Source organism: Colossoma macropomum, unplaced genomic scaffold, assembly GCF_904425465.1.
Source record: "Colossoma macropomum unplaced genomic scaffold, Colossoma_macropomum, whole genome shotgun sequence".
Taxonomy (NCBI): Eukaryota; Metazoa; Chordata; class Actinopteri; order Characiformes; family Serrasalmidae; genus Colossoma; species Colossoma macropomum.
This window is the reverse complement of record NW_023494789.1, coordinates 7457963-7530051: the sequence shown is the minus strand read 5'-3', so window position 1 is coordinate 7530051 and position 72089 is coordinate 7457963. Positions and strand designations below refer to the sequence as shown.

Sequence of the window (72089 nt, the reverse complement as noted above, 5' to 3'; positions counted from 1 at the left end):
CCGAGCTGTTCAGCCTTCTCTGTAGTGATGGCAACATTCACAAATCTCATATTAATATGAAGAAATCTCACATAGGGAATCAGCGTACAAAAATACATAGCCTAAGTGTGATTAGGGAATAATTATTTGAATGTTGAGAAGAGTCATTTTGTCCTTTCTACAAAATCAAACAACCTTGTGAGCCACAATGTTTTATGTCCATTTTACCATCTTGAATGTAAATATGTCTCAGTATGTGCTGATGTACTAGTGTAGACTAAAATATATAATATAAAAAGAAGAAACACAGGCTTACTTTGCTCTGCTTTAAGCTTCAGCTCAGCTGTAGCCGCTTTTCTCACATCTCCGACAGGAAACTTTCTGCAAAAGTAGAATAGTTTCTTGTAAAATGTCTTTCAACGTTTGACTTTTTACGAGGCTAAAGTCAGCTTCTCATTCGCCAGCTTCTTGTTTTCAATTTTACAACCTTAAATGGTGCCTGAGGTGCCATAATGTAACTGCTGCATCATTGAAGGTGGAAATTCAAACCAGAAGCTGGTGAATGAGAAACTGACTTCAGCCTCGTGTCTTTTTAGTGTTTGACAGTTTCTCATTGCAGATTAAACCTATCAGGATATCAGCTGGAGTGATTATAAACACAAATAAATCCAATTTATCTGCAAATTATCAATGTTCATCCTAAATCTTTTTCTTGCCTTTTCGTTAGCTGCTAGCTCGACTAGATTCTTGTCTACACGCCGATCTTCAGGGTTAAAGGTCACTGAATTAGCAGTCATATATTAACTCCAGTGTTTATGACCATTTATTGTTAAAACTGTGTTAAAACTGTGTTAAAACTATCAGTAAATTTTTTTTTACTATAAAGAGAATTATTTTATTTTTACATAAAAGTCTATTTCCTCTGTGGAGCTGCAACAGGGCAGTAAAAGAGCCGCATGCTGCCAACCCCTGACCTAGAACTATAGTTTGGTGGAGTATAGATGTTGATGATAATCAATGAATTTGTTTAGAATATGTATTTGCATTATGTATTTGCTATTACTTCTATTATCATTTTCCATTTATATTTATTAGATGTTATTTTGTATTTTGCTAAGCATGTTTACCTTCCTCCCCTCTCTATAAATATCCATGTATAGGTTGTAAAAACAGTTATGTCGCTTTGTGTAAATGCTGTACTGAACAACAGAAGCACCATTCAAGTTGCAATGAAGAAATAAAAAAGAATTGTATGATAACAAATAAAAAATTTTTCTTTACTTTCAAATGCGTGTCCTGCAAGAATGATTTTAAATGGTTGTTTTTGTTATTTCCTTCTATAAATATGAGAAAAATTGGAACATATACAGCCATACTGTTAATTAGCCTGATGATATTTGTTGTAGTGTCCGTACTCTGTGTAAATAACACTGTATATTCTTTGGTTACTTACACGTAAGTGTCCGGTCTCAGGCCTCTGACCATCTGTGTAACTCTCTCACCAGTGCCTTGAGTCACATTGCTGATTGCCATCAGCCCAGGTTAAGGGCCAGACAATGCTCTGGTGATGTTGACACCCAGTCAAAGCACTGTTTAATTGGTAATGTATGTAGGTGTGTGTTTTATTGATAAGCGTGTCTGGTTTGGAAATGTTGTGCAAGGTTTCCACAGGTCTGTTAAAATGTGCACTCTTTAAATATTTGAAGATAAAACTGGGATCTCAGTAACAGGCAGTGTGACAACTGAAAGTCAATTAGTTTACAGCTCTCCAAGATCAGAGCCTGAAATCACAATGAAGCATCATATCATATCATTTAAAACGCCACAGTTTTGTTTCCCTGTAATCTTTCATCCAAATGTTATGACTTTTGCCCCAAAAAGCATCTTCTGAGTTTTGATTACATCATCATGTACCAGCAGGTGGGAAAATAATATAATTAATAATATCAAGTTTCACCTCCCCCTCCAACCATCCCTGTCTACTATCGAGATTATTGATTACTGAGAGAAAGCTAGCTTAGAGACCCTCCCTGATACCATGTTTCACTCTGAAATACATCACCATATGGAAGGAACATGTGTTATGATTTCCAATTCACATATATTTAAAACACATAGAACTTAAAGATACATTCCGCCCTAAAACTAGCATTTTTAATAATTATTTGTCATATTATGTAATATTCTGTTGCACAGCATTGCATCCTGTGGCCTCATTGGTTTGACAGAATTTGTGATTTTGTATGTTTTTTGTGTTTTTATCCTTCAGTATCTCTTCAGCTCTTTGATTAGTGTGGTAAGCTCAAATAATATAGACTAGGCCTATATTGTTTAGGTCTTATTAAGCCATGATATAAGCTTCTAGTACTGTGCAGACGTCTGTGCACATCAGTGCACGTATACCCTTACTCTGATTTATTTCCTTTTTCTCAGTCTGAGCATGTGTAAAAACAGCACTTTACTGGAAACAGCAAGCAACATTTAACACAGCACCTGCGGGATGGCAACAAAACACTTTTGGATTGAAGCAGAAACCAACTACATGCATGACGAAATTAAGGATTTTAATACTCTTCATCTTCTAGATGATATATGTTCATATTTTCCACTGAAGTGAGTCATAAAAACATGACATTTTAAGATTTACAGTATATCCAGATATCAGGAATGTTAAACTGGGTTCCTTCCGGGCCTCAGCTCAAGAGATTAGCGTTTAAATTCATCCGTCTGAGTTTAGCTCACAGAGATCTTGTTAATTAGCTGATGAGTTGAGTCAGTTGTTTGCATCACTTTGGCCTACCAGGATTGTCATCTTTTTGTTTTAGATCAATAAAGAAACTTTTAAATGGACACTTCTTGTAAGAATTGAAAATATAACCATTGCTACGTGTTTTTAAAATGCTTACTTGCATCCTACAGTGTTGCTGCAGTAGTTTCTAGAGTGAGATTTCTAGTTTAAAGACCAAGAAAACTGATAATGTATAATCAAGTTAGGAACTCAAAAATCTACAGCTGTGTTGGGGGGGATTTCTGGGGGCAGGCTGTTTTAAATGTTTTTTTTTTTCTCATTTGCTGGTGAATGAAGACAGAAGCAAGATAGCTAATACTAATGCTAAGAAATTGAATGTCTAATTCTATACCTGTAACAACTGTCTTTAAATTGTCTTTACAATGGAGAGAATGGATCACTCGAACAACAGAAATAACCCGTCAGATGAGGAGGACAAGCCGAAACACTCAAGTTAGCTACCTGGCTATCTAGATTCCTCAGTGTGGTTCCTTTTCTCTGGCCTTCTTCAGTTAAAAAGTGTCTTTGGTAAAGAAAAAAGCTTTCTTTTTTCCTTTTTTTCTCTTTTAATAAGCATCTGTTGTAAGATTTTTAGGCAGCCAATGGCATCGTTTCAAAGAAACTCTTTTGGTTCTACTTGGCACCAAGTGGCAGATATTTTGGCAGTTTTTTACAAATCTCAAGTTTCAATTACTGACCGACAGATCAGGCCGTGGTGTAATTTATTGAGAAACCCTGTAGAGAAACCAAAAACCTTCTTGCCAGAACTGTTACTATCTCTCACTCTCTCTATCTCTCTCTCTCTCTCTCTCTCTCTCTCTCTCTCTCTGGCTAATTGGCAGGGATCAGACTAAAGGAGCAGAGCATTGTAGTCATGAAGGCTGCGAGGAGGACACGCTGACCGATTGCCGCCTTCCCCAGACGTAAGGGAGCCCTATCACTATCCATTAACCTTGAACCTAACACTGCTACTGTCTCCCACTAAACCCAGGTCAAATAAAACATTCCGCCTTTCTCTCTCTCTCTCTCTCTCTCTCTCTCTCTCTTTCCCTCTCTCTCTCTCTTTCTCACTCACACACAGTCTCAGAGGTGAATCCTCTCAGTTACAGCGAAACAGGCATCAGCACAGTGGTCTATGTCGCTTTCTTTAGTTTCATGCTCATGAATGTTAATGACTCCTGTTGAATTTTAATGAGGTCTGATTAATATTGATTGAGAGGTGGACTGGTTTACTGTAAGCGCCTCTGTAGGATCGCTTCATTGATTAGCATTCTGTCTGGCACACAATTCAGGAGTGTCCAGCTGACAAGAGGGTGAATGACACGCGCACACACACACACACACACACACACACACACATACACACATACACACACCTACCTTTCCTTACTGAGCATAAAGAGATAAGATAATTGCAGCTTAACTACTGCTGATGGAATTTAACAAATCCATGCAATAGTTGCAGCATTAGGGTGAAAACTGGAACAAAACCAAACTATTTTTTAAAAACAAGAACTTCGTTTTCTTGGAAAAAATCTTTTTCCTGCATTTCCTGCTGTATTTACAATCTAATGTTGCATAATGTTTTACAGGCAACACACGCTTCAGCTTTTTCTCTGCCCACTGGGAGACCAAAGAAAAAACCCTCACAGTGCTTCTCACCCAGGGGGCCTATCAAAGCACTGTGGCCAACCATAGTGCCATCTGGTCAGCCTGGCACAGTGGGTCCTAGACCCTTGATGTGCCACCTAGGTGAATTTTGGGGACTTAGAACATTTTTCAGCTTTTTCTCTGGCCATTAGGAGACCCAAAATATCTCCAACATGGGGGGCTTTTCTGTGCCACACACTGGGGTGGACAAAAGATTGGATCGAAGAATGACTTTCAATGGAGCAAACTTATTGTAGAAAGTTTAAACATTTTCTTAAGTGACTTTGGCACAATACTGTATACGTAACAAAAATTACACACAAAATTACAAACAACTAAATATAATATTATTTTTTTAGTATTTAGTGTATCCACTCTTTACTTTTATTACAACTTTGTTTTCAGGAGACTTGCTTTCAGTTTTTCGTTGAATGACAGGGATGTCATGCCCATTCAACCAGATTACTGATATCTGTATTTTTAATGTTTTTGTTTTATTTTATTACTATCATTTTTATAATATGTAGTTATAGACATTTTATGTTGTGAGTCAAACATATTCTTCTAATTATATCTTAGATCATACCTCAAAAAGTCACACACACCCTTACCCTGTGGCAGTTGTTTCTTCCAAAAGTTGCAGGATGAATTCAGTTCACAGCAGCAGGTACAGACACACACAGCACTCTGTGCATCAGTGATGAACAGCTGATGAATGGTGTGTTGATCAAGGGGTTTGTAGAGCATCAGTCCCTTTTCCAAACGTGTGAAAATGAAATGCAGCTAGTTACACACATTTAAGTGCATTTGAGAAATATAGGCATAGTTTGCTTTGCAAGATAGCTGACTGTGGCTATTACCAGTTGTTTAGCCTTCTGGCCCGCTAGCTAGTTGTGACTTGTGATGGCTTAGTATCCTATTTAATAATAATAATTTAATAATGATAATAATGATAAAGGAGAGCTGTGTGAATCTTATGGCAGTGAGCAGTTTCATCTGTACTCATGCTGCTTCCTATGCACTGACTTTGAAAATACAGCTGTTACCATGTTGGTAGGTTCCTTTAGTGTGTGGCTTTATTATCTATGTTCTCTAAATTCATTCGGATTGTGGATACAGTGTTTTTATGCACAAATAATTGACATGAAAGTGCATAATTGTGTCATTGTTCTCTCTTTTTTTCTTGGGGAAGGACCCCCATGCCCCGTACTGTAATTGTGACCCCTAGAATTTTGGCATGCATGACACCTCCGTTCAGTGATGTTGCTTTTTTTTCGTTTTCTCAGTGAGGCTTCTTGACAGCTACACATCCTTTCAGACCTATAATGCTGAGTTGTCTTCTCAGAGTGGAAAGATGGACAGAAACACCGGTGGATGTTTTCAGATCTGAAGTAAGAGTGGAGCTTGATTTTCTCCTCTCTCTCAGAGATGAAAGCAGTACTATTTATCTGATGGGGACTGTTTTTGTGGTCTACCAGGTCTTGCATGGTTGTTCAGAGTCCTAGTTTCTGTATATCTTTTAATAGTAACCAAAGTTTTGGAACGCTGTGTTGTTTTACTTCTTTTGCCTTGACAATTTGATATCTTCCTTATGCAAGAGGAGAAGAAGATTACTGAAAGTGAATTATCTCCTGAGAACAATCTGTAAAATTAATAACTTGTACATAATGGCCATTTCGACTGGAAAATAAAGAAATGAAGGGTGGTCTCTGGCTCTTGCACAGTACTGTACATACACACTCTCTCCTTCTCTCTCACACAAGCATGCCAAACATGAAAACATCTTGTCATTAATAATTCGCAGACCAGCCATTCACTCACAATGATTGACGATGGATACACTTACTGACCCATCAATCACACTGTGTATTTGTGCATCCTTGCCAAACAAATGTGAAGCATTAAATCACTAAACTGAGTTAAATCCCAAATGTTTCATCCAACATATTTGCTCCTTTTGAAAAAGTCCAAAGTTCAAGGCAGAAATCTCTCCCACACACTTTAGCAGTAGCCTGAGTTTCTGTCTCGCAGAGCCTCTGCAGGCAGGCTTTCTTGGCAGTCTTATGGGATTCCGGATGTAATCACTTAAAACAGGAAAAAAAAAGTTTGCTTTTTGATTTATTTCAATACTTTGCAGCCTGAAGAGTTACAGCAGTATTGCAATGACAGCCACATATTTCACCAGTTCTAGATTCTGTGCTGTTCTGCTGTTAGCCTGCAGCTCATTTACATGGGTAAAATATTATAACAGTTGTGGGTTTGCATGTCTCTTTAAAGAACTGGGAAGAGCTGGGAATTCTGCATTTAAAATACCTAAACTATCTCAAATGAGATCCATCATTTGAACCATTTTAATCATTAGAAGTTAAAAGCTATTACTTTTCGTTTGCTGTACTATTAAATATAATCACATACAGTACACCTTTAGAAATAAAGGTTCTGTGCAGGTACATTTTTTGTTCATCAAGGTACAAACAATGTATATGTCCCCCTAAAGGTACAACAGCAGTTTTAAGGTCTAATTGTGAACCTTAAATTAGTACATATTTGTACCTTTTCATAACCTAATGTTTTAAAACAGAACAATAAAATAAAAAGCCTAGAGACGAGACGGGGTGTGTGGAGTCAATACAACTTAGATAATATCATTTCAATGGAATATAATTCAAATATGTTCCCTAATTAAGGGTACTAAGATGTACTCTTGAGGGTACCACCCCATTGATAAGGGGGGGTTACCACCCTAGTGACAGTTTCATACCTTTTTTCTGAAAATGTACTTTTAAATTGAACATTGAGGTGTATAAATATCCCTGCACAGTTCCAGGCATGGGCAGAATACTCTGAAGAAGTAGCGATGGCTGAATACTGAATACACTGCCCTAAATCTATTCAGTAATGTATTCTATTTACATTAACAATACATTACATTATACAATATACATTAAAAGTAGCATATTCAGAATACATTTAGAATATGTTTAGAATGCACACTGATAAGGCACAAGGGAAAAACTCTGCTGCTGTAATTGGATTTAACTCACATGGCTCCTCATTGTTACTGCTGGCAGTTTTCTTCACGTAATTCTTCTGTTAATAAGTTTCATGAAAAATTCACCCTTAAAATTCTCAACATTATTTTGGCTCTTAACGCCTGCTTCAGTCACTGCTGCCCCCATAATCCCACTGTCATCTCATGAACTAAGCCAACAATTCATCATATCCCAATAACAAAATCTTGCAGATTTGGCTATAAAGTGGGTAGCTGTGATTTTCAGTTACTGACATGCATTTAACTTGCCACAAAATGAGTGGACGAGTCCAGTGCAACACCGATGCTAAGCTTAATACTTATGAGATTCCATCATCTCTCAATTAAGTTTTGTAATGATGAGATTAATAACTGATCATCACATTGATTTATCAGTCTACTCAGGCTTTAGCAGAGCTCAGTAACACTGAGATTAATAACTAATCACATTGATTTATCAGTCTACTCAGGCTTTAGCAGAGCTCAGTAACACTGAGATTAATAACTGATCACATTGATTTATCAGGCTACTCAGGCTTTAGCAGAGCTCAGTAACGCTGAGATTAATAACTGATCATCACATTGATTTATCAGTCTACTCAGGCTTTAGCAGAGCTCAGTAACACTGAGATTAATTACTGATCCTCACATTGATTTATCAGTCTACTCAGGCTTTAGCAGAAAGCTTTAGAAAATATGTCTTTACATGCTGTGCATTGATTTTAAAGTAGTTAATAAACAAGCATTGATGGTGTTTCTTTTAAAAATGCTATTATATTTTTAAAATTTAGTGAGTAAGTATGCTCCTAAAAAAATTAAAAGTAATTATATTCAAAAGATTTCTCAAAATGAACCTTGCCACGATACAGATACTTAAATTCTGTATTCTGGATACATATTCCCAATACTTTTATTCCGTTACATCCCAACCCTGCAGATTTCTTTACAAAACTGAAAGCAGGCCCTCTGAAAAGAATTGAAACCGTAACAAATGCAAAGAGTGGGAACACGAAATACTAAATAATTTTGTGGATGCTGTGTAAATATATGTTTTCCACTTTTCTCTGATGCTGAAAAATGAATCATTTGTACTTAATGGCAGTTTTGACTGGAAGTGAATTAGAAACTGCACTCCCACTAATTGATTACTTCACTGGAAACACTTGTCCTTCCACTCACTTTATGAGCTCCACCTACATTAAAGGTCCACTTTGTACAGTCATATGCATGCTTGATGATAGTATGATCACAACCTGTCAAATGACATGTTTTCATTTTTCTGCTTCTATTTATTAGCTCAGTTTAACATACTGGAAGAAAATAAAACATAAAAATTAATGTCATAACTTTTGCACAGGCTGCATTTTATGTTTTTTTCCAATATGTGAAATAAATAATAAATAAATAAAAACAGACCAGTGCATTATCCAAATGTGTTCTCTGTAGAGGATGGGTTAACTCATTTTCACTCAAAAAATCAACAAAACATAATTTAACCAGTGCACCCAAACTTTTGCATACAACTATAGGTATGCAGTTATTGATTTAAGCCCACTGGTTGTCGTGCACAGTTTAACAGTCTACTCCATTCATTATCGGTCAGTTCCTGACCACAACACCACCACTTAGCATATATAATTTGGGAGGTAGACCATTCTCAACAAAGTGGTACACAGTAGTGGTAGTGTGTGTGGTGCTGAAGTGTATCAGTGCATCAGTATCACTGGTAGGTCAAGAATACGTCACAATTTAAAAATACATAATGAAATCTAACAGAGGCTCTGCAGCCAGAAACTAGTTTTAATAAAGTGTCTGGTGAGCCAGCTCCAGCTGACCCTGAATCACCTCATAAAGGACCTTTGAATTAACCATGTTAGAGCAGAGAAAACACCAACATGTGGAAAACACCAGAACACTGAATCCCCAGAACTGAAAAGCAGTGAATGCAGGAACATTTGCACAGCACCCCAGTGCCACTAGATGGAAGCACTGATATAGCCTACGTTCTTTGTCTTGGCTTTGCTTTGTGTCATCTGTTCTCTTTGTGACATCCGTGGCAAAGGAAACAAAGAGCACTCAATGTCGGTGTGTTAAAGAATCTGTATTTGATGGTTTCTATAAACTGTTTTTGATATACAGTACTAAAGGCTTTTATACACAAAGGCACATGGACAAATGTTACTGTGGTGACAGTAAAGCTAACCTTAACACGTAAGTACTTAGTAACACTCCCTTTAGCAAATATCACAGCTTGCAAATGTTCTGTTTAGCCAGCTAGGAGTCTTTCTGTACATATTTTTGCCCAGAATTCTTCTAGTTTGACCATGTTCCTGCACCTTCTTGAATGTATAGCATGTTTAAGATTCACCCACAGATTTTTATTGATAGATGCTGACTTTTGTGATGAGGTTGGAGGTTTTTTTCTGATGATTCATGCAGATAATGTTTGTTCAAGGAATGCTGTACAGTAGAACGGTGCATCACCACTCCTGTGTCAGCTCAATCTTCCTGTAGGTCTTTTGCTGCTGTATGGGGGTTTTGCTTTGCCTTCCTGGCCAGCATACGAGCAGCTCTATTGGAGAGTTTTCTTGGTCTTTCAGATCTTGCCTTGATTTTTACTTAAGTACCATTTCATAGTAACATTTCAGACAGTGGAAATTCAGCTGGAAGCACTTTGAAATCTTTTATAGCCTTACCTGGGTTTGTAGGTATCAGTTAGCTTCATTTTTCAGATCCTCAGCTAGCTGCTTAGAGGAGCCCATGGTTATTGAGTGTTAGCAGGTTAGACAAGTCAGAGAATTATGATCAAAATCTGGAATTTCGACTTCAAAAAGCAACAAAATATTTAATTTGGCCAAGTGTATGTGAATTTTTTTAAAATTTAACAATTCCAATTTGATCCATCACTTTAATTCTGAAATGCAGTTTCAGCAAATGTCCTCCTTTGGTTTGTTTGAATATTACAAAGCAATACAGAGAAACAGTTAAAATAGAAATAAATTAAAATAAAATTGGAGTCTCACAAAAAAACCTAATTACTTGATTGTGACAATAGAATCTATTTATCCAGGGAAATCGATTCAGCACCATCTATAAATTTGTTTAGCTTTTACCCATTTTGTTGCTTAGTGAATCAGACACTTTCAGTCTGCTTCCAGTTGAGCATCTTGTGAAAATTTTACACCCCACGATCAAAGTTTAATTCTACAATATTGGTAACTCTTAATCTAATGGTTTAGATGAGTTAAAAACATATTTAATTTGGCAGTAAAAAAATATTTGCGCAGAAAACACTGATATTATAATAGTAAGTACATGTAAGTAATTAAAGCAAATTTTATTAATATAGCACATTTTTAAAAAAAATTGTTTTACAATAAAACACAAAAAGGATTTCCACCTTCCAATCACCACCATCGTACATTAACACAACAATGTACAATCCTCAATCCACAGTTCATCACTTTAACAGCTGCTGAAAGCTAATCAATAAAAGTGTGTTTTAAGCTTGGTTTTAAAAACCACCACAGATGGAGCCTAATGTCACTTGGGAAACAAGTCCAAAGCATGCCCCCCTCTTTTTATTTAAGACGAGACCACGGAACAGTTAAAAGTGATCAGGCCTTAAAGATCTTGAGGGTGCATGCATACAAAGCATGTCCACATCATATGCAGCTGCCTGACCATTCAGGGCTTTAAAATCAATCAATACCATTTTATATTGGGTTCTGTAATGCACTGGCAGCCAGTGTAAGGATGCTAAAACTGGAGTAATGAACTCTATTTTCTTTGGATAACATTAATATTATACTAAGTAGTGATTTTATGTATAACGGTGTGTTCGTTAACCTTTTCCAAAATCTCCTTGTGGCAGTCCACTATTGTTGTTTTCATCCTTTCATACCTGGTTTGGCAAATCAGTGCTTCATTATGTTAAATCAAGCGTGCTGGTGATGGATTTCATGTCTGGGAGCATTCAAAAAAACACCTCGAAATCAGATCGAACTTCAGATTAGCTCACAAGGGATTAGCTTCTCTTTTCAAAATAAGAAATTCATGTTATTTTTTACTGTGTTTATGTGTATTTGCATTTGTTCTAATGATACATGGTGGCAAAACACACGTGTTACCAAGATAAATCGTTTTAAACAATGTACTTACGTGCCTAAAACTTTTGCACAGTACTACACATACATTCATGTGCAAAAGTTTGAATAAAATGTCTTCTTTTACAAATATATATCTTTTTATGACTTTCATTTTTTATTACCTCAGATGGCGACAGCATCACCAACTTGCTTGAGTAAAGGCTGTAAAGACACACGAAGCTGCCTGATGACATTAACGCTGTGCTCAGTGCTCTTACACATTCACATGAGGACATAAATTGGTAAGACTCAATGAATAAAGTGAATGAACGTGGCTGTTTTATGGCAGTGATAAAGCTTATGTGCGTAGGAGTCCTTCACACCTGTTCTTCTGCTGTGCTTCACTCTCATCACACCTCTATCCCCCTGTGGCAAACCAGGGAGTGGACAGAGAGAAAACATGCATATAATTAGTTCATATTTTATATTTCAGAGGGAAACTACTTGAGTGCTTATACAAACAGTTACACTGTCACGGAGCAGACCCTTCCCAGCAGAGCCAGACCATTAATTAATCATTTGGCACCATTTAGCAATTCATTAAGTACTGCAATGCTTTATTTTTCGACTACTCTAGTTGTTTATATACAGTCGTGTACGCAGTTCGAGCACTCCTGATCACATTATGTTTTGTTGATTTTGTGAAAATGGGTTCAACATCCTCTACAGAGAATACATTTAATATGCATATGTGTACAATTTATGTTTATTTTCTGAGTTTGACATATTGGAATAAATATGTGCCATAACTTTTGCACAGGCCACATTTTATGTTTTAATTTTAATTTTGCACATGACCATACACTACACTAATTTACACTAACTTTTTCATGTTGGACTTGATTCATACTGTGCATGCATTATAACTGGTCATGGTAATTGTGACTTGCTTTAAAGACAGATAATTAGCTCCATCACTCCAGAGAACAGCTCCACTGCTCCACAGCCCAATGCTGGGAGTCTTTATACCCCTCTGCCCGACGCTTGGCACTGGGTATGCAGATCTTAGGCTGATGTGAGGCTGCTCCCCGGCATCCCCTTCTTTTTTCTACGGAGATTATAGCTGTGTGTGCACAATTATATGCCTGCATCAGCAGTGGGTTGACCTTAAATAGGAAATCCGCAGATTTTTCAAAATGTCTGCACAGTTCACTCATTAAAGAAGCAGTATGTAAGATTTAGTGGCTTCTAGCAGTGAGCTTGCTAACTGCAACCAACTCAATACCCCTTCCTCAACCCTTCCTTTCCAAATGTGTAGTAGAACCTATTGGTACACAAATTTACCTGTCCAGCACAAAACAGGTGACTTCAGCCTCACTCTGAATTTGTCCCCATCAGCGATTTCCAGCTGGGAAAGGCCACAGCGACGTTTATGCAGTTTTCTGCCGTCGCCTGTTCTGATTTTGTTTTGCTTCTTTACGTTTTCACTTATTTGACGAGATTCACCATCCCTTGCTTTTTCTTGTGATAAATAATAAGTATGATCTGCCATTTGTCAAAATTTGGGTTCTCAAACTTCACACAACATAAAATGGTTAGCCAGCAATAGCAGCTTAAACATAAAAACACAAAAGGCGTTCTCTACACTCTCAGAGATAAAGGTGTGAAACTGTCTCTGCGGCAGTACCCCTCTTGTCACTGTGGTGGTACCCTCAAGCGTACATTTTAGTACTTTTGGTACATAATTGTACCAAAATCCATTGAAATTCTATTTTCTAAGTTGTTCTGACTCCACACACCCCATCTCATCTCCAAGCTTTTTATTATATTGTTCTGCTTTAAAACACTTGGTTATGAAAGGATACAAATATGTAGTTGTTCACTGGGAAAACCTTACTTAAAGTACACATTTGGACCTTAAAATCACTAATGAAAAATGTACCTGTATGGTACCTTTATTTCTAATAGTGCAGAGCCAGGGTTTGTCCGTTCTGGCCTGCTGTAGAAACAAGGCGGCGCAACATGGCAGCCTCTGATGGAAGAGGACCCACTCTCTATGTACTTGTGAAGGGCTCGTTCTGAACTAACGAAAACACAATGATTTGTAGTTACACTAATGAAAACATGGTTTTATATGCTATTTTCCATTTCTGCTAATAGATCCCCTTTAATTTTTCACACTGCACCTTCAAAGTCATTCAGAGTGGTTTGGTGTGAAATTCATCACTGTAGAAAAGCTATCAGAATTCAAAACTGAAGACTGAAGGTGGTAAAATCTGAGCTGGCTTCTTTACAATGAACCACATTAAACACTTTATTTATATCACAACAACTTAATTGTGCAGAATTGTTTTAAAAACCGGTGGAGCTCCCCTTTAAAGTAGCTGAACTCAGAAATCACGGTGTATGTAGGCATCACTGAACTGGCTTCTTTTAGAACTCATTTCAGAAAAGAAAAAAAATCCAGTACTGTGGAGAAATTTCTTCCTAAAGGAAAGTCAATTCTTTGATTAATGAATTAGATAACCGATTAACTAACTAACTGATTGATTGATTGATTGATTGATCTGTCTGTATATGAGTTAGTTGTTAGTCTCTGCTATCTCTCTCTCTCTCTCCTCATTAATACTGCAGCGTTAATAAAACCGCTGCTCTCACGTTCACTGTCACCGATACGGCGCGGGGAAAACCGCGTGCAGCGCTCTTTGACGCGCTCGCGGTTCACATATCCGCGTGACCTGTGACACGCACACCACCCTCCCCCCACCTCACCCTCCCCTCCTTTTGTTGTCTTGACGCGCGCCGCAGATACGATCTCCACGCGCGCGCGCGCACACATACGCGTCTTGCCGAGCGTGCGGCTGCGCGCGGCACACGGGGCTCCTCGCGGACGCACGTCACCGGTTCTTCCGTCCTTCGTACTCGAGATGTGATGAGCTCCCGGTTTTGTGTTTAATCTCCGCGAACGGTGAAGACTGAACGGCCCGGCACCATGCGCGCGGAGCCCGGCCCGGAGCGGAGGCAGGCCGGACAGCGCGGACGGACGGATCATCCCGCCGGAGTGACTCGGTACCGAGCAGACCAAACCGCGCAGCGTCCGTGAGCTCATCGCTGGATCGGAAGGGAGCGCAAACATGCCGGTGCGGCGCGGTCATGTGGCCCCGCAGAACACGTTTCTGGGGATTATCATCCGCAAATTCGAGGGTCAGAGTAAGTGTCGGTTCGGCAAAGTCCTCCCGTTCTGTCCCGTTTTTATTCCCGTGACGGTTTAGTGGCCGCAGCGTGACGCGGACTGCAGATCCGACGACCTCTAAAAAAGTGGGAAAGCTCCTTATTCATCCTTTCATAACTGTAACTCTGAGCATAAACGCTGTAGAGGGACATGGTGTATTTTAGGGTGAACGGGTGTATTTTATGTTTGCATATGTAAAACCGTCATCAGATCATATTTTCTACCTTGATGTAACAGTTTTAACTGCTGAACAGTCTATAAAACGATCAGCACTCTTGGTATTAATAATGAAGATGTGTTGATTTATTTTATTTAATTTTATTTTGTTTTATTTTATTTTATTTTATTTTATTTCATATACTTGCATAAATTACTTCTTCCTTTTTCATTTTTTCCTCCTAATCTCATCGGACACACTGTTTACAAACGGGACCACGCGCACACGGGCGCGCGATGTAACTACAGTCCACAGATTAGCCCCACACCACGGACAGTTTTATTCAAATTGTTCACTTCGACCCTGAGTAGTGTGATTTCGACAACATGAACCATAATATGAGGTGTGTGTCGATGCTCCAACTAGACTTAACGTCTTAAGTTTCGCAAGTATTCACCGGTTTATTTCACAAATCCGTCTTTAATCTGTTTTCTGACGACTTCTCAGAATTAGCGTCTCTATCGACGCCCTGTCGCCTTAGCTAGCGTTGCCTAACGGTATGGCAAACCGTCCGTAGCGTGTTAGCAAAACTACGGCAAAAACGACAGAAACATGAGAGAATATCATTTCCTAACCTAATGAAATGTTTAAGTAAAATTTTTCAGCTGGCTACAGTGAAATTAAGTCTGTGAGGCAACTTAAATTAGACTTCTAACGGTCTCTAGCGGTCTTGTTAGCTTCTTAGCTTCTATTTAAAATATCAGTTAGCTATAACAAAGGGAAGCATTCATAGCTAAAATGTAGTTGCTTGTGGGTAAATGTGAGGGCTGACTAATAGACGGTTCATAGCTGCAGTTAGGGTAATTTAATCCCCCCGGTGTACAACACATTTTATGTATTTGGACGGTCTGTTTATGAGTTACTGTGCATGCGGGACAAGCCAGACCCAAGTAGGCATCACAGGGATGCTGCTGTCAGTGGTCAGGGGCTAATGTTAGGGCTAATGTTAGGACTTCAGAAAATTGTGTCAATGTACTTTCATTTGTTCGAGCTCTGCGAAAGGACCACCATTCAGGATCTGTGCTTGTGACTGTATCCTATATAAGATAATTAGTTTGATGCATTATTGTTCATATTCATACCTAAATGAAAAATGCCTAAAAGAGAGAAAAAAAAAACACGTTGATGTCATTGTTCAAGAAAATATAGGTTCTCTGTCACTTCCAATTCAAATATACGTTCATTTGTAATATGTATTATTATGTTACTATTTATCATAATATATGACATAGAATAGCTCAAGATCTGCAGTTCAAATGATCAGGACCCCAAATTGAGTCACAGTAGCAAGTCAGTGGACGCCAACCACATCCCCAAAACACTGAAGCTACTAGGGTGGAAAATCAGCCACACTGTTATCACAGAGGGATAATTACTGCCAGCTCAGCCTTTAGCTCTGCTACGCTCATCCTTGCTCTCTGCTTCTTTCCATCCACAGATAAGAAGTTTGTGATAGCGAACGCACGTGTGCAAAACTGTGCCATCATCTTCTGCAATGATGCATTTTGCGAGATGACCGGCTTCTCACGGCCGGATATCATGCAGAAGCCATGCACGTGCGACTTCCTCCACGGTCAGCTTACCAAGCGCCATGCTGTGGCCCAGATAGCCCAGGCCCTGCTGGGCTCGGAGGAGCGAAAGGTGGAGATCACCTACCACCGCAAGGATGGTGAGTGTATTTGTGTTATTGTGTGTGTGTGTGTGTGTGTGTGTGTGTGTGTGTGTGTGTGTGTGTGCGCACTGGAACTAATCAATAAGGTGTCAAAACAGACAACAACAGATTGAGGTGTAAACAGAACATCTGTATATAGTAATAATTCATGACCTTGTTGGTCAAATATTGATTCGGTTTGGCAAGTGAATAAAATGGGGTTGAAAGAAAATGCCAGGCTTAGGATTACTAGAATACTTTATAATATATGTAAACTAAGCTGCAAAAACAACCTGTTATAAATTCGTTGTTTTTGAAATGTCATGAAAACCAGCACATTTACATACATCTGTCAGTTGAGCCTACGGTCATTTAGCTCCACCCATTCATGGTAAAGTTATAAGGAGTGTTTCCGCTTGAACTGCTTTTTGAATTAGGCACAATACAGGGTGGGCAGTCAGCACAGAGGTCATTTACATATATCTGACCTAAAGGAATAGTAACAAAACGTGACTGTTTAAAAAGCCTAGTAAATTCTAACAGATAAAGAGAGATTTGAAAAATGGTCGCAAAAAAGTCTGGGTGATACCTAAAAGTAATTAGCATTATATTTTCTAGTTTAAAAAATCATGATTGTCGATAATTGCCACCCCCACCCAATACATGTTTTCCACTGCAGCTTTGACCTAGTTTCTATTCTATTTTTATTTTAGATGCTTTTCTACATTAACGATTTTAATGAAAGTCTTTAATAAAAATCACATATTAATAATACGGAGTAACTCAACATCTTTTGAAAACTGCTTCATCTGTTGTTTTAACAGGTATTACTGCAAACACTTTGTTCATACAATTCTTCTGGTGCAGATTCATGGTAATTTGCACGCTTAATGTGCTTCCTGCTTGAGGAACTTAAGACTGCTGAAGTGATTTCCAAAACCATGCTCACATGCTTTCCATATAAAAAATACAAGGTGTTTTCCATTTGTAATGGAGTCAATCTATAGATGCCTCGTTACAATATATTTTCAAAATTTTTCTTTTACTCATCTAAACCTCCAGGACACTGTACAGAAAATACTCAAATCTTTTCTTTGTTACCTTTGTCTGATGCTGTGTCCTGGTCGTAGACGGAGACCAGAGGAACTTTCTCTACTTCTAAATGTTTCAGCTATGTTTTAACTAGAGCTTACTTAGCTGCTTTAAGGTAATATCCAGTCATGTAGGCTTGGTTGCTTTTCTGTTGTGAGCCACACTGGAGGAAGTCGAAGTTCCAAAGCACGTTGTGTGATGCTTTTTTTTTTGTTTTATGCACTCAAGATAACTTGATGTAAAGTAAAACAAGTAGAGGGTGAAAATCTGTGGGGTAAAGCTACCATTACAGTGCATAGAAGAGATTTTCTAACGAACTTCTTTGACTTTTTCAACTATTGGAGCGTGCATCAGGTTACTTATCAATAATCGACGATATCCAGTTACATTGTCCCATCGCCCAGGCCTAGTATAAATAAAATATACGATATGGGCCCTTTAATAAGAAAAATTGTTTGTTTTTATTACATTAAATATTCTTTTTTCAAGAGTGTGAGTTTTTAATTATTTGGGGTCATGGTTAAAACAAAAAACTACTGCCCAACAAAGTGTAAAAACTTGTTCTTACATCAGCTTCTGTATCACTTTTAGTAATGAACACAGGAGTGCATGATATATATCAGAGTTGCTATTGTCCTCTATTGAATTGTAGCCAGATTTATTAACTTGGAAAAGTTAGAAGAAGACGTGAAATACACCTGTCTTGGTGTGTGTTTGTATGTGTCTACTAACGCGTTTATAAAAAAAGAAACTCATTCTGTTTTTACTGTGACATTTTCCTGGACAAAAAAGCAAGGCAGAAAGAGAAAATAAGAAGAATAATAGAGAAACAGACAGAGAAGGAGGAGGAAAAGTAGAGACTGAGAGAGCACAAGAAATTGGGGGGCTGAGTGACTCAGTGAGTGACTGACTGTAGGTAGAGGCGTTTGAGGCTGCAGGGCTGTTGTGACAGCTCCTCTTCTCTGGGCCCATTTGACAGCAGCACACAGGGGAAAAGTTTAAAGCTGCGCTATCACAGACGACCTCAAACTGATCCATGTTTCTGACAAACGAGGAGAGAGAGGATTGCGTAAGGAAAACAATATAATCACAGCTAGCACTGATAGCTGGGACTGAATAAAAGTAGAATGTTTGTGTGTGTATGTGTATAAGCCTATATGCCTTTGTGTGCGTGTGTGTGTGTGTGTGTTAAATTGGACTTGTCCCATTCTGGGAAATCACACCTGTGGTAATTAACGCATGTCTCTCAGTATCAGAGCTGTCATCTGGCCCAGTGGAGGCTGAAGGTCAGGGCAGAGCACTCATTCCGAGAGCCAGCGGGAGCTCTCACAGGGCCTGCCAGCCAGCCTGCAGCCGGCCATCCCGCACTCGTGATCAGTGCTTTAATGAATGGATTGATGCCTTAAATAGGTGTACAGAGGAGGGAGCTGATGAATGAGAGCAGGGTGTGCCTTATCTTTTCTAATCAGGTATTTTGTCTGTGCTAATTCTGTGATGACAGCCAAATTGCAGTTTATATTTGATTTTTTGGCAAATAATGGACCTAATCTATATAATCTCACACTACATGATCTTTAAGTTAACATGGTTAATGATGCAGGTTTTTTATCATTAGGGATGCACCAATGATGAATTTTTAGGGTCAATTACAGTTTCTGTAAAGCCAAAATAGCCGATGGCCTATTTCTTGGACCACGTTTTATTAGCCATTTTTTAAAAGTAACTCCACCCTGAGGTACTCACAACTATGCCTAACTGCTTCTCTAAAGGTAATGTTGCTTTGTATATAATTGATCATGTGGGAAAGCCTCCTGTTTCCAAATCAACACTTCTCAGGAATGTAAAGAAGCCCTTTTCCACCGTTTTGCCCTAGTTATCACATAAATTCAGGGTTTATTTCTTTGCTTCCAGACCCATTAAATGCATAGTGGCGCATAAAATAGTGAGCCAGCTTTCCATTAATGTAAAAATAGCAAAACTGTCAAAAACGGAGGCAGGATTTCATGAGACAGCGGCGATGCTGCTATTCCTAGTAGCAGATGCTGAACAGAAACTGTTTGCTGGGGGATTTGGAAAGAACGTGGCTGGTATCTGATTGTATGTCCTGCTGTTTATGATTCATGTTGTACTCATTAGGAAGGAGAAAAGTGATGTGTCCTGTATAAAGACTTATTTTGGGGGGTCAGTAGAGGATTCTTGGTAAAAATGTATTAGGCAGTAAATGATCGCTGCTTGTGCGTTTGTGAGAGAAAGAGAGAGAGAGAGATTTTAACACTTTGCTATTTGAGAATGGTTCCTCACATTGCCCCCACACCCCCACCCTGTTTCTTGCTGTCTTTCTCTCTGTTCAATTTCATCTGTCCCCCTGATAGAGCGCACACACACACACACACACACACACACACACACACACGCAGACTGAAATTTGTATTGTGCCCCACAGATGGATGCCACATATGCTTTATTTAGCATTTATATTACCTCGGCATGTGACAGCACACAATTATATCAAAGCTTCTTTCTGTGTGTCTGAAAGAGCAGTTTTATTTCTCACTCCTGGCCAGAGAAAAACCTCCCTGCAAACCATGTCATTCAGCAACAACGCAATTACCTTTCATGACCAGCATTTGCATCCCTGTAGCTATTCATGGCCTAGCTTTGCTCTATGCTGAGACAGGGGAAAGTGTTATATTGAACACTGCTTATTCTTTCAATAAAATAATTATAAAAGTTTTTGTCAACACAGAATTACATCTGGCTCTATTACTTGGCTCGTGTTGATAAGCTCAAATCCCTTTCTCTGCTTGTTCTTCTTTCACTTAAATCCCTTCCAGAGCTTCTCATAAGGGAATCATATCTATTCTTTTCTTCTGTCTTCTGTTTGTTGTCCTTGGAGTCTTCTGCTGTCAGAGAGTTTCACACTCTTGTTTCCAAGTTTCAGGGTTTCGCAAAAGACAGGTGGAAACCTTGCAAAGCTTGTATTACAAAGAAAAGAATAAAAGCAGTTAATGGATCAGTACTGTTGCTGTTTTGTTTAACCTTCAACTGTAGCCCCAATCTGTTGGCATATTATTCAGTTATTAATCATAAAGTACCGCTATAATAATTTAAGCCTTAAAAAAACGATGTTGAATAATAAATAAATATTTTATGCGTCATTTTTATGCCACTATAAGAGGACTTGGTGCATCCCTAAACCTCTACATACATTCAGAATGAGAGGATTTATGCTAACATTTCCATTATTTGACAGTTTATTAGATAGATGTGGAATATAAATTTGACATAATAATTTTTACATATTTTTATCTGCTTTTGCAAACTGCTAACTGCACACTGTCCTTCAGGTTAGGTGCATTAGCGCATATGTTTGTATATCAAACCGTGATAGGTTCAAGCTTATTTGTGAAGTTGACATATGGGGACCTACGAATCGTTTTTGTTTTCGTTGCAAAAATACGAGCTTTGTGCTATACAAATACATGTAACACAAAAAAAAACAATTTTATTGGCTCAATCATAATAAGTCTTCCAAGAGGAGCTGAGATTATTTATACTATATTTATGTTTTTAATGGTTCATCCATAGCTCCATAGATTATTTTCACAGTGCATATTGATTCGAGATCTGTGTAAAACACGTGGAGTGCTGAAATGTGTCTGAACATGGGAGAACCCTGATACCAGATCAAATCCCTTTCTCCATGAGCTGGGTTTCACTCATGAATAAGTGCTGTCATGCAGCCTGCCGACCTGTTTGCATGATTAATAAGCTTTATTCATGAGGACACGAAGCCACCAATCAGCAGGCAGCTGCAGGGCCTGTTTGCCTGTCCTGCCCTGTGAGTGGCTGAAGGGCTCCACACAGCTGTGATGCTGCTGTTCACACACAGAGACTGCATCAGTAATGTGTCATAAAAACGGCCTTTTATTACTACCTGCAGGTGTGCTGCTGAATATATATGATTCAGCACTTTTACAAACTTCCAAGTTAAGCACTATTTGTTTGTGTCTGAGAAAGAGTACAATGGAGAACCTTACTAGGTCTTATCTAGACAAGCCAACATCCGACTCAATAATTTATTATTTGTGATCTCAGTTTCTCTTAACAGTCATCTTGTGCCAAACACACACACATAGAGCCTTTTCAGAATTTGTGACACTGTTTCACTTTTGCTTGTTTTCAATTCATTCAGTTTTACTACTTTTCTTTGTTTTATTCATCTCTCTGTGATGTATGATCAGTATTGCTATTATTCATGCATACTTAAAATCAACTTAAATTTAGAAGTCAATCATCCGCAATCATCAGTTTTTAGAGTTATCTCAAATTTGGTGTAGTCAGTTTATACCTTATTCTAGTTCACATGTTTTTAGCACTGGATCTCAGTTACAGTTAAACTTCTCAGTTTTAATTACCCAAAAGTTCCTCACTGAAATAAGAGTTTGATGTAATATATATCGTTAAACTGTTAAAGTTTCAAAATGTACTGCTCACTCCCCAGTCCATACAGTCCAAGCTGTAAAACCAGTCCACTTTAAATTCATTGTTTCTGTGATGTCATGGAAAACAGCCCATTTACATTTACCTGCCTATTCAGTCTACCGCAGTTTAACCCTGCCCATTCACACAGAATTTATAAGAAGTGTTTCAGCTCGCACAGCTGTTTGAATGAAGCCCAACACAGGGCAGCCATTTATGTATATCAGATATAAAAAATGGTCATGTAAAAATGAATTATAACTGTTCTTGGTGCATAAAGTCACATAAACATTATAAGTGGACCTCAAGGAGAAAGACAAATTACAAGACAGTTGTAGCATATCGCTGCTGTCAGATCAAAACCTTGTATCTCCAGAATGATAACTTTAGAGGAGAAGGTAAAAACATACTTTACTTTTGATGTAAGTCAGTGGAACTAGACTTTTTTCCAAGTAATGTTGGGTCATTTCTTTAGGTCCATTCATCTTGAAATTTACACACAATGTAAAGGTCAGTATGTATTTTCAAATTATGAAAAAACCTGAAAAACGACAAAAATGGAGATAAGAGGTTTTGGTTCGACAGCAGCGATATGTACAGGTTAAGTTGAGCTGAGTGAATGTGCTGTCATTTATTAAGCTGTAATTTTTTAGTCCTCCTTCCACTTGATTTAGTCATTGCTGATGTAGTCATTCACACCAATAGGCTTGGAACCCCTGTACTGCATAATGTATTGTGGCATCTGCCGCAGAGAGCTTAGGTGGAGTGGCCATGCAAAGTGGCTCTTGGGTTGCGCCAAAAAACGTATTTTTGTGTCATAGAAAGAATAGAAAGGTTCCTTGTGCTCCAACAAAAGCATTATCTGCTCAGACAAAGAACAGTTTCTTGTACTGAAAAAAAAAAAATACTCAGGTCCCTTTCACACCTGGCATTAACATGCGTTTTGGGTGATCCGATCAGAAGTGGACAGTGCTAAGTCAGGTGTGATGGGGTCCTTTGCATCTTGGAGACAGCTTGTGATCCGATCACTCAGATCACCTACAGAGGTGGTCAGGGATGCATATGGCCATGTAACATTTGTAGTGTAAATACTGAAGACTCGCCTCCCCAGCAGCAACATGGACAGCCTAATCAATGTGCATCATCAAAGCAGGGATGAAAGCAGCTGCTTCTTTCTCTGTCTTCTCTCTTGTTTGTTGACAGGTTACATTAGCAGTCCATGGGGTCTAAATATTTGTAGCCGGCCTTACATGTACACGAACAAGGACTCGTGGGACATTTCTGTCTGACAACAGATGCAGCATAGACTGGCATGGTAAATGCATGCTGTACCCTTCCTCTAGCTTTAAAATTTGATCATAAGTGGTCACTGGAGATGCATTCGAGACCCATGAAAATGCAAGGTGTGAATGGCTATCTATCTATCTGCAGTGATGTTTTTTTGCATTTTCTACTTATTATGATCCAAATGCCAAATACATTCAGTGATGTTGAGATCTGGGTTCTGGGGTGGTCAGTCCACTGTTCTGAGAAGATAGCCAGCTTTCTTTGATTGATTTGCAATTTTTTTGTCCTTCTTGACAGTTGCACATATTTCAGACCCGTAGAGTTTAATTAGGCTACGTTTACACAGCAGGTAAAAGTGGCCCAAATCTTTTGGCATTTTCAATTCCGATTTGAGACGCTTTCATATGCGGTACTGAAATCCGATACGTATCCGATCTGCGGCAATGCGACTCAGTCTGAACAGCCAGATCGGAATTCATGCGACTTTTACGTCAGTCCAACTCGACATTTGTCATAATTTCGTGCTGCTGAGACTCATAAACATTTAGGCTGATGTTTCTGTACAAAACAATTAGAAGAGACTTAACAAACAGCTCCGTGCTCAAAGAGGTTTCGAATGAAACGGCTGAACGTGGCAGGAGGAGACCGTCAAAGAACAGTTTAAAGAATCCAGGGACACGAACCAAAGAAGTGATTGAGGCCGTATAACGTGCCCTTTTTAGGGTGATTTCCAATACATTCTGGGCGGTGAGCCCAGCTATCAACCACTGGAACTTCATAATCGTTCCTGTGATGCTGGCGAAGACAAAACTGAAAGCTCCGGGAGCGACTGCCGTTCGCTGGCCGTCCTGATTGTTTACCTCTGGACGAGCCATGTGAAGCACTGTTCTTTTGCGCATGCGGGTCGGTTTAGAAGCTGATCTGTTCCGACTGATGTCACATACAGGTCACATTTAAAAGATAATGTGAACAGCCAAACAAAAAAATCAGATTTGGTGAGAAAATCAGATTTAGGCCACTTTTACCTGCTGTGTAAATGTAGCCTTATATTCTCACAGTGAAAGGATGGATGTAAACACCCTCAAAGATGAAAGCTTTAAGTTCTGTTTACTTTATAAGGATAGTTTTAGTGGTCTGCCAGGTCTTGGACAGTTGTTAGCAGTCCCATTTTCTCTACAATTTTCAATAATTTTTTCTGACTCCTGGATTTTTTGTGAATTTTAAAAGAAAAATGCTCTAATTGCAAGTCTTGATTTGAAAAACCCCACAAGACCTTTTTTTGTTGCAAACAGCACCTCCACATATCTGTTAAGGAACACTTTTTAGTTTATAGGTGGAACATGGCTGATATTCCAATTAAAACAATCAGCTATTAATGACAGCAGTATTGTGCTCAAGGATGGAGCAGAGAAAACAATAAATATATGAACCACTGCTTCCATCATAAAAAGCATGTCGCTATGATGTCAACAAAGTGACTGATAATTTGTTTTTGTACAATTACCAAAGTACCAGTAAGCGAATGGAAAAGCTGAAGGAAGGTGAAGAGTGTGTGTAAAATGTGCTAATGTACCATAATCCAATAAGAGCTAATCAGGGCCAGAGCAAAACACTGGCCTAGAGATCCATCTCTGGACATGTGGGCTGTGCCACCACCCATAAGAGAGTGCAGAGAGAATGAGAGAGATAGGGAAAGAGAGAGAGAGAGAGCATGCGTGTGTTAACTGGTGAGTCAGAAAGGAATGTATTTATAGCTTGTGTGCTGCTCTTGGCAGGTGTAAAGTTGAAAGAAGCTCTGTAGCACACGGCTCCTCTCTCCTGTTCCCAGACACATGCTGCATACAGAAACTGTTAATACAACAATAACACAGCAAATATCTGCCCGAGCACACACTCACATTAATGAAGCTATTTCAGCCTTTATTGGGCTTTCAGTAGGGCCTGGTTATGATCAGCCTCTATGCCTCCCTGCCTGTTTTCCTAGACCTCATCCATCACTGTCAAAGGGAATTCCCAACCCGTTTTTTCTCCTAAACCACCTGTTCGCACTTCTTTGACTGAAATGTCAATTAGGGTTTTCTTTTTCTCTTTCTCTCACTGTCTCTCTTTCTCTCTGTCTTTATCGTAGTACATACCTGTTGACTTGTAATTTTTTACATATTATCAGGCTTTGCACCGAGGTGGAAGATATGACGATATCCTTATCACTAGGGATGTAGATGATTAACCGGTTAACTGTTAAACCATCAAATAAACATTTGTTTGACCAACACTATTGGTTAAAAATTCATTAATATAATTTTATTTAATTGCATGAGGGTGCAATAGGCAATTGGTTTTGCTAGAAAGGCATGGAAAACAATGGTGGTGTTCGCGACCACTTTTTCGAGAGGATGACAGCATAACTACAGTTATGTGCCATATAGAAAGCAAGCATCCACAAGTGATAGGACAGCTGTTTCATCCATGTCCTCTGAGTGAAAATGTGATGCACAGCAGTGTGAAGAAATCGTGTGAGCAAAATTATAGAGAAGGACGGGGTGGACAGCGATGGCTTTCGAAAGCTACTGAGGTACACTGAGTACAAAGCTAGCCTGGTCATGCCCTTTATGTTCATTTTAATAAGTTTTGTGAAAAGGAATAGCAACATTACGAAGTGGTAAATGCTTTGTTTTGAAAAATAATGAGGTAAAATAATGTGCTGTTATATTGTTTTCATTTTAATGTTTTCATTTTAATGCGGTGATTTTCAAGTCATTGATTTTAGCTTTAATTTTAATGTAACTAACCATCCAAACTTTTCCTTATTTGGGGTTGTACGTAGTCTTTAATGGCATTTTTTAAACGTGGCTTAGAGCAGCTTCCAAATCCCAGCTATGGAGAAACACACAGTGACAATATTGATACAGTGATGGCTGTATCCATATTTTTGAATATACTTATACCCAGTCAATGGATGTGGGACTGAAACAGAAACTAATAGTTAGAGTTTACTCTTTATTTGTTATTATTTGTATAAACAGCTACATTGGAGAAAAAAGCTCTGGTCCGGTTTCACACTGGCCCCTTCAGTGCATCACACATTAAGGAGAAACGGAGTACAGAGTGAGGTTTATACATTAGTTATTGTGTGCTGTTGTGTCTGTGCATGATGTAAGTATACTTTCTTAACTGTGTTCGTGTTAGTTTTACTTTCACAGATATACTTTAGTTCATGGTTGTAGTTTGTAGCCGCTGTGTCTTGCGCTTAGCAGGTAGCATTTAGGTTTTGGTTTTGTGGAGCTACTTTATGTCGTTGTGCTGTTAAATACTAAACAGATAATGTTACTGTGTAATGTGTATTTGATATGTGGCATGTGTTCATTAACATTTTGTTGTTCATTGATGAATTTCCAGACACAGACTCTCTCGCACTCACACATACTTACACATATGCCAAATCACTGATTACTGAAAGATGTGTGTTATTCCTTCATTTTTGTATTTTACTTACAGATAAAAGGTCTACAGTTGATTTGCCTCATACATTTGTGGTGTATGGTAGAATTCTTTCCCCGGTGGAGAAAAAACCCTTTACAACCGTTGGCCAGATCAGTTACACGTAGGCGTATCTGTATCAAAGTCAACAATCAAGTGAAGAATTTACCATAAGGTGTAAACCATCAATAAGCCTAAAAAACAGTCTACAATTCTGGAAAACATCCTATGGACAGATGACACAAGGACAACTTGTACCAGAATGATAAAAAGACACAAGTTTGAAATAGGGAAGGAACTGCTTGTGATCTTCTGAATACCCCCTCATCATGTATGGCTGTCAGTGGAACTGAATGCTTTGTATTTATTGATTATGTGACTGCTGTCAAAAGCAACAGGTGAATTCTGAGATGTATAAGGCTACACCCCAAAAACAACTCCAATATGCTGTGGTAGCTAAAATAAGACTTTGTTGATGGACCTGACTAGTTCTTAGATACCCCCCCAGCATTATTAATGCATTCATTATATATGTTTTACAGAAGCATTAATCCAAAAAAAGTCATTATCATTCTCCCCAACCATATTTATTTGTTATTGATTATTGTAGTTTTAGAACAAATTTTAAGGTAAACCAAAAATGTCTCTTGTACAACTGGTATGTTTTGTCATCATATTTTATTGTATCATCATAATTGTATCATGATACGTAGCATATTGTTAAGTTGCTGACCGTACCCAGTCCTAACTAGACTATTTTGGCGCTGGTTAAAGTTTGAAAATATATGCCAGTGGAAAATTTACAACCGTTATACATCTTTCACAAGCCATTGTGAGTGAAACTGTATGTCTGTTTTTATATAGTAGCTAATAATCATGTAATGTTGACACACATAAAAGATAACAAAGTTAGCATTCCAGTTTAGTTGACTGGCTAAATGCTGCAAACACACTGCCAGCAGCTACATCAATTAAAGACTATTTTTGCTAGAACTGATTGCAACTGAAGTCACGGAGTCACACAGCCCCTTTCTGACGTAGCTTATATTACCCACGACTGATAGGAAATAAATATCTTGTAAATTAAAAAAATGAAAGACCTATGCACTCTTTTGAAATACATCCCATGACCCCTCACAATGGCCTCACGACCCAAGTTGTGTTAGAGCAGGGACAGCACCTTAATTACACATCGCAACAGGTATTCCAGAGTGGTTAATAATTAATTAATTAATAATAGAATGACAGAAGGAGTAGGAGGTAGAGGAATGCTGGAGTGGATTGACAGTACAGAGTAAAGAGAGTGATTGCATAGTGAACACTGTCTAGATGAAGACTGACACTAACAGTAATGCCATGAGACAAATCGCAGAATCAGACAAACAGCCTCTCTTTCTCATTCTCTCTTGGATGATGTATTGATTAGCTGAAACTCTACAGCAGCTTCATGAAGGTCAAAGCCCATCTCTGTGCAGTCAGATAGCGTGAGAGCATCACTGAGCCGTGTGCTGCAGTAGCTCAGATAGATATCAGAGCAAGGCTGAGCAGTGGCCTAAGTGGCTGCACCACAGGTACTGTATCTTTGGCCTGTGCGGCAGGGGATTAGAGACAGATTGGAAACACACGCGCATGGCATGTGGTCGGAGCTCAGTTCATTTTCGGAAACAGCAGTCTGAAACTGCTCATTATCGTCTGTCTGACACAATGTCCATCCACGTGTGTGTGTGTGTTCATTCTCCTTGTTGTACTTGTTCTGAGCTGTTACTCAACTGGAGTGCCCAGAGTGCAATTACTTTCACTGCTTATGTGAAAGTATGTATGATACTGTACACCCAAAGACCACCTTTTCATTTATTTGATATCCAGGCAAAACAGCCAAGAGTTATTCATTTTATTCAGTGTCAGAAAAAAGGCAAGAAACATATTAAACAGAAAAAAAACCACAGAAGCCACCCACACTTAGTATAATACCAAACCTCCCAGTATTTGGAACAGTGTTCACCCAGAAGTGGATTTGCATCTAAATCTCCAGGTATGGGAGCCCACTGAGCTACTACACCACCTGAAAAACACAGTTGTTTTGTTGCCTTTTATTCCCTTTTTTCTCAAAATAACGAAGTTACCCTGTTGTGTAATTTAAAAAGACATTTACAATGTATTGCACTTCTTATTAGTCCAGTTACAGGTCTCTAATGATAGGTTATACATCTTTATTATGCTTAAACGACTAAATAAATGTAAACATGTGAGCTATAGAAAGTGTCCCTATATTACCTGATTTTCCTATTGAAGGTGCATTTATTTTGAGTTATTTAGCTTAAGAATCTTAGTTTTCATCAGCAGTGGAGGTCGTTGTGTTTGTATGTATGTGTATATTTATAGCTTTATGCTCTTGTATGTCTGGCTGTAGTTGCGTGTGGATTACTTCGTCTTTTGAAGTCTCCACGGACTATGTATGTTTAATTATTGATAGTGGAAATAGAAACTAATGAAATTTCCGTCTTGACCCCAGAACCAATTGCTATATGGTATATTTGTACTGACAAAAGACAGTCCTGTACGCATATGTATATATAACAGAATAAACCCATCAACATCTGCTTTTATTCAAAATGTGCTAAGCCCTCTGTGTTATCAGTTGATCACTAATGGATAGGGTCTGTTTCACTGCTTCCAGCATGTCTTTGAAATTGAATTTCTAGGAAAGCCAGCCTGAGACTCAAAATCTTATTTTTGGTTAAATGGCAGAAAAATTGGCTGCACTGGTTCAGTTTATTATTTTAGTGGGTTGTATCCTGGTTCCTTTTGACCTACTTAAGGTCCATTCTTGACCTTGCCACTGGATCTGCCTCTCACATAACAGCTCACACCAGCACACAAACAGTGAAACTGGTCTCCTGTAACAGAGAGGACTGTTGACTTATTTTGGACATTGTACAAGAGAAGACCCCTGATTGAGAGTTTGGTGTTCCTTAGCCCAGACAGGGGTGGGTAAATTGGACCAGAACGGTCCAGAATAGCGTTAAAGCACTCTCTTTTAACCTCTAGGTGATTGTACATCCCAGTTTTCTGATTTTACCTGCAGTGTGACTGAAGTGAGACATTAACTATGTTTACTGTCGCTGTGTTACAGAAAAATCTGGACCAGTCTTGTTTCATTGGTAAATTGAAACATGATTGGTCAGCTTTGAAAGAAGATGTTTGCAACATGAGGTCCAGTGTGAGGAGGAAGGTTTAGTTAAGTCCACCTAATTGAAGTTTTCACAATTACATAGAGTGATCTTATCTTTAACTCAGTCTTCATTAGTTTACCTTTAACTCAATCCTAATTTGAGCTATTGCGATAGGTAGCTAATTGACAAATTTGACCCTGTGGGAGTTAGCTTGTTGGTATCCAATGGAAACCCCAACCCACCTCAGAGCATCAGTTAAGTACCATCTAGAATTGGTTCCACCTCAAACTATCAAGAATCACAACTTGGGCATGTGCCTTATTCAAGGATACCATGACAGAATGCAGCAGCAGTAATCATATTCTTTCCTTCAGTGTAGCATAAAAAAGGATTTTAAGTGGTGACCTTGTGATTGTGTTTGAGAAATGCACCACTTTCACGGCTCATTCTGCAGTTTCCAGAACCATTTAAATTATTTAGTTGTCATCACTGCTTTAATTATCATCACAGTGCAAAGTAAGGTAATCAACATTTAAATGGGCATTTTTGTTTACTTCACTCCACATTCACATAAGGGATCCATCAAAGTATTTATATGAGGAGTCACTTCGTATGTGATCAGTACCTGAGCACACTTTGTCAACCCTTATCTTGGGGAAGGTTTTTCTCTACACATCCTTCCTACTAACTATGCTGCTATGAAAATGTATGTTTGCCACTGCAGTAGCACCTCTACACAGCAGTTTTCTTTAGATGAATTATGTTATTGCTACTCAATTATAATAGATAAATAGTAAGCGAATAAAACCTATTTTTAATTATCAGTCAGCATGTAACCATCATATTAGAAGTACACAGAAATTCTGGTCCTGCCTTATTTTGATTAAATCATACATGCTGAAATACTCTGTTGTGGACCATATAATGCATAATATGAATAATTGATTTAACCGTTCTCAGCAGAAACACGTTGCTTTGATAATTATGCTTTTATTTTGGTCATAAAACTATCATAAGAGTTTGATGCTTATATTCCGGATTCAGCAGGCTATTTAATGCACTTATACCAACAGCAGCGCAGCATGAAATTTAAGTATTTAAAGTAATTATTCAGCCCCACAGAGCTAAGCTCTTAAGCTTCTCTTCTCCTCTCTACATACACACACACAAACACACACCCTCACACACACCGTCACCCACTAACACACCTATGCAAGTGCACACACACATACTTAAACACATACATGCACCACCAGGGATTCCCTGGACTGTTTCCGAATGGCCTTTCAGCTCAAATAACAAAGCTAACCAGTTCAGCTGTGGAATTGAAGTCAACAGTCTGTTGGACTCCATAAGCATCCGGCTCTAAAACAGATATTAGTCTGTTCATTAATCTCCCCGGCTGTAGCAGTTGCTTAAATCCTGGCCCAGTCTAGCTGAGGAAAACCACAGGCCCTGAGAATGCCAGAGTTGGCTTACTTTAAATAAAGACAGGAGGGTGCTAGCATGGGGCAGAGTGATCATTGGGAAAGTGGTGGAAAAGAGCAGATGGAGAGATCGAGTCACAGAGAGAGGGACAATGACCTATGTAGGGAATAACAGTCAAGAGTTTTTTTTTTTTGAGAAGAGGAAAGAGTAGGGCACAACACATTTAGTGTTTTGCTAAATTTAAAAATATTTGATCAAGATTAATAGCTTTTATACAAACAACCTAGGACTGAAAGATTAAATGTTTTTATATCGAAATCACAATTAAAGGCATATATATATATATGTAAATATATATATATTTACTCTTAAAGTATAGTTCTTCAAGGTTCTTAAAAAGATGGTCCTTTAGTAAAGACAGTCATTCTATATAGAACCATGAAATAAAATGGTTCTTCATATTGGAGAATGTGTTGTATGTGGTTCTGTATAGCATCAAAAAGCGTTATGGTATTGTTGCTTGTTGATGTCACGTTTATAACAATAGAAGAACATTTTGGTCCTATAGAGAACTCTTATTCAAAAAAGGTTCTATATAGAACCGTATACAACACATTCTCCATCAATCTGAAGAACCATTTCACCACACAGAGAACTTTCTATGCATGCAAATGGGTTGCTGAGTCCTTATGGTTCTACATATAACCATTGTCTTTACTAAAGAACCTTTGAAGAACCATCTTTATTAAGTGTGTACATTAGCAAAAAGGTTGTTTTAAGTTTTAAGAGGGGAAACGGAACCTAATAAGTGTTTGGGAAATGTCCTGTAGATGAGTTAAACCAGTCAGAGGCAACCAAACCTCCATGTGCTGTGACATCACAACCACAGCTTACTGGCAGTTTGACACACTACGTTCAGGGATTGAGACTCAAGATAAAAAACTTGTATGTTCTGGTCTTCTTGGCCAAAAAAAATCAAGCCTGTCACAATGTTAAAAAATTACAATCTAAATTGCATTTGCAAAATTCAGTCAGAAAAATCGCAATTAGATATTTTCCACAAATTGTTCAGCCCTAACTTACTCCATACTGTTAATTGTAACAGGCGGATGAACGAGTTGTAACGGTCTCTAGAGAAGACTGCTAATTTGATGAAAACACAACCGATGCCTTTGTAATTATCTAGGAACTAAAAAATGCATGTCTAATTGGAAAATGATTACGTCAAGATTTTTTTTATCATAGTGTCTAGACAGATTCAGCCAAACAAGTTCTCCTTTGGTTAGAACTTCAGAAGTTGAACAAAAGGCCTTGTGCATCCAAACAACCACCAACATATTTAGGAAGTGACCGTGAAATCAACCAGTCCCATTTGATTTCCAGCCGGTGGGACCAATTACACGAGAAAAACATCAGTCCTGGCCTTTTGAAAGGCCGAGAACTGTCACTGACTTAAAAATAACAGATATATCACCGACTGTGAGCTGTACCTTACTATCAGTTGTTAGGTAGCAAAAATGTCTGTAATTATTCTATGCCAGGGATCTTATCTTAATTGAAGGAGTCACTGTACAACATGATAGAGGAACAAGATATCTAAGCCAGAGCTGCCATAAAATGTTCATGTGCTCCACTGCTAGCTTGGTGCTAATATATCATTGCAAATCCTTTAGTGGAAATTAGCATTGCCTTAGAGGTGGTGATTTACCTTGTTTTTACAACAAATTAAAAGGGTGTTAAATCTGTGTTAAATGTTACTGTGTACTGATGTGTGGTTGGCAAAGGCTTAACATTTTATGGACAATGCTTTCCTTATGTAAACAAAATTGCAAAGTCCATGAAATGACTTGAATACATAGTGCTTTATTTTTCAGTATTTTGGTACATTAGTTTGTTATAGATCTTGCGAACCAGACTTCTGCCTATTGCCAGTTTTAAAACAAACATGTTAGGAAGGAGATACTTTTATGTAGATATGACTGGCTCATGGCTGAAGTTTCTCTTGTTCTTCATTTCATGATGACCTTTTTCAGATTACATTTACACATTGTTTCCACAGCAGAATAAAAGGGATGCTCTGTGTTGTTTTTTTTTCTGGATTTGACTTTTATGAACTGAACTGAAGGCCTAATTCTAATGGTAATGGTTAACCTCTGGTTATAGATGAATCAGTGGATAAAAGTTTTCTAAAACTGTTGTACATTTATATGAGGGGTAAATGGACTTTACTCACTGTTTACTTCGAACAGTTCTGTTGTAACACCATGTCAAAACTAACCCTGCCATGTGGAGACTACTTTACTTTGGCTAGCTCTCACTGTAAGTTGTTTATAAGCTTCAAAAAGATGCTGTGTCACAACCAGGAAGAGAATGATTAAAATAATATGAACTCTGTGACTTATACACATAATTTAAAAATCAAACAACTTATTGTTTAGTTATTTTTAACTTATTTTTAAGTTATTTTTATGGTATAAACAGTCTTCGGGGTAAATTGCAATTTTTTCACATCACATTTCCATGGTCATATATAAGAAAGTAAAGACATGCACGTTTTAGTTTAAACCCTTTAGCTATTTTGTTATATGTTTCATTTACATCATTTCTTAATTATAAATACATCATTATTCATAGTTAGTTACCACATGTTTGTGTTATTGCTGCTGAAAACTGTAACTTTTAAGGAGTAAAGTTAAATAGATCTTCTTATTGAGCTTTAGATACCAAACATCAGTTACACTGCTGAATGAAATCTTCCTTTGACCTCCCTCACAGAGCATACTCTTGTCAGAATGCCTCAAAATGTATGTAAAAATCACCAGAATGTAATATCACCAAAAGAAAATTCTGACTTCCGCTGATCCGCTGTCTCAATCGAAGTGTGAATTCCATTCTAGATCAGGAAACCTCCGTCTCTCCTATTTCTCTTTATCTTTATGTGTTTCTGAAAAAGCCCGGTGGACGGTGTTTCCTGCACGATGTATGGTGGTGTATGTGAGTAGTGACAGTGATGTAGTGGAGGGCCTGATACTGCTTACCCTGGCATATACCTGCCCTCCTCACCACATTCATCATCCACAAGAAGAGAAAGATGAGCTAAATTAGTGTGCTCCTGTATATATCATATTTGTTTTCGCACTCCGCACAATGCACTCTACGCTCTATTGTTTGTGTACTTTTGCACTGCTGCAGTTTATTCTGGTCACTAATGATGCATCACATGTCTTGCGTCAAAATCTGCTTATTTTTTTAAAAGTAGCTGTAATTAACCTTTGTCTTCCTGCTTGGGATAGAAAAATGCATTTTTTGTTATTAATTACATAAATATTTAATAAAGCATGTGCTCATTTTCGGCCTGAATAAAATTCCTAAAATTTATTATATGTAATTTAATTAATAAAAAGCTACTGCATGCTGTGCTTGTTTTTATCACTGAATTACATCAGGTCTGAAGTATCGTGTACAAGCAAAACACACCGCTGATGTCAGTAAATACCAGTATATGGGTAACGTTAGAACTTCAGCCGACTACACTGGATGGTGCTCGCAGGAAACCTGTGGATAAATTTGACGAGCAGCAAACTAAAAAACCTGCAGAAAAGTAGAAGTCTCCACCGGTAGCTCCATGCAGCTACAGTTGCTCTGATTAGACGTTGACGATGAAAGTTGCAAACTACATTCAGCTGATTTATATTGAATGGGAAAGAACAAGTAATGTATATATTGTGATTAGGCTTATTTTGTCCAATCATGTATCTATAACAAAATGCACTGCTTTTTAAATGGGAAAAAATAGAGTCGAATTTGAGCAAATAAGACATATGATTAATCACAATTCAGTACACAAAATAGTTAATTGCTACACAATGTGTCTGTGTCTCTATATATCTGTCTGTCTTTGTGTGTGTGTATATATAAATAAAGAATATTATATGTGTGTGTATATATATATATATATATATATATATATATATATATATACACACACAGTTTATTCACTTGCAAAAAATGACAAACGCCATTCTAGCGCAATCTGAACCCTAAATACGTTTTGTCACAAAAGCCATTTGTTCATTGTTAAGGCACTGCAAGTTCATGTTTTACAGCCGAAACAGACATGCACGAGCACTGTTCTCAAACAGAACCTGAGAAATCCGTTCAGCGAATTAGCGTTCAGTATTCAGGTCAGGTGACGCCCCACGAACAGTATTTTAGGCAGAATCTCAAATGGCTCTCTTCTCCCTACAAAGCAGATCTTAAAATAATGGCTACTGCATCTAAACAGCGCACAGTATGTCTAACAAAGAACCACTTTGGATTCAGCCATATGTGCGCAATTCATACTGAACCTAAAGTGTTAGGTGTTAAAAGGTGTTAAAGCCAATATTTCATAACTCACCTAGTCCAGTGCTGTTTTTGTTGCAATTTTCAGCACTTTACCTACTGGTTTTGTGTTAAAGAATGTTAAATATTGCACTTAAAAGAAACTTGTATCCATTAAATGGCTTTGTTTAATTCCGAAACATGGAATGACCGTTGGAGTTTTTAAATGGTGCATCAGCAAGCTTCTTGTTGGAAAGTGACTGCTGCACCATTTAAGGTGGAACGGGAAAACTCAATTGAAAAGCTGGCGAATAGGAAGCCAACTTTAGCTTCGTCCTTCGTACTGTGTTTTGGGAGGTTATTTAATTTTATGTGTATTAAGATTAGAAGTGATTCACACATTGATGGATTTGCTGATGTGTGTGAGATTATTTTTCTGGAGCCTTGTGCTAAACTTGGTTTTAACATCAGGTGCAGACTGAATACTTTTCTGCTTGTCTAGACAGGGGGGCAGCACGGTGGCGCAATGGGTAGCGATGTCGCCTCACATCAAGAAGGGCCTGGGTCTGATTCCCTGCCAGGCGACCAGGGCCCTTTCTGTGTGGAGTTTGTTTCTCCCCGTGTCTGTGTGGGCCCCTCCTGGGTGCTCTGATTTTCTCCCACAATCCAAAGACATGCAGTCAGGCCAACTGGACACACTAAATTGTGTGTGAATGTATATGTCTGTCTGCCCTGCGATGGACTGGTGACCTGTCCAGGGTGTTTCCTGCCTTCCGCACAATGATTGCTAGGATAGGCTCCAGCCCCCCCGTGACCCAGAAGGATAAGTGCCTTAGAAGGTGTGTGTGTGTGTGTGGTCCAGACGACTGATTAGCATGATCAGTTATTAAAGAAATAAAGGCTACCAAGAGCAGTCTGTGCAACCTACATTAATCTATGCCTGAGGATTTTAACACCGAATTTGGTGAAAATCAGTTGAGTAATAAGGAAGTTGTGGCCAATTTAATCCTGAGACTCATCACCTCTTAATACAAGTGAATTTGTTCACAAGTGGATCTTGACTGCTCCAACATGGCGGACGCGCAGACGTATCGCCTCAGATAGAGATCAACAGACAACGCGGCATCTAGGTATATATATATATATCTATGCCTCACCACCTGGCTCCTGTATTCTGGTTGCTAAGTTCTGTCCCCAACACCAGCCTCACTCAAGGTGAGGGGAAAGCTGCAAACCTTAGCAGTCCGAGCCTGTACCTCGGTGCTCGGATGTGGTCAAATGGGAAGTCATTGACAACAGCCCATAGAAAAAAAAGAGTTTTGAAGTTCTGACACTATGAAATACTGTCACTGGTCTGCATACAGAATACAGAACATAATCATATTTGTAATGACAATTAGAAACTTCACCTAATTTTCATGTTCATTTTCTGTTCATGTGAATCCCATTCATGTCTGTTCATGTCATGAAAGTAATATTATTGTTAATGATGTGATTTACCACAATTATTTACACCAAATAATGCAAATAATCATAATTATTTTTTTAATCATTTGACAGCCCTAATATTTAAATATATTCAGTGCGTTTTTTATATTTATTTCTGAACCTCACCAAAATAACCAAAATAAATCTAAAAATTTTGAAATTTGAGACCATGATTCATTCAGACATTTGCAAAAAATAATAATCAAATCAATTCGTTGTGAGGTCAGAGATTTACACCCCTTCGTCTACACAAACCGTATCTTCGCTGTAATTGTCAGACTCAGTTTTCTTGAAAACAGATGGCTGCTATGTTTTTGCAGGTGTTTCTGTGTTTCTATGTGTGCATGTCGATGTTCGTTTGATGATGGTGTGTGTGTGTGTGTGTGTGTGTGTGCACCTGCCAAAAATAGCTCAGGTTGACAGCCAAGCTCACAGCGCATTGGACAAAAGAGAACAGTCTGTGCTATATATAAACCACACGCCTAAATCAGCCCTCACACACATACACACACACATATTCTCTCCTGCCTGTTCCTGCAACATTTATACGTGTTCATTTGAGCAGAGCAGCTCACAGTACAGGATCTTATTCTCCTCTCGGAGACGCTGCCCTGTGGACTTCTCTCCCATTGATCCGGTGATTCAACTAAAAGGACCTAAACACAACATCCAGTCACACACACTGAAAGCTGAATCATGAGGGCAGCCATCGTCATGCTGAGCAATGACGATGCTGGGTAATCAAGATAAGAAATGTTACTCTATAAGCTTCATCCATTGAAGTGCTGTTGACTCAGTCACTTGGCTTACAGCGAGGGTCATTAATGAATGTATGTGATGGAGCTGGTGGACACTGTAGGTCAGAAGCTGTATTATGCAGGGGGCATCTAGTGTGACACATAGTGAGCGTTTTTACTCTAACTGTGAACGCTTCTTGTCCCTTCTTTAACTGACTGATGACAACAATTTAATGGATTTTAAGGTCATCTGAATTTATTGGTATCGGTAAAAATGCTGCAGATAAATTATATAAATGCTTTTTTATGTTTATAAGTGTTTTGTTTGATTGCAACAAACAGACAGTTCCAACAAAAGGAACATTACGTAGTTGTGAGGATGTCAATAGTTTCATGCAGTCTTGCCAGTATCCAGTGGCTCGCCTCACCTTAAAACTATGAAAGTCTGTATGATTTTTTTTACAAAATTACCAAACATTTTGTGGCTTATCAGAATTTTTAGCTACTCTGTTTTATATCGGTAGGACCCTATTCTACCAGAGATACAGAGAAGAAGATGAAAGAAATGGAGATTTAAAAAGAGGAAAGATACTGCTGAATAGGCCTATCACAGCTATTACATACGCGCTTGATCAACATTTCTTCACAATCACATTTACATTACAACAGACAGAACTTTCGCATTTTTATTCATTAGATTGAGGCAAATGCATGGACATCGTTTTGCTTTAAAACGGGCTGGATACAAAGGTGCGGCAGGGAAAAAATGGCTAGGCCCCTTGGTTACTGTTGCTACATCTGACTTTAGAATCAACTGCTGAGTTTCCAGTAGCAAAAGTTGTCAGTTTATCCGGTCAGATACTTAGTAATTTGTGGATTAATACATCAAAATCACAGTCAAAAAGAGAGAAGCATTTCATCAAGTAGCGATCCAGGAATGTATTTTAAGGAAAACATTAAGCGTCTATGCCATATTGGGTCTTGTTAAATACTTCCAGTTTTTTGCTAAACTAGCATGCAAACTCTACTCCGTTTGTGTGCTATGCTGTTTACATTAAACATTTAATGTTTTGCCATGTTAACCTTCCTGTTATCTTAAAATGTACTAATATCTTTTATTCTTTAAGTCGATTTGACCCCAGCAATTTAAACCTCAGGACACAACAGAACTGTTCTTTTTATAGCTAGTGTACTATGTAGCCTCCAAACATCCTTATGAATTATCTTAGTGACAGTTTTAAAAAGTTTTCTGTCGCATGTTATTATGTGAAATATTTTAAACAGACTACAGACTTTCAAAATTGAATTTAGGACAAAATAGGGCATTTCAAAATGTGATAGGGATGTGTTCCCAGCATAAATTACGCTTAAGGAAAAATGCATAAAAGAAATAAAAGAAAGCACAAAAAGCATTTATTGAGACGTTATGGTTCTTGCAAAAGCTTATTTACTTGTTTATTTAAGCTCAGGCTGTCACCAGATGGAAGTTTCTAAGTATTGACAGCTAGGAAGAACAATAGCTAATCAGCCAGTCACATAAAATTTAATAATTGTGACAAGATATAAGACAGAGGTAAAGGTAGAGAGAGAAAATTTCCACCTGTTATTTTGAGGGGAGATTATTGACATTGTTGGCTGATGCTGAAGGCGCACAATGTTTGCCAACCTTATTGTATGTTATTGGAAGTCTTATTATATGATTGTGTGATGAAGATGAAGATAAAGCCGGAGCTAACTTAAATGCAGCGCAAAAACTTGCAGAAGCCACAAAACATGGAACGTTTTCCTCAAGGGCTGACTTGCCCTTTAGTTGCCATGGTTACTCTTCTGTCAATGTCTCCAGAGAGAGGCAAGAGCTGTCAAACACAATAAGCCTTAGACACACACATGCATGCACCAATGCATGTATACACACGTTTACTTCCCAGCGCTTTAAATCAGTGGTCAAAAACTAGCAAATATATGTTGCGTCCAAAAAAAACCCATATACTGGAGATAATGGGTAGTAGTTTAAAGGAGCACTCCATGGAAAATCTATAATTTATCATGTGATTCCTCCCAGTGAAATCAATTTCGACCACTTCACAGCAAAAATCACATACTAAATAATGGATTTTGAGTGAAATTATTTTATTTTACAGCTTACAAGCTGTACTGAATTCTGAGTGATTATTTCCAGGGATACTATTTGTAGTGTAGTTAAATTTTCCTGCTAATATTTATCATCCTTCATCGGTTTTATCTGATACCAAGAAAAGAGTTGTAAAATAAGCAGTGTAAAATAAATCCTCTCCATCTTTGCTGGCCTAACAGCATGTTGCTTTAGCACTATCAGCCACCATTTAAGGCTTCTATAACTAACTAGACTAACTGTAGCTGTTTTTCAACTATTTTCTTTTTTTCAAATTCTGCATGTTTGGTATCTATGAAAAATGTTGTCTGTTATAAGTCTGATATGCTGATGAAACAGTGGATGTGTGTCCCTGCAGGTTCTGATTTCCTGTGTAACACCCACATCATCCCAGTGAAGAACGAGGAGGGTGTGGTCATAATGTTCATACTGAGCTTCGACTACATCCTGGAAGAGGGCAGCATGGACTCACTAGAGCACCTCAACCACACGTCACCGTCCAAACCCCACCACAGTGAGATCTTCTCTTCTCTTCTCTTCTCTTCTCTTCTCTTATCTTCTCTTCGTCTGTATTGTCTTCTCTTCTGTTCTCTTCTCTTTTCTTCTCTTCTCTTTCCGTATTTTCTCTCCTCTTTCTCTGATCCTCTGTTCTGTCTGCTCTGTTTCTCTTTTAATCTTCTGTTCTTTCCTTCTTTTCTCTCTCTTTTTTTTCTCTGCTTTTATTTCTGTTCTCTTTCATTCTCTTTTATTCTTGTCTCTTCTCTTTTTGTCTCTTCTCTCATTCTGTTTCCTGTTATCTGCTTTTCTTTTCTGTGTTCTCTTGTTCTCTTCTCTTCTTTTGTCTTCTTTCCTTATTTTCTCTTCTCTTTCTCTGATCTTCTACTCTGTCTGTTCTATTTCTCTTTTATTATTTTGTATTCTTTCCTTCTGTTCTCTCTCTTCTTTTTTCTCTGCTTTTACTTCTGTTCTTTCTTTCTCTTCTCTTCTCTTCTCTTCTCTTCTCTTCTCTTATGTTCTTTCTTTCTCTTCTCCTCTCTTCTCTACTTTCATATTCTGTTTTCTGTTATCTGCTTTTCTTTCCCATGTTCTCTTGTTGTCTTTTCTGTCCTCTTCTTTCTTAAATACTCTGCTTTTCTCCTTTCTTCTATTCTCTACTTTCCTGTTCTCTTCTCTTCTCTTCTCTTCTCTTCTCTTCTCTAAAACTCATTGCACAATATTACATATAGGAAGGAAACACTTTTAATCTTGCTTCAGCCGCCTCCCCCGTTTTTCTGCCCCTCCCTCCTCCTTCCAAGTTATTAAGATTTCCAGAAAGTGCTTGTTTTAATTGCTGCCTGGAGAGGGGGGTGGGGTGCTTACAGTAGGAGGAGAAGGAAAGGGGGAGAAGAGCAGAGTAGAGAAGAGGCAGCAACAAGGAGTGGCGGGGAGAGAGTGAGATGGAGAGAAAGAAACAGATGGAAAGGAGGAGAGAGAGAGAAAGAAATGTGGCATTATTTGCTCTAGTTGCTACAACTCCATTCTGACCTCAGTTCACTAGCATGCACTGTCTGGCTTACTCAGCCATTCAGGAGGTGAAGTGGGGGGAAAGATTCTACTTGACACAGTGCGACAGTTATTAGGGTCCTTGGGGCCAGATACTGTGCAACACTTCATTTAGGTGTCTTATCTAAAATAACTGAGCTCCCTCGGACTCAACCATGTGGCACAAACAGACTGTGCATAATTCAGTGTGTGTGTGTACAGTAGTCTGACTCTTCATTAGAAAGTCATATTTCACAGATATGAAATCCAATTAATAGTCCATGCAAATATGTCTGCTGGTATCATAGCAACAGAGAGTGTTTTGAAATTGTGTGTGTGTGTGTGTGTATATGTGTGTGTGTGTGTGTGAGAGAGAGTGGGACTGTTCAGCAAGAGCCATTACATAGCAAATAGTTTGCACTGCCAGAATAGTGATTGTGATAGAAATGTGATATTCAGCAATGGAGAAATGAGTCCATCAGGGACTGAGACAGATTTGTCCTTTTTTCACTCACACTCTCTCTCTCTCTTTATATCTTTCTCACTCTCTCTATTGCTCTCTCTTCCAAGCCTCAGGCTAGAGACCATAGGCAAAGGGAGGCTGAAGCTTTGAACCAGAAACATTCAAGGATCATTCTTAGATAGCAGAATTCAAATATCTACACTTCAATTCCCTACTGTGGTTTCATACACTGTCCGTGATGCATTGCTCTGCATTATGATGAAAAAATTAAAGGAAGATCCCCCAAAAACAGAAGCATGTCCAGTGGGAGGTAGAGGGTTTGTTTTTGATCGAGTCAGGGTATAAATAGCCCGGTTTGGCCAATGATTTAATTAATGCTGGCGTGGAGCTTAAGCACCAGGGGGACAGAGCAGTGATGAGAGAGAGAATAAGTGAGAGAGAGAGATGGAAGGAGGAAGAGAGAGACAAACAGAGATCAGAGCATGAAAGGAAGCAGAAATGCTTCTGAAGAAGTCTAAAATAAGAGTGTTTGGCTTTTAGGAACAGATTTAAATACCACTTTCAAGACATGCCTTTTGTTCTCAGTAGTATTTGTCATGAAGCATTTAAAAAGGACAGATTAACTCTTGTGTGAGGGATTTGGAAAGAGCACAATATCCTAAAAAAAAAAAAAAGTCATGAGGCATTGAAATGTGAAAGGAACTTGGTGATGGATCTGTATCTGCTCTTGGAAAGCTAAAAAAATCACAAAATGAAATGTGTGAAGGGTCTTACAGCAGTAGTTTGAGAAAAAGTCAAACACATTTGTTGATGTGAATTCTAAAACTGTATGACATACTTTAATAAGAAATGTCATATAGCTGAAGACAGTAGTAGTAGCTTTCTTGAAGCTTGAATTTTGTCCGTACCTTTGTCTTTGTTACAGATTACAGTATGACATACAATCTTAGAAACTACATAAACAAGTCTATTTGAGATTACTTGATATAGTTTGATGCAAGCGTGGATGATGAAAGTGTGGGATGATAACAGGTAGAGTGTAAACATTTATTATTATTTTTTGATGTAAATATAGCTTTTTTTAACTCTAGTCCAAAACTAATACACCAAACATGTCTGAGTTTGTTTTTAACTATTGCATTAACCTATTTCTGCAGCCCCCTAGTGGAAATCGACTTAGATATTTTTAACTAGTCACTACAATAATCAAATAAAACATTTTTTCCTGGAGCTCTGTTATCATATTCACTAGGGACCTAACTGGGCTCTCTGTATGTGAAAAGTTGTGTTAAGCTGCTAGCGAGCAATGAGAAGTGAGAGTATGTGTGAGAATCCCCTGCTGTAATGGGACAACAGTCTTCATTTAAAAAACTTGTACATCTGCCTTAATAAAAAGTACCATTTAAACACAAGAAAAACACTTTTATAAATGTTGACTTTTTTGCTCACTTATGAAGAGAAAAATCCAGTTTTGTAGATCATAAACATTCCATTATACAAACGTATTCCATCAACATTATTAAAGAAAATGAATGCATAGTTCAACTGAGGAACCTCTAAAACCGGCAGAAATTGTGTTTTTTGGCTACTGGGAAAAAAGGATTAAACAAATAGAACATACAAAATGAATAACACGGTCTTAGCCTTGTATGTCTATGTTCAAGCTAGAGCTTGCATAAACAACTAGTAAACAAACTTCTTATAAATTGAATTAAAAGGTTTCTGCATTTGTGGTGGACATATTACACATTAAACTTAACAATGTAATGACTTTGCATAAGGAATCATTCCAGTATGTATTTACAGGCTTATATATCAGGGCCTGGTAAAGAGATTAAGATTGGAGACCGGACACAATAACTCAGGAAACAACTATAGCACTAAACTACAACAATAGAAGGACAAAAACCATGCTTACTGAACTACACCAGTAGGAGTGTCTGAGGTGCCATTTTTAGATGCAGTACACAATCCACCATGTTTTTTTCCTCACCCAGATGATTCTCCAACACTAATCAAGGACCTGATTGAAGTCTCACTGGGCTGTAGATGATTTGGCTCATATCGCTCCACTGTTGATGGGAGAGCACAGATAATGAGATGAGTCTAGAGACCTGGGGACGTCCTGGAGAGAGAGAGAGAGAGAGAGAGAGAGAAATAGAGAAAGAGGAAGAGACAGTATGGAAGAGGGAGGGGGTTCATTTTGACTTTGATGAGAGAGACAAGAGACAGAACGCTTCGTTTTGGATTTGTCTACTCTTGTCTCCTTTCTGCATCTTATTGATGCTGACGCCCCAGTTTTTTCCCCCATCAAAGATATTTCTGTCTGACATCTGAGCACGTCCTGTTAAAAATTCATCCTGTCCTAACACTGCATTGCTGCAGAGATTTACTGCAGTCTACCCAAACATCGGCGCCTCTGTGGCAGCTCCTGTCAGTCAGACTTAATCCACAACCCTCACTTTCATATATGTCAATTATAAGTAAATAATAAGAAGAGTAGTCAGGGATTTAGCGTAATGATTTATTTAAATGTTTTTTGGATGACTTTGGTTGTTGTGAGTGTGAGTATACAGAGTGTACAAAAAATTGTATAATTACACAATGTGTCTGAATGAACACATTAACGTATTGGTAAAATGGCAGGAGGTCACTCAGACAGGTAAGCAGAGCAGCAGTCCAATAGAAAATAATGAAATGTAACTGATTTTAGAGTGTAGAACTAGTGTACATCAATCATCAAATACACAGTATTGTGCAAAAGTCAATGACCACCCTTCATTTATTTAATTTTCCAGTCAGAGTTACCATTAAATTCCTATTAAAATATATTCATTTCAACAGATATTTCTGAGAATATTAAATATAAGATAATCCACTTGCATAAGAAAGGAGAAAATCAAAGGAAAACAAGTGAATAAACATAAGTTTCCAAAGTCCCATATTTTTTTAATGTGAGTTCAAAAAAAAAATGTATGCACCGAAATGAAAACTCCTGTTTGAAAACAAACCTTAACTGCGACACACCTGGCCGAAAACCAAAACCAAAAGATGTTTTTTTTTTTTATTTGCTGTTTTATTAATGCTATTTTTAGGCAAAATGCTCGTGCACACCTAAAAAAATTATTACAAGATATTGAGAAAATGGGATTCTTAATAACCACCCAAAAGTCCACAGGTGTTTCTGTCCATCCTTCCACCGTGAGAAGACAACTCAATGGCTGTGTAGCTGTCAAGAAACTGTTACTGAGAAAAGGAAATTGGAAACAGAAGAACATTTGCACTAGAACACTGAAACTGAACATCTGAGATGTAGAGTAAGTTCTTAGGGACTGATGAATCTTAATAGTAATTAGGATTACTTGGATAATGAGCAGCAGAAAATGCAACCAATTTTAGAGACTGAACTTTGTCTGACTGAAAGTTTGGAAAAAGATCCCTGCAGATTTCTTTAAGCAAAGTGTGGACACATTAAGTACTTAAAAGATTTGATATTTAGTTATTGAGGCTTTTGTGTAGTTTTCTGTCAAATATATGTTTTCAGCTTTTTTTTGCGTGACGCTGGCAAATTGATGATTTTTGCTTACTGGTTCTTTTGACTGGAGTAAATATATAAAGGGTGGTCTAGTTGTGGTAAAAATATTTGATCTCACAGTGATACATTTATAAGGAAATTATTCAGTGCATCATGAAATCTCAGATTTCTCCATAAATTAGGTTTGTTTTAATTGTTTTCATACAATTTAGGATTATTAAAAAATGACAACACACAAATATGAGTGTAGGAACTATTTACAAAGTGGTGGTATTCGCATGTTAAAAAGTTGACTGAAAATTTTGTTGTCATAAAGAGGGTGAAAACTTTATTGAATATTAAAATAAATGTTTCTGAATTTTAATGTTCAAAAATAGAGGCAGCTAAATTTTCATCTTCAATCTGATGCATTGCTGCATTTTTAGAATAATCAAGAAATAATAACTGATTTTGCAGTGTATGACTACCATACAGTAATTATGATGTATAAATGTATAACACTGTTCCCACACATCCTCTCTCTTTCTTTCCCTCTCATTCTCTCTCTCATTTTCTCGCACCAGGAAAAGGCCGTTTTTTCCGTTTTCGCTTTCCTATGCCATTAAGCATGCTGGGAGTGAGTAAGCAGTCTCTCCCTCAAGAAGACCCGGATGAGGTGACCGTCCACTCACCCGAGCGGATCGAGCCACGTTCCTCCTGTTCCTCCTCCCTCTCTCTTTCTCTCTCCCCACATGAGCTCCGCCCCCCAACTGCTGACAGCTGCAGCGCCTCCTATGCCAACGACACCAGGGCTCTGATTGGCCAGAGCCTGCTGGGCTCATCTTCACCTGTTTCGGGACCCCAGGACCACTCTTCTCCACGAGGGCCTTGGGAAAGGCCGGCCCCCCATGGCTCTGTGGGCACCCGCTCCGCCTCTGGAGGGCAGTCCCGTGGGAGTGTGTGCACACTGCGCAGAGCGTCGTCCACCCACGACCTCGAGGGCTTCAGTGCACACGTGGAAAGGGCGTATCGGGACCGGCACGCTAGCGAAGGTACACGCAACCATAGTGGACGAGCAAGTGATACTGAATGTAGAAGCAGAATCAAACACACACATACATGCAAAGAAGTGCATAATATGTTTTAATGTCATAATTATAGTGCACTGTATACATCTCTCACTGTTCTAACACTTTCTTCTTGTTTGCCTACCTGTCAATCTCCCTGCTGAGGCCTTTAATGCACATCAGTCTCTCTAATCTTGGGTGATACAGCCCAAAATCTTATCACGATATATTTTTCTTATCATAATTATTTTAGTGTCCGAATTCTCTTTACTGCAACACTGTAAAGGTTTGAAAGTAAATCTGTAAATATTTTTGGGCTGTAATTTATCACAATCTCTATACTTTTGTCAGACTAAGCTGCTTATTAAAAAGTCCACAAACCTTTTTGCTGTACCACATAGAGCTCTAAATTCATCTACTAAATCCTATGAGTACTTTTAACTGTGTGATGCTTATGACACTCAAATATTTTATTATTTAATGTTTTGAGATAGTTTTGTAAGAATGATCCATATACATATATCCTGCATGTGCACAAATTGCTCAGACTACTTTAAGAACCCATACAATAAGGCCTGGGCAAAAAGTGATTAAACTTATTATAACATTTTTAGGTTAATAAAGTTTGAGGTATTTTGATAAAATCCTTATGCCCTTCTTTTCCTCAATCCAGTATTAGCAGCAAAGGTTTATACTTAGAAAAGCTGCTGTTTCAATGCCTTGTGCAGGATGTGTGCCTTTTAATCAAATAGATAGAGAGGGAGAAGAACTCTAGCCATTCACTCACAGCAGCAAAAATTAAATTAAAATTGAGCATACAGGCATGCAGTGATTATTGATATTTAGCAGTATTGAATGAAATTGAAAAATAAACATTGTGAAAAGATTTTTTATAATCCAGTTTAAAATAGATAAATTAATTACACTGAAGTAGAACAAAGCAATCATAAATCTTCTAGACATAAATATATATATACACCTATCCATGCACGCATGTATGCACAGACACAAGCGCACTTTCCTAACTGAACCCTCAAAAGACCTCATCACCATCACACAGCCATGCTACTCTGTCTTCACTTTTTACTGTCCCTTCCTTCCTCCTCTCTCTTTCTGTCTTTCCTACACCGTTCTTCCGCTGTCTCAGACAATGGTCGTAACATTAAAGGTACCCAAAGCAACTCTGTGGTAACAAGCACGTGCCTGCCTGCCTGCTGGAAGCATGCCAAGGCAAATAACGAATGCTGGTTATGAAAAGTGATGCACTGCTGGAATAAGCGGAATGCTGTTATTTAAGACCACCTATTGCTCACAGCATCATAGAAAGCACGTGACATATCTGCCTGGATACGAGCGAGTGTGCATGTGTGTGTGTGTGTGTGTGTGAGGAAGCGAGAGAGAGAGAGAGAAAGACTATTCTCATGTGTGTCAGACTGTACTGAAAAAGTGATGCATGTAGTTTACTTAATTTAAATGTGTACATCATTTCAACATGAATAAAATATATTACACCAACACTACAGATGGCACTGATCTGATATCAGGTATCAGCATAAGGCCAATATTAACTAAAAATAATGGATTGAATATCAGAAATGAAAAAGAATTAATTAGTTCGATCCTGAAACAAATCTAGCCTGAAATACCACAAACTTGCATTGTGTGATGTGGTGTTGTTAACTGTGCATTTCTTCTGTGGAGTAGTAGAGTGTTTTAGTAGTTTGAGCATGATACTCTACTTTTACATACTCATCTTATGTGAAGTGCTTCAAATAAAAATAGCTAATTTTAAAAGCTTAGTAGTTTTTAAAGAAGAAAAATCAAGCCATTATCAGTCAAGATAAAAACCTTTATAATCAACACATACATACATACATACATACATACATACATACATCATCTAAACCGCTTATCCTTCTGGGTCGCGGTGGGGTGCTGGAGCCTATCCCAGCTGTCATTGGGCAATCCATCGCAGGGCATAATCAACACAGTTAGTGCCAAAAGTAAGTAAACTGAAAGGTAGAATTATGCTGGTGTAATATATTTGATTTATGAGGAAAGTATGTACACATTTGAAGCAGATAAATGCAGTGCATTATTTTGTTCCATGTGTGAATGCTTTCATGGGTCGGTTTATAAGAGTGTGTAATGTTTTGTATGTGTGTGTAAGACATAGGTGAATTTGCATGTTCAATACATTACGTGCAAACCACTGGCCATTCTTTCATTTTGTAATTGCTGACATCTGAATGAGCTTTTGCAGCTGCATCTTTCTTTTCCCTCTGGATTTATGTTAGACTTTCTCCTCCTGAACATGAACAGACGCCAACCGTTCTAGAAGCTCCCTGGCAGCTTTGTAGGGCCTGGTTGTGCATTTCATACTTCAGTACAACCATAGTCTCTCATTTCAGGTGATTGTGGTGATTTAACAACCTGCCTTGTTGAGGTTCAGAGTGAACCTCTGCAGTTGGTGTAATTCTCTCTGTCGTGTTTTAAGGCCAAAATGCTAGACTGATCTGTCCCAAGCTGAACTACTCTTTAATTCCCTCCCCCTTTCTCTTTCGCTGTTTCTAATTGGCTAGTATCACGCTCTTGGATGGCTGGGGGTATGGCTTGAGCTTTTTCCTATTTGTCAGTGTTTTAGCATGCCTCTTTTGTCTGTCATTTTTGTTGTCTTTGTTCTTTCAAATCCTGTTTTCACCGTCAAAAGAGTAAGACTGCATTGTGCAGGTGTCTTTCGTTCACATTGGTGCTGTGTTTCGGTTTCTAAAATGTGGGCTGGAACTTTGAACTTCTGAGAATTGTTGCGCCATTCTTAGTGGACTACATTAAGAAAGCATGAGCTGAAACCCAGTGTGTGTGTGTGTTTATGTGTGCTCCTCCAGGGCCGTTTAACCAGATCAAGTGCAGTCTTCTGGGCTCCACGTCTGACTCGAACCTCACAAAATACAGCACCATCAACAAGATCCCTCTCATCACGCTGAATTTCTCCGAGACTAACAATGAAAAACGCCCCCCATCTCCCTCCTCCTCAGAGAAAACCATCATCGCACCAAAGGTCAAGGATCGCACGCACAATGTAACCGAGAAGGTCACACAGGTGAGAGGTCAAGCCTGCTAACCCCCTGTCCATTTTTGTCACAGTACATAAAATAATCTGTAAGTAACATAAAATATGTTCACTCTGTGTTGTGTAGTTAAATTTTTAGTAGAGGTGTCAAAGTTAATGAGTGAGTATTTAGGAAAATGCATTAACAGCATTAAAATTTTAGAGGTATTTAACACAATAAATGGCACAATAAATTGAAGCCCAGCTGCTAGCACATTTTATTTTGCTATGACTGTCTCTGCAGTTGTAGTCCTCTCACTGACATACAGCTTTTAAATAGAACGTTCCATTGATGGCTTTATTGATATAATTTACAAGCAAAGCACACAACAGTGGCAAACTACTGTGCCAACGTTCAGCCTTCACTGTCCCCTAAAATTCAATCCACAGTGTTCTCTAACAGTTTGCATACTGTAGGCCAGGGGTTCCACCTCAAGGCCCCCGTATTCATCACTACAAAGCATGAAGGCCCACAGGAAACAAAACTGAATTTTTAAATGTTTATTTTTTTAGAAATTTTCAACAAAGTGCCTGCCTCGCAAATTTCCAACATGTATCAGTGAACGTAAAATATCAACAGGATGGTGATATTTTTGAAGTGAACAGCTGAGATGTTGGGCCATTGCGAGGCATGTACACCTCCCTCAGCTATGAAAGACAGTGAGGGAGGCTGTGGGCAGTTATGCCAGCATTACCTGTAATATCAGTAATGTTAGCACTTGAGGATACCTTGAGGAGACATCCCTATGCAGTATTCATGGGAGAACTATGGATAAACCAAAAAGCAGCAAACTAAAAAAGGGAACAGCAAAGTGGAAAGCTCCAGTTTCCCTCAAAACAAGACATAACATAGTAGGAGAGCTGCCATCTTGGAGGAGTTGGAATGTGCAGCCACTGCTGCTCACACTGGATGTTGATGATGAAAATCCGGAACTGTGCTCGCACTATTTTCATGTTCACCCTGCATTCACTTGATTTTCATGTTCAGTTTATGTGAATCCTGCCTTAATAACGTTACAGAATTATTGAAAGTAATAAATGCATTCTGAGGAAGATTAGTTTATCTTATATAATATATAACACTCTATAACACTTTCTTTATGGTCGAATTTGATCAAACATGACGAATGCAATTAATTGTTTTGTTTGACAGCCTAACTTTAAGCATTGATAGTGTGAACAATATAAAAATGATTAAAGAGAAATTAACCAGGTTGTGAAGGGTAAGCCATTAATATCCCTACATACCGTTCAGCCTCCGCTGACCCCTAAAATTCAAATCACAGTGTTCTGTAATGGCTTGCATACTGTAGGCTATGTATACACTCTCAACCTGCAAAATGAGCTCCATTACCCACGAACCCCTCCTCCAACTATGAGAGACATTGAGGGAAGCTGTGGGCAGTTAATAATAGACAGTCAAGGCACTGTCAGCATTTATTCAGTGGATGCTGCTAAATCTACACATTGCTGACATGTCTTCAGGTTAACAGAGTCGAGAGCAATAAATAAACCGTTAGACACACACGCACACACACACACACACATACACACCTTCCATCTCTCTTCCAATCGCCCACCCACCCATATTTTCTACTGTATTTGTTTGTTTGCCACAGTAGTAGTGTTGCCTGTAACTAAGCAGATGGCATTTATCACACACAGATGGCTGATTTTATCTCTTCAACTCTTAGTGTTTTTATCAAAGTTAAAGAGTTGGACAGTCATTAAAATGCGCCTTGGCATCTAAACCAATGGTGGCTGCCTACACACCCAACCTTTGTGCTTAACATGATTTTCTTTCTCTTTTTCATGAAACACTTAGAGTGTCCATGAATAATATCAATGATATTAATAAAATGAAGGGTTAATACCAGGTATGTATTATTCGTTGGCTGCCATAATAAAAGCATTTTATAAATTAGTGCTACTTCTCATTCATCACTCATTAGAACAGAAAGAAGATTATGATTTGAATTTAATGTTTTAGATCTTGTTACGTTTTTACCATTTAACATCTAAACAAACAGAAGGAAGTCCTAAGCGCAGGGGCCAAATTCAGCAAAGCTTTCCTAAAAAAAAAATTATGAAGGATTTTAAGACAAATACTAAGAATTTGATAAGAATGTTCTTAAATGCAATTCTTGAGGGAAAAAAGTAAATTGAATGTAATTAATTGCAGATCTCACTAAGTAATTAAATATGTAATTGATAGGGATATACATGGGTACTCAAGTACTCGGTTAACTTCTCACATTTTATCACAGGAAGATGTAGACAGGAGAAAATATACATACTAACAGTTCAGTGAAATTTTGTGTTGTAACTGGACTATAAGATGTGGTGAGTTTACTCATGTTATTTACACTTTGCTATTCCGCTTTGCTATGCATTCAGTGTGTTAACAAGAATGCGTTGTTGAGGATGCTACTGAGAAGGCAGAGATAGCACAAACGGTGCTGGTGTGGCTGGTGTATCACTAACTAGGCTAGCTACTCTAGCTGATGTTAGCTAGGTCCAGAAACAGTGAAAACATAGTTCTTGGACAAACTGACATGTTGCCTCATCATCCACTGAGGAGAATTTAGCATCTATAGGAAGACAAAGACTCTATCAGGATCGAGCATTGCACAGGTTAGCTCTGTTAGCTCATTTGTTTATTTGAAAAGGCAGCCTCTGTTACTCGTCTGAGATTAAAATTCAAGTACGTACCTCTATGTGCTGCTACATTTTTCTGCAACATCAGTGCTGCCACCTAAAAAGTAAGCCGACAGTCCTACATTTAACCCGTTGGGGTTTAAGGTTTTAAGATTTTTACATATCTTGCATATATTTTGTTCTTAAATTTGCCATCAAAGCTGCTTGCATGTAAAATGATATAAAACCATGTGTTTCATATCAAAATGCTCTGTTATCTTGTTGCTGTTGCTGCTTTCCAAAACCGCTGCAACTTAGGCAGTTGTAAACTTTATGTGTCATTTCACGTGTCTCAGATGCTGACTAAATTGAGAATGAAGGGTTTCCGGTGTGATGGTTAAGTCCCTAGTGATTTCCTGAGTGTCCATTGGTTAGTTTCACACAAAATGTAAACGGGCACACAGATCCACCACTTGCACACGATGAGAGGCAGATGACGTATTCGTCAGCCCGTCTTCATAGCGTCATAACTCCGGATGTGAGTCACATACAAACTTGCGATAAGATGGAATTGAAAGGTTACAAACAACTAACCTCAAGTCTTTATTCTTTTTAGTTCCTGTTATAAGTGCTGCATTGCAATTGCTGACTATAATTTTAATAGAGAGTTGCTGTCTGTTTTATTTACCTCTCTATTTTTACGTCACATTTTACTGACTGCCTTTCTGTAGTTTGTTGATAAAAATGTGGAGCTGCAGACTGCAGTCCATCTCTGTCAGAACAAGGTCTTTCCCAAAAAAGTGTTCCAGTTGTCAATAAAACCCAAGTTATTGTCCTCAGTCCACCTGTTCAGCTACTCGTATAGAGTATAATGCTTGTGAAAAATCTCCTTTCCTCTTCTAAATGTTGGCAGAGGGCCAGAAACTACAACTCTGGCGGTTGTTTGTTTGTTGTTTGGCCATTTTACAACAGTGCTGTAAAACGTCTTTTAAAACTGCACTCTTTCTATCTTGTGTGTTGATTACTCCTGCCTGCTCAATGACAGTACCAATATCCTTATGCTTATTGAAAACTGTGGGCAGTGCAATATCCATGACTCAAGCACCAGGGAGGCATAAAACAGACGCTTTACCTTTAGCTGGAGCCAAGTTCACGTTCTGCATGACCGAGTCACCAATTACTGAAACATTGGTCAAGGGAGGAGCAGGGCATAAGAGAGAGCCTAGTACTTTGAATCTGTTGCTGACGGTGATGAGAGTCCATGGCGTGAGTTTCATAGGTCTGGCCTGGTTCAGGTGACTTCTGCTCGGCATGGAAGCTGCCCAGGCGCCAGTGGCCCCATTGCCTAGCACTCCGTGTTATCCATGACCTTCCACAAGTTTGAGAAAACTGGCTGTTCCATCACAGGAGGACTTGCTGGTCTCAAGGCGAGTTTTCCGAGCATGGAGTTGAGTCTGATGTTCCAGCAGTGCCTTAATCTTAGCCTCCAACAATTCCAGATCTTAACTGAGCATCTTGATTTCCGAGTCCTCCTCGCATAGTATTTTACAAAAAAAAAGATAGAGAAGCATGTGTAGAAACGTTGAATTTGACCTGCAGGCAAGTTTGTGGACCCCAGAGGGTTAATGTTGGCTGAAATCTGTTCCCCCCACAGATTATCCATTCATTATATCTTACACACTCAAATTTTACAATTAATCAGAATGTACATCCATAGTAATTATGTAATTGTATTTAAATTAATATAGCAAAAAGGGAAGTTATATGTAAACCACACAGCTACTTTGGTTTGTATGTGAATTCATCTTGCCTTCATCTACCTCTCGCAAAAAACGTTCAGTAGTGAACAGGTAAAAGGGAGCTTTAAAATATGCTCATCGAGCACTTTATTAGGAACACCTCCTTATATCTACACTCACTGTCCATTTTATCAACTCCACTTTCTATACAGGAGCACTCTGTAGTTCTGCAATTTCAAACAGTAGTCTATCTGTTAGCCCCCTTTCATCCTATTCTTCAATGGTCAGGACCCCCACAGGACCACCACAGAGCAGGTATTATTTGGGTGGTGGTTCATTCTAAGCACTGCAGTGACACTGATGTGGTGGTGGTGGCGTGTTGGTGTGTGTTGCATGGTCTGAGAAAGAACAGACACAGCAGTGCTGCTAGAGTTTTAAACACCATTTCCACTTACTGCCCACTGTATTAGACACATCTACCTTGTTGGTCCACCTTGTAGAGATGAAGTCAGATATGAAAGCTCATCTGTTGCTGCACAGTTTGTGTTGGTCATCCTCTAGTCCTTCATCAGGGGTCGCAGGATGCTGCACGCAGGACGCTGTTGGCTGGATATTTTTGGTTGGTGGACGATTACCACATACAAACTGAGTGACAATGAAGATCTGAAAAACATACTCACACACATGCATATGTGCCACAGATTCAAAGTGGGCTTTCAATTATTTTGAAAGAGAGGGCTCAATTACGGCATACAATTTGTGATTAATTATTAAATCAGAATAATTTATTTATCCACATCATGAAGAACATCACGCCGCACAAATACACACAGTGTGCCCTTTCAGACACACTCTCCTCAAAAAAGCTGTTTCTTAAGTGATAAAAAGACATAGACCCTATTTATTCACGATTGTTTCTATTCTGGTAACAAAGCGGTTTATCATAACAGCGGACGTTTTATCAGAAAAGGCTGAGATTTCTGATCATATCAGACACTAGCAATGAAAGAGCCTTTGATCAGGTTGGGAATGGAAGGCGGTCAGACTCGTGATAGGTCATGTGCATAATTAGATGACGCGCCCACTCATTTTTACTTCCTCCTTCGCTGTGCTTCATCAGAGGGAAGAGTCTATTTAAAGTACAACCTTTGACCTCTTTACTGCTAAAGCCTGCAGATTATTCCAAGAGAGGCACACAGAGAGAAGGAGGGATGAGAGGACAATTCTATTCGTGACAGTTTCCTCCTGCTTTCTGTGACAGTAATTGCCATGCCTTCAGAGTCTCTATCTCTCTCTCTCTGTCTTTCTTTCTTTCCATCTCCCTCATCTCTCTCTCTCTCTTTTCCCCCTACTCTCTCTCGCTCTGTAGTTGAGGGGAGAACGGCTATTGTAATTATCTCTGTTACACTGGGACTGTCCTAAAGGATCCCTTCCCACACGCTGTCAAACACTTTAAGTGCCCAAACCATAGCAGCTTTCTATATGCCTTAGCCAAGGTGTTCAGGGAAAATTGGGCTGCGGGACAGAGAGCGTGTTCATACACACAGATAGGTTCGTCACTGCAACCAACGAGTGAAAAAACGGAGAAAGTCATTTGATATTGTTAATCTGTAGATGTTTAGAGTATTACTGCTATTTTGATTTACATTACATAATTTATAGCTCTGTGCAAAAGTCAGAGACCACCGTTCATTTATTTAAAGGTGCAATATATGATTCTGGAGAAAGACTTGATATTTGAACTCAACAACAAAACAAATGCACCCCTCCGTTCAGTACTTCTTCAGAAGCTCTGCCCCCCTCAAAGTCATGGATGCGCATTGCCGAAGTGAATGATACTGGGCTAGCAAACTTGTTTTTGTTTAGATCTTCGTGGCCTTAAAACCCTTCGCAAAGGTTGTACGGACAAATACCATGATATAACGTTAGAGCAAACGTAGCATGTAATGTCACTAACTTTAGTTAGGTTGTCGGTTAGCAGTCTATTGCTACAGTTGTTGCAAAGCTAACCAGTTATTATCATAAACGTTATCAAACAGGACAAAATAATACTGACCTATTGGTTCTGTGAAACAGCAAGAAAAAGTCAATGTCACCCACCTGGCTAGTAGAAATAACCTCCTCATCCCTTTTCATGCCTTTCAACTCTCTTAAAGGTGAAGTCAGCTTCTTTTTCCCCATCCTTTTTTTTTAATTTTCTTGTTCTTAAATGGTGCAGCAGTTACATTCAGGCACCTCAGGTGAAGAGTGGATTTGCAGGACAATTTAAGATGGAACAGGAAAATGCGGAAAAGAGGGCAACTTCAGCTTCGTCAGCTTTGGGGAATATTCGGTGGAGGAATATTTGAAAGGTTGCTTTCACCTTATTGTTTTCGACTGCACTCCGCTATCTTGCATGCTAATGTTGTGTGGGCAGCCACTGTCTTTGTCTCTTGAGGAGGGCATGGGGACATGGGGAGGGCCAACGTTTTCACAGGGCAGGACTAACAAAAAAAATTAAAGCAAAAACAGAGATGCTCGGATTACAACACACGACAGAGGAGTGACTTCGTTTTCTGCTCAGGATGCCATTACTTCGCTAAATATTTACATAGTAAATTGATGCTATTTTAATGTTTAAAATGTTGTATATGGAACTTTTAATTTCCAATCAAATGTAAGTTTCATTAAGTAAGTTTTAATTTTTAAGTGTCAGAATAAAAAGCGAAAAGCATACATTTAACAGCGAAGTACACGAACGCCTCAACAAACGAAATATGTCAAAATGTTCAGTATTTATTGTGTGCACTCTGCCTTTTTTACAGCTTCCATCCTTTCAGGAGACTCACTTTCAGTTTTTCAAAGAAATCTGCAGGGATATTTTTCTGTACAGCACATTCAGTGATGTTGAAGTCTGGGCTCTGGGATGGTCAGTCCATTGTTCTGAGAAGACCAGCAGCTTTTTTTTATTTCCAAGTGTTTTTCTTTTTTGTCTATTCTCTTTTTTCAGTAAGAGCTTCTTGGCAGCTCCACATCCTTTCAGACTCATAGTGCTGAGTTGTCTTCTAAGGTAGAAGGATGGACAGAAACACCTGTGGATGTTTTCAGATCTGAGGCAAGAGTGGAGCTTGATTTTCTCCTCTCTCCCAAAGATGAAAGCATTAAGTACTGTATATCTTATAGTGACAGTTTTGGAGGTCTATCAGGTTGGCGAGAGTTCCAGTTTCATCCTTTGAATAATATTTTGAACTCCAGTTTTGGAAACTCCTGTTTTTTCACCTGTTTTTTCTTTGACTTTCCCCTTGTTTATAAAAGTGGATTATGTTCCCATAAATAGCTCCTGAAAAATCAACTTGTACTTAATAGCCATTTTGGCTGAAAATACTATAATTGTAGGATGGTGTCTGACATTTGCACAGTACTCTATGTAATTACCATTTGATTTATTTCAAGGTTCAAATTTGCAAATTTAATTTTTTTTCCAGTCTCTTATTCTGCTTCATCATGTATGTAAGTTTTTTGAACACATACTCAAGTTTATACAAAAAAATTCAATACAGAGTTTCATATTAGAATGTCTTAAAATAATGTTATGACCTTTTCCCCACAATAGATGACAGGAATGTGGGTCACATTTGAATGTAATTAACATGGCATTTTTCATGCTGTGCCTCATGTACCAGGGACCACATAATTCTTTTCTTCATGTTGCATTTACTTCATTGTTGCCATGGTTGCCATGCTGCTAACGTTGCAGTTGATTGGGCGTTGTGTAGAGGCGTCGCCATGGTTACACTCTCCCTTCTCTCCACCTCAGGTGTTGTCGCTAGGCGCTGATGTGCTTCCAGAATACAAGCTCCAGACGCCACGCATCAACAAGTTCACTATCCTGCACTACAGCCCCTTCAAGGCAGTGTGGGATTGGCTGATCCTGCTGCTGGTCATCTACACAGCCATCTTTACGCCCTACAGTGCCGCTTTTCTGCTCAACGACTTAGAGGAGCAGAAGAGGCGTGAGTGTGGCTACTCCTGCAGCCCACTTAATGTGGTGGACCTGATTGTGGACATCATGTTCATCGTGGACATCCTTATCAACTTCCGCACGACATATGTCAACACCAACGAGGAGGTGGTCAGTCACCCAGCCAAAATCGCAGTGCACTATTTTAAAGGCTGGTTCCTCATAGATATGGTGGCAGCCATTCCCTTTGACCTTCTCATATTCGGATCAGGGTCAGAGGAGGTGAGAAATGTTTGTGTACTTGTGTTAGGTGGAAATTGATAGCAGTTTTCAATTGGACCACCTTTAACCACTACCGTTTTAGAAACTGTCCTTCAAATGCAAATATGCACAGGCATAACGCTGCACTATTTAGTGCCCTCTCTGTTCTGCTTAAATCATCTTAGCTAATTCTAAAACCCATTTTTGTTCAAGAAGAAAAAATACTTCACCCTTAAATGCAAAGATTTGACAACTATTCGTAAATACCTTGCATTGTTAGTGACGCTTAAATCTGATACAAATTTACCAATTTGCCTTGATAGTGTAAAACTGTCAACCCATTTGATTGACAATAATACACACACACACACACACACACACACACACACACACGTTTTCTGAACCGCTTATCCTTCTGGGTCGCGGGGGGTACTGAAGCCTGTCCCAGCTTTCATGGGGCGAAAGGCAGGATATACCCTGGACAGGTGACAATAATACAGTTATAAAATAAAATAAATTAAATTGATTTATACTCATTAGAATTTAGCATTATATTATGTTACTATTATATATTACATGATGTTATTATCTTACGACTCATTAAACTTATTATTTTCAGCTTTTCTGAAAAAGAAAAGTACACAAGGTAGAGGGTCAGAAATGAGTTTACGGATTCAGTATGAAGATTTAAAGAAAGTTATGTTTTGCTCTTCTGTCCTCCCCTACAGACTACAACTCTAATTGGTCTGCTGAAGACAGCTCGGCTTCTGCGATTGGTTCGTGTGGCACGTAAACTGGACCGTTACTCGGAGTATGGCGCTGCAGTTCTCATGCTTCTTATGTGTATCTTTGCTCTGATTGCTCATTGGCTGGCCTGTATATGGTACGCCATTGGCAATGTAGAGAAGCCCTATCTGGAGCACACCATTGGCTGGCTGGACAACCTGGGCATGTCCATTGGGAAGCAGTACAACTACAGTGACCCCTCTTCGGGTCCGTCGATCAAAGACAAGTATGTCACTGCGCTCTATTTTACATTCAGCAGTCTGACGAGCGTGGGCTTCGGAAATGTCTCCCCAAACACCAACTCGGAGAAGATCTTTTCCATCTGTGTCATGCTTATTGGATGTGAGTAGCAACAAGAGTTATCTCTCCAATTTAGAGCTGACATGAATAAAAGATCGAAGACAAAACAGTGCAGGTGACCGAGACAGTGTAGAACAAATGTGTGGTTCACGTGGACTATACAAGCTACACTTAAACAAGATGGTCCAGTAGTCTGCAGTAGTGCAAAACTAGATTAAAAATACATAGGACAAGAGGCAGAGAGTGTAATGTATTAGCATGTGAATAATGCTGAGTAAACCATAACATCAGTGTAGCCTTGTGCAAATGATATGTAGACTGTTATAGATAACAGTATAATTGTATTAACAACTGCTGAGTGGTAAATGTGGACTTTCCAGAGAAAGAGGCTGTCATTTAATACAGTAGCTAGTGCAAGGGTGTATGGGTGGAGGGGGACACTTGATTGTCATCCTTATTATTTTCGTGGTTTATTTCATCAGAATTTAGCAGTGTTCCACATTGTTTTAAGTAGTACTGTTAAACGTGCAACAACGTGCAAGAAAGCTTCCAAACAAGTTTTAGATTTTCCTGTAAACTCTGGGAATAATCTTGGTCATCCCTTCTCTTGACCTCTGCTCCCAGCCCTGATGTACGCCAGCATCTTTGGAAACGTGTCAGCCATCATCCAGCGACTGTACTCAGGAACAGCACGCTACCACCTGCAGATGCTCCGGGTTAAAGAGTTCATCCGCTTCCACCAGATCCCCAACCCACTCAGGCAGAGGCTGGAGGAGTATTTCCAACATGCATGGACCTACACCAATGGCATCGACATGAACATGGTATATGAGCGAGAGAATGTGTGTGTGCTCATGTTTGTGCATTTATTTGTTCTCAGGTCCCTTTTTTATCCCTTCTAAAACTAGATCACACTTGGCATGAGTCATACATCTTTCACTGAATTGCTGTTATTATTAGATTGTGAGGTTATAACAGTATTTATTGCTTCAAGCTGATCAGTGTCTGTCTCTCTCTTGTCTGCTTCGTTGGGATTTCAATACTCCGGTAAGAACAGGAGGTACAAATAACTATTCAGAGAGTATATTGAATATGTTTGCCTCACATCGTACAGCACTAGCTTATTAGATTGAGTGATGTCAGTTGTCTTCTGTGCTGTGCAAATTGTGTTTGTTTACCGTGTTATTATTATATATAATGCATGTGTAGTGCTACATCCAAATGTGACTTATGTATTTAAACTGAAATACTATTTCTGCACACTATCAGCAGTAATGTCAGCTGAACAAATCTAAAGGAGAATCCTTAAGCAGATTCTTCATTAACAAGGCCAGTTGGAGAGGGCATTGAGGCTGGCATGGTGCCATTTGCACTGCCACTTGTGAGCTTGCAGCCGACACCTGCACTTGCCAAATGATGTTAACCCTTTCCTTTCCAAATCTCCTCTGTCTTGCTCCAGTACTAAAGGTGTTGTCACACAGCCCTCTTCCAACAAAACTATAAAAATTTACATGTACTTGTTTTGAAGATCATGTGCTAGACACCATTTCACCATTAGTTCAAAATGCAGGGCTAATGTTTGCGAGAAGGACCATGCCTGAAGCTCCTCCTCCTCCCAATCTAACGTCCTATAAAATTCCATCTCTACTTTCTGTTTCCCAAAGTTTTTTTGTACCCCACCACTGCCCCATCTCCTCCCTGTTTCTGTCATCTCTTTTCATCAAAAAGGGGATCTGGCCTTCTGGCTCAAAGCAGAAGCCACCCAGAATTTCAGCCCAAGTTCTCTCCTGTCCTACAGTCATACTGTCTCTTCTTATACTACAACCATATGCTGTAGTCCCACACAATCATAGGCACGGTCTAAACGAACAAATTAATACTATTCACAGCATATCTGCTGTTAGCCGTAGTGGCAACAGTGAGTGTGGGTGTTACGCCAGTCTGTGGTACTGCGAAATGTAGATTGTAGGCTCTGGTTCACAGGTAAGTCCAGAATTTAAAACTTCTGTTAAACACTTTTTTTTGCTAATTAAGGGTCCCATATCATGGGAAGGCAGATTTTCTTTACTATTTCAAATTAGATTCATATATGGAAACTAAGCCTTAAAGGCAGTTTGTTTGTAATTCTTAGTTTTTGTGATGTCACAAAAAACACATTTACTTAAATCTGCCTATTCAGTTTACTGCAGTTTAGCTCCAGATATTCATCCTGAAGATATAAAGAGTGTTCAGCCTGGATTGTTTTTTTTTTAAATTATGCACAGTACAGAGCAGCCAATTAGAACAGAAGTCATTTACATATGTCTTAAAGGCACTGTAACAGAAACAGCCTGTTTAATTCTAAGGGATACAGTGGGGTGAGAAAATGGTCATATATAAATGAATTATATTTGTTTTTGATACATATAACCACACAAACTTTATAAAGGGACCTGAGGAGGTAAAATTAAGATCAAGAAATTAGGATATGGGCCCTTTAATATAAAATTATACATTAAACAGAAAAACCTCACACAGACAAGAGAAAAGTTTTGAAAACCAAAGGACAACACAAATGGCAATTGTGCTGTGTCTTTCACTTCTTCAATCTCTATTTTTCAACTCTCTCAACTGGAGAAACAAAACAAAGCCAAACCTTATGATTATGGCCAGAAATTCCCTCTCCGAAGAAAGTAGGGTGTGTAGCTTGTACTCTGAATTGAACGGCCTGAAGCAGGTGCATGCTGAGCTCTGCCTTCCTTTCAGAGTGCCTGCATTAACTGTCCTATCTCTCTCCTCCACATGGATCTCTCTATCTCTCTGCAGGTGCTGAAGGGTTTCCCGGAGTGTCTACAGGCTGATATCTGCCTGCATCTCAATCAGTCTTTGCTCCAGAGCTGCAAGGCCTTCAAGGGAGCCAGTAAAGGGTGTTTGCGAGCATTGGCCATGCGCTTTAAGACCACTCACGCCCCGCCGGGTGACACCTTGGTGCATTGTGGGGATGTGCTCACAGCTCTCTACTTCCTGGCCCGCGGATCTATAGAGATCTTGAAGGATGACATAGTAGTAGCCATTCTGGGTGAGTTTCTTTTATATCACAATCAGAATTGGTTTTATGGCCAAGTAGTTTGAGTAAACAAATGAAACAAAGTAGAACTGTGAATAGCACGTTATGCTCTTTTGCTGAGGTGTAATTACAAGTGAAAACTGTGATATAGAAACTCAGTAAGACTGTAGCAAACTAGAGTTTCTATATCTACTGAGACTGACACTGCTGCAGATACTGATGGGATTATTTACATTCAGAGGTAAACAAAGACACTAACATAGAAATTTAAACATGCCTGCAGGTTTTGCTACGAACATTTTTGAAATGAACATTTTGTCCTTTATGCAGTTTGTCTGAAGTTGAACTTGTGGTATGAAAAAGAACACTCTGTGCACACCATATCAACACTAAGAGCCTGTTTACATTTTGCATTAACATATATTTTCTGTCCAAATCGTATCCATATGAAATTAGGCAAATTCCATTTGCATTTTTCACTAAAATGCATCCCCCTTTGCGACTAAATGAGATTCGATCTTACTTCTCCTGCACAAAAAGCACATCAACACACGTTGTTTCCGTTCTACTTCAGTTTACCCTTTTCCCTGTTAAGATACGAGTGGACCACCTTGGCATGGATGCCTTCTTTGGCCTGGAGTGCATAAAGGCACTTGGTTTAGGGCTGATTTAGTCTTGCGTATCCTCCATCCTTTGTTTCATTGTTTATTCTGCTAGTCAGCGCTCGGCAGATGCCTGTTCGCTCATGTAATTGTATACAAATAATAAAAACACATTCTGATTACATCTGGGTTGAATAGGCAAGATCTCTGACCACCTTCAAATGTGGTTTGAGTGATCCTATAGTAATCTGCTCACAATACAGTGAAATCAAAATGTGGTCCGATCACCATGCATGTTAATGCAAGGTGTAAACAGGCCCTTTATTTAATTATTTCTAATTAATGCATTCTACTCATATAATTTCAACAATCTCTGCTCATATTGGTCTGATACGTGGTTTTGCAACATACATATACAAATGATGTTAACTGTCTAAAGCAGGGTTACCCAAGGTGTTGCCCATGGGCCAGTATTGGCTCGTGAGGTCTGCTAGGAAGTTACCCTAAAAACCTACCTACCTTCATTTTTTTGTTGTCTTGGCTTTTTGTCCCTGGGCCCGCCACAAACTTTGCTCCCCCCAACCTCGTAGGACAAAATTTGTAGGCACTCCTTATCACTTTGGTACGCACATATTGCATGCGGAAATAATCGTGAATGCAGGAATAATGTTTTCATTAATACTGTCTGTGTTAAGTCACATCTAAGTCTGAAACTGTGGACATTAAAACTTAAAAGTTTAACATTATAATCCATAATAAATGGGGCAGGTAATGGAAGCTGACGGTATCTGGGTCCGAGCTGGGTTTGTTTCCACTGCTCGGCTTACAGCTACTGCGTAGGAGTAGAATTTGTGTTGTAATGTTAGGCCAAACCTGAGAAATGGCTGACTTCTGGTGAAAGCACTTTAGGAGAAACAAGCAAAAAAATGAAGAAAAAAAACCCCAGTGTGAACAGTTACATAGCCTGCAGTCGTTTACCTGTCACACAATAATGATAATAATCTAGACATAATGATATAATCTATCTCTTGTATACCTGGTTGTGTTTGAGGGCTGGTGTTATAACAGTTATACAGTTGTCTGGTTTTACATTAAGCAGCCTTAGGGTGAGAAAAAGCAATAAAACACTTAAAGAACATGTTTTCCATGGTGTCCAAGGCAGAACTGGCCTTGTAGCTCAGTTCAGGTTGAGTTGTAGCTGTACCATGCACCATGGCAGAGAGTTCCTGGGAGCACATTTGGCCGTGTTGGCATTGGAAAGGACGGCCAGCATGGTCTCTCGCCTCCTTTGTCGCTAAGCAACATGTCAACCAGCCAGGTGCTTGCATGGTGGTTTGGCAGAGAGGAATGCTCCATGTTCTCTAGACGTGCTGAGGTACTTGCCAGCATTCACAGTGACCAGTAGTTCTGAACAGAGCAGTGTAAAAAACAGTTATTTAGCCAACAGCATCTAGTTGAATAAATGTTTTTATCTCTAGCTAACTAACTATCCAAGTACCCAAATAGCTGGTCAGTTGTCTGTATACCTGAAATTTCAACTCAGCCCTTCCTGTTACCAGTGTAGCTGTTGGTAAACGTTCTTAGTCTTTCTCAGGATAATAAGCAACATTACGTCATTGAAAACAAGCTGTTGTGCTTAACTACTACTACAGCTACTAGTACTACTACTTGAAATAGTGCCCTAATGTTTTTGCATTTTACTGCCTCTTGCTCAAGTGATTTTTGCATAATTTTTCAGCCCCCTCTCCACCTTTATGGTGCACATTTGGCCATTTCTCATCAATTTTCTTTTCCCTTTGTACATTTGGTTTCTGCTTTGGACTATCTCTTTCTGTCTGTGGACCAGTAGCATGTCCAGCAGCTAGAGCGGCCTACCAGGAGTTCCTCTGGTACTCTCAATGGCCAGTCCATGCTTGCTTCATGCTTTGTCATTCAAGAAAATAAAAAAAGAACATGACCTACTGCATACCGTTGTTAAGGCTGATGCTCATAAGCATCAGGCATTTACTGTAGCAAGTAAAGTGACAAAGATAGTACCATATTAGGTCATGACATTCTGACCCATGTCACTGCCTGGCCTTCAGCTGTCCCTATTGCCAGGTCAGGCCTACTTTAGACTAAACCACCTGCTGGACTGCCATAGTCAAGATTTTTGGGTTCTATTCTATTCCAGCTTTTTGTTTATTCTAGTCAGATTTAAAATGGCCAGTGGAAAATGGGCTGTGACTGCAGTTTACTGTAAACACATAAACACACCTAGTGGGCAAGCAGCTCTTTTTTAGCAGGATATGTTCGGAATACTTCAGAGAGAGACAGTGCTTACAAAAGAGGGGCTCAGAAAAGAGTAAGAGAAGTGAGCGCCGTGGTGCATGAAGTTATTCATTATATTTCCTGATTGTCAGCTCAAAATGATAGAGTGGCCACAAAGACAGTTGCTGTTTTTCAAATTTATTAACAGCTATATTTGTATCTCTCACTAACACACAAACACTTACGCACACACCCTTTTTGGTACTCTCTTTCTCTCTCTCTCTTTCTCTCTCACACACACACACAGACACACACACAAGGTGGGGCAGGGTAAGCCGAATTTAAACGGCCCATTTCTCATTCTCCGAGCAAGCTAGCAGCGACATAATAAGGCCAGGGGAAGAGAACGAGGGGACGCTGTAACACACACACATACGCACATGCAACTCAGCGAAATTACTCTGCAAACTTGCAGAATTGCTGAGGGAAGCTTCTACTGTTTCATATATGTGCTCATGGGTTTCAGCAGAAACTTCATTATCAGCAGAAATCTATTATGAGATATCACAGACAAGCCCTTCATTACATGGCAGCACTTATTACCACCAGTCCAGTGTGTATTACATCAACAAGCTCAAACTGCTTCAGTAGCAACCACAACAAACTTGGCATAACAAACTTTGCTGTAAGCCAAGACCCTAACCCTATGGATCCTGGATTACCAACCCTTTGACCCCAACCATGACCCAAGCCTACTCAGTGACAGGTGGCAGCAGTCCAGATGGCCACTGTTTATCTTAGTCCACTCTGACCTCTGATGTGCTGTCAGTTTGTAAAATGAGATGTCAGGCCATGGCCTTTTTGTCAGCCCGTGTTTCAGAACAACAGGAGACATGAGTCACTGAATGCCAGAATTCCCTCACTAGGTTTGTATGATCACTTGAAATATGCCATTATTTCCGATTACACCCCTTAGCCATCGCTGACCGACTTGCAAATAAAGGTGTAATTAATCAAAATCCACGGTTGAAGTCAATATTATATGGTGGCATCTCTATTCGATACATTTTACAAGACAGTGCAAATAATCACCATCCCAGAATTGTGCTTTGGGATTAAGGATATTAAATTCTTTTATATATGTCTATAAAATCATATTTGAAACTGACATAGGGACGTTTTGCTTGATCTGTTCACTGTTTTTTTATCAGCAGGAACAGTTTCAAACAAGACAAATCAAATGCTGTGGTTTATAATATAGCAACATCAAATCAAACAGAATCGTTCAGTTGTTTTCTTGTAGTTCCACCAACTGACATATAAGAGTGATGTCCTCAAAAATGACTGGACATGCTGTTGCTGTCCTCTAATACGTTAATGTGGTAGCCAGAAGCTAACAGCTTGCTGACAAGTTGCATGTCTTTCTCCCCCTGTATTCGGTTTCAAGGTAAAGAGGAACCTGTGGGCTTCTTTAAATTTTTACTACACCTCATGCATATTTGCAACAGTTTGTTGAATATGTTGTTCAAAGCTGAAAGTATTTTGAATCGAGACCGTTGTCTCAAACAAAAGAGTACAATATTATCTTTTTCATTTCTCATTATTCCTTCTTCCTTCATGCCTTCTGTCTTTCTTGTGTTTTTTGTGGCACAGGCAAAAACGACATCTTTGGTGAGATGATTCACCTCTACGCCAAGCCTGGAAAAGCCAACGCTGACGTGCGGGCACTCAGCTACTGCGATCTCCACACTCTGGACAGAGAGGAGCTGCTGGAGGTGCTGGAGATGTACCCGGAGTTTGCGGACTACTTCTGGTCCAACCTGGACCTCACATTCAACCTGCGCGATGAAAATCCAAAGGTAGAGCTGCATCTCAACATGCACTTGAACACAAGTCACAATAACACAGCTCTACTCTACACATCACCTGAACAAGATTGACACTGACAGTAAACGTCTTTTTATCAGCCATTCTGGTCCACTGTGAATTCTTTTCTAATCACCTGGAACCTGCATCAACAAAACATTCTATTGTTCTGCGGCTTTTGTGTGGACTTCGGCTTATTGAAACTTAATTATCTCTCTTTGAATAAAGGTTTTTAAAGACATGGATTTTATTATTATTGGTATGTTTTAATCTTCCAGTGAAGAACTTTGTAAACCTGTTAAACTTGTTTAGAAATGGGCTATATATAAATGTATTTAATGCATATAATATACATTTATTATTTATTTTAATTATTTATATTCTCCTCTTCTTTCTTATCTAGTTCACTACTGTTCGCCAGAGGAATCTGTACACTGCAGTGAGTGACTCAGACCAGGATGAACAGAACAGCAGGTCTCAAGCCTGCTTTAAGAGCCAGCCATCTGCAGGTAAAGCTGTGCCCTCATCCAATCTCTTCTCATCCTCCCTTCATTTCCATATTTCACATGAAGAGAAAATCAATCCAAGCATTCAAAGACTTCCCATTTCATTTTTCCTTGTCTCCTCCCTACATTCTCCTTTATTTCCCCACCCCTCTCCCCTCTCCTTTCATGTCTTCTGTCTTGGTTTCAGCCAGTTGCTATGGTGGCAGTTGGTATCAGCTGCTTGCTGTTAGTCTGTCGCAACTGATAGGAATATAAGGATGCAGTATGCTTTATCAACCTATAGAGGGAGCGCTCCTCCATCTGTCCCTGTATGACCTGTCCCTGAGTTAGTTAATCCCTGCCAATTCATCTCCTCTTCTGTATGTAACATTAGTTTTCCTACAAAGTTTCATTATCCCTCCCTCTCTCTCTCTCTCTCTCCCCCTCTCACTAACTCCCTCCCTGACTCTTTCTCTGGACTCTGATCAGATGGACAGTGACAAGCAGAATGACATTTAGACGTATACAGAGTGTCTGCATATGTCACCGTAGCCAAATACATTCTGTCTCTTCCTTCAGGCACCCCAAGCCGACAGAGAGAGGCAGAGAAAGAAAGAGGGAGAGAGATAGATGCGCACCCCCTCCAGCATGAAGAGGAAGAGGGGGAGGAAGAGGAAGAGGAGAAGAGGAGAGACGAGAAAGAGGAGGATGAAAAAGAAGAGAAGAGAAAGCTAGGCTTGGGGGTGCTGGGCCACTCCCTCCCTCTGAACCTGAACACCCTCACTGACTCGCACACTACGGACTGTGCTGGGAACACAGCGTTTTACAGTGGTATTGCCACACGTATATAAATCAAACACACATGAAAAAGTCAATAGGAGTAAGAATGATGCAGTGATTGTTGGTTTGTAAGTGATTATTATAATATAGTTATGGCTTTATGAAGGTTTTGCTGGAGGTGTTAAATGCGTCGCCTGCTCTTAAACATGAGTTTGTGTCTCAGTGTGGAGCTCCTGAAGCACTGAACACTGTTATTATCACTCAGGGCCGTCTATCTGAACAGCTGCAGAGCATTGCACACCATTATACTCGCTGCAGGAAGCTCTCTCTCTGTTCCTCTCACTCACTCTCTCTCATTGCCTGCTGTAATGCATGTTTTACAGTAAAACTATTAGGCTGAAAGTAATAATGTACCATTGTGACTCCAGTATACACACACTCGCATATATATCGCTGTTGTCAGAAGAAAACCCTGTATCTCCAAAATGATAACTTTACAAGAAAAGGAAAAAACTTACATTACTTGTAATGCAAGTCAATGTAAGACATTTTGGGCCGTTTCTTTCAGTCCATTCTTCATGAAATTTACACACAATGTAAAGGGCAACAGGCATTTTTAAATTATGTCAAAAAACTGAAAAACAACAAAAATGGAGATGTGCGTATACACATCAGCGCGTTCATGCACCTAACCAAGAGATTCTGCAGCTGTTGGGATAAATGAGTAAAATTGCTGTATGAATATGAATGCATGCTTGTGTGAAACTGTACAGGACAGTCTGGGCCCAATGTAATAAGCCTTTTGAGCCAGTTTTAGGCACAAATCATACACAGTCTGTCGGTGTGTTGTGTACAAAACTGATGATGCATTTGATGAAAGGCTGCAGAAAACATGGGAGGATTGCAAGAAAGGTGTATGGAGATATTACACATGCAAATGATTACATATTCTGTTTGATTTAGTTGTGTGTATATTTTTGTTAAACCAGACAGAGTTAGTCTCCAAAGACGTACAGTTGAGAGACTTAACAATGCCAGTAGACACAGCGGTGAGATGGCAGTACAAGCCTCGAACACATGCTGTTTAAACTCTCAGATGTACATGACGCGCAGCATGAAATGTCCTAGGACGTGGCTGCAGCATGCTGCGTATAAAAATAACACCCCTGTACAAAGTTTTTGTGGGAGGGATGGAAAGCCATACATTTATTAGCATTCTTTGTCACTGAACTGTGATGTTCTTTTTGTCCCCAGCTTGTTGATGGCTGTTATTTCACTGTGTACCTTGCAAGCGAGCATTTAGTGGACGGGGCTACACGTAGTTTGTGTTATAAGCTGCAGTCTTAGTAAATCGAACATTAAAATCAGATGAATTATGGGTGCATATTGCGCTGCGCCAGCGTTTGTACATACATCTGGCCCTCTGTTTTTTGTGTTACTGTGTGTTTAAATATAATATGCCTCTGTACAGAATGTTCTGCTTATTTTCTGTTTCTGTGGCTGTAATTAATAGCACTGGGCCTGTGTGTGTCCCCAGATGTGTGTGCTGAAGAATGGCCTTGTGGGAACGCTGATGACTCAGCACAATCTCAGGACAAAGAGGGCGGAGCTGACTGCGAAAGTGACATCACGTTTGGGGAAATGGAGCAACGACTAGACTTGCTGCAGGAACACCTGAACAGGTGAGAGAGAGCTAGAGAGAAAGAGAGAGAGCTTGAAAGAGACATAGGAGGTTTCTACTTGCGAGTGTTGCCCCCTGGTGTTCACACACTCCAATTATCTTGGTTGTGTAAGTATGTTTTTCTTTGTGTGTGTATGTAGACTGGAGGCTCAGATGACGTCTGACATCCAAGCTATTCTGCAGCTGCTGCAAAGGCAGAGTGCACTGGGACCCCCGGCGTACAGTACGGTAGCCTCCAGCCCTGAATACCACAAACCAGCCATCAGAGTGCAGCCTGTTACTGCTATACAGACACAGGTAAAACCTCCCAGGAATTTGGGACATAACTTTAGATCCTTTTAGACTGAACTTCGTTTTCAACACCGTTTCTCTTCTGAAGATTTTTTTTAGTCCTTGCTTGTGGCTAAATATATTTCCATTACCGTTTACAGAGTCCTGATATAGAAAAGCCTGATGACAAATCCAAAGACTCCGCACTCACTGCTACCATGGAGACAACCTCTGATGGAAGCAGGATGACCCCACTGGTGAGGGACTCGGAGTGGGAGGTGGAGATTGGACTAAAGCAGAGGGAAAAGGAGCAGTCTGATTCGCCACATAGGAGGGCTCTCCAGCTGTCAGTCAGACAGGCTTCCCTCCCTGACTCATCTCCTAGCAACGGCAGAACACTAGGGCTCCACAGGCCCTGCTCTGATCCTGGACTTCCAGGGAAGTAGCATTAGGTCAATGGCCATGATTATGATGCATTATTACACAAATATTAATGTAATTAAGATGGGCATGTATGTGAGCTCCTTGGAGGCACAACAGGCTATAAGAAAGCCTGAGTTTGAATCCTGATAATTCAAGTCCAAGATCATACAACCGGCCCTCCTGCTCTCAGAGCCCACAGCTGTCCTATGACGCTATTAAGAAGCACATACTTAACACTGCTAGATTCCTTGGTAGGACGTTTTAGACAAGTGGGAATTTGCAACAATTAACACTGGATACATACTTGGATAGAAACAAAAGAAAGAAAATAAAATAAAAAATATGTGACCATTTTAACAATATGGTCATATTTGTTTTTTACATGTTATAATGCATTATAAACATGGCAAGCAGAAAGCTATTCCAGAATCATTCTTCTTTCTGACTGAACACTGGAAACCAGCTTAAGCCAGACTCAGGGTACAAGGGAGATAAAGAGAAAGAGGGAAAAAAGAAAAACTGAAATACTGTATGCAAAGTACAATGTATTATCTTCCAAACCTTTTTGACTTTCCCACTTCAGCGCACAGATGTAAAAAGAATACAGAATGTATTTCTCCAGTATGACCACACAAGCTTCTGTACTATGTAAATATCACTCAAGGAACACGGCCAGAAAACAGGCGCGCTGGACATGCAACCGTAGCAACAGGAGAGATGCATGCTGGGAAGAATGTGCTGTTTTTGTTGCATGTTTATAAAAAGACTGTTGTGCTGCTGATCACATGACTTGGGCATGATTTTTTTCCTTCAAAATATCACTTTTAATGAAAAAAAATTTCTATACTATTCTCCTGGTATTCAGGAGCAGGCTTTACTTGAACTGAAACCTACAAAAGGACTATGGCATCATCTCAAAATATCTAGTTTCTCCTTCCCCATTATCGTTATTAATGTTCATGGGCTGTTTATGCTTAACCACCACATTAACCTGTTGTAGCCAACCCTCTGTTTGCCAGTATTGCAATATTGTGCCTCAGTATTGACTTTGGTAGGATTTTCTCAGTGCATGTTGACTTGTGTGTGTGTTTATCA

General features: G+C 39.1%; 1 protein-coding gene across 1 annotated transcript; it reads left to right on the top strand.

Moving 5' to 3' along the window:
• The first annotated feature begins 14662 nt into the window (after positions 1–14662).
• On the top strand, positions 14663–71776 carry kcnh7 (potassium channel, voltage gated eag related subfamily H, member 7). The gene is made up of 15 exons (XM_036569951.1): positions 14663–14746; positions 16424–16654; positions 40613–40768; positions 46337–46804; positions 49705–49919; positions 58101–58526; positions 59234–59633; positions 60216–60415; positions 62397–62649; positions 67143–67348; positions 67759–67864; positions 68420–68671; positions 70158–70302; positions 70442–70598; positions 70733–71776. Exons 1-15 carry the CDS (start codon positions 14671–14673, stop codon positions 71015–71017), a joined length of 3576 nt encoding a protein of 1191 aa, XP_036425844.1. The 5' UTR covers positions 14663–14670; the 3' UTR covers positions 71018–71776.
• Positions 71777–72089: the final 313 nt, after the last annotated feature.

Coding starts and splice junctions, on each gene's coding strand:
- kcnh7 (XM_036569951.1), top strand. CDS start 14,671: ATGCCGGTGCGGCGCGGTCATGTGGCCCCGCAGAACACGTTTCTGGGG. Junction 70,303..70,441: donor CTGCAGGAACACCTGAACAG/GTGAGAGAGAGC, acceptor GTGTGTATGTAG/ACTGGAGGCTCAGATGACGT. Junction 70,599..70,732: donor TTACTGCTATACAGACACAG/GTAAAACCTCCC, acceptor TACCGTTTACAG/AGTCCTGATATAGAAAAGCC.